This window comes from Euleptes europaea, chromosome 6 (genome assembly GCF_029931775.1).
Source record: "Euleptes europaea isolate rEulEur1 chromosome 6, rEulEur1.hap1, whole genome shotgun sequence".
NCBI lineage: Eukaryota > Metazoa > Chordata > Lepidosauria > Squamata > Sphaerodactylidae > Euleptes > Euleptes europaea.
This window is the reverse complement of record NC_079317.1, coordinates 4,010,654-4,062,040: the sequence shown is the minus strand read 5'-3', so window position 1 is coordinate 4,062,040 and position 51,387 is coordinate 4,010,654. Positions and strand designations below refer to the sequence as shown.

General features: G+C 45.8%; 1 protein-coding gene across 1 annotated transcript; it reads left to right on the top strand.

Moving 5' to 3' along the window:
* Positions 1 to 9,841: 9,841 nt before the first annotated feature.
* Positions 9,842 to 40,470, top strand: LOC130478875 (zinc finger protein 665-like; the record flags this gene model as incomplete). The annotated part of the gene is made up of 5 exons (XM_056851118.1): positions 9,842 to 9,923; positions 11,647 to 11,898; positions 13,365 to 13,465; positions 13,841 to 14,741; positions 39,701 to 40,470. Coding segments are annotated over exons 1-5 (2,106 nt in total), but the record flags the coding sequence as incomplete, so codon positions are not given.
* Between the last annotated feature and the right edge of the window lie 10,917 nt (positions 40,471 to 51,387).

Below are 51,387 nucleotides of genomic sequence, written 5' to 3'. Positions count from 1 at the left end.
GGCCCCTCCCATAGCTACATCGGAGGCATCGACTTGTACAACGAACATTTGGTTTGGGTCCGGGTGCTGTAATACGGGTTCGGATGTGAAGAGGCGTTTGAGAGCTACAAACGCAGCTTGGCATTGATCAGTCCACAGGATTTTTGCGGAAGGTAAGGTAGCCGTGTTTGCTTTCCCTTTGGTTTTTAGTAAATCAGTAATGGGTAGGGCCACTTGTGCGAAGTTAGGAATGAACCCTCGATAGAAGTTTGCAAACCCCAAAAACTGTTGCACTTGCTTGCGGTTGGTGGGGGGAGTCCAATCTAGAACGGCTTGGACTTTGACAGGGTCCATGCGAAGACCTTGGTGGGAGATTATGTATCCTAAGAATGTGAGCTGGCTTTGATGAAACTCGCATTTAGCCAGTTTGGCAAAGAGTTGGTGGTCGCGCAGGCGCTGCAGAACTTCTCGGACTAGAGTTACATGCTCTTCCATGGTTTTTGAATAAATAAGAATGTCGTCTAAATAAACCACCACCCCGCGATATAGCAAGTCATGAAGGATTTCGTTGATGAGTTGCATAAAGACCCCCGGGGCTCCTTTTAATACGAACGGCATCACGAGGAATTCATACATACCGAAACAGCTAGAGAAGGCAGTGAGGTGCTCATCTCCTTCACGGATGCGAACTCGGTAGTAGGCTTCCACCAAGTCTAGTTTGGAGAATACCCTGCCCTCCTGTAATTGTCCCAAAATATCAGAAATTAATGGGATAGGATAGGCGTTGGTTTGGGTAACCGCATTGAGTTTTCGGAAGTCAATGCACAAACGAAGGTCGCCCTCCTTTTTTCGGACAAAAAACGCGGGGGCCGAGTTCGGGGCATTCGATGGGCGAATGAACCCTCTGGCGAGGTTTTTGTCAAGGAAGTCCCGGAGAACAGTGCGCTCGGAAGCGCTCATAGGGTAAATTTTGCTTTTGGTTAATGTGCAGTCCTTGACCACCTCAATTGTACAGTCCGAGGCTCGGTGGGGGGGTAAGGTGTCACATTCTTTAAGGTCGAAGACATCCACGAAGTCTCGATAGACGTTAGGTAGGATTGGAAGCGCTGGGACATCGGAGGCCAATGCTGGGACGGGTGGATATAACAGTGCAAAGTTCTGCCGGTGCTGATCGCACATAGGACTGGCGAAGGAGATAGTGTTTGATTCCCAGTTAATGCTGGGACTGTGTCCTTTAATCCAGTTAATACCTAAGACCACTTCAAAACGGATAGGGGCTATAGTGAAGTCTATTTGCTCCCAGTGGGAGCCAATTCCCATTGCCACTCCTATGGTGCGGTGATCAACTGGACCCCCCTGGAAATGGCTTCCGTCCATTTGGGCAAATTGGACAGGGGCGGGTAAAGCCTCAGAGTCGGCTCTGAGTGCGGCAAAAGTGGCTTCGCTTATGAGAGTGCGACAGCAACCGGAGTCAATTAGTGCTTTGACGGGTAGTTGTGGGCCACCGTTAAGGTGTTGTAAAACTGCATCCACGTAGACGGTGGAGTCTACTTCTTTGATTTTGGTAGGAGCATTCGGTTTGATAGGAGGATCCTGAGAGGTCTGTGGAGACGCTCCATTCACCACAGACCGGAGCCGTTTTTTGACAAGTCAAGGGGAGATTCCAGGTTTAAGGCTGGAGAATTCCAAGGATTTTCCTCATCCGAAGAGGGAAAGTTGTCCCCCAATGGGGCACTTGTAATCCGAGACCCGGCGGGGTCGTTGGTAGTAGGCAGGGAGGCTGGGTCCCCGGCATGGAGTGCAGAGGGTGTGGGTCTTCCCGGAGCTGCGCTGCGGGTGGCCGCGGTGCCTCTGCGTGGTGGACGACCTCGGGCGCGGGTTGTCGTGCTGGGACGAAATAATTCCTGGCGGCGCGGGCAAACGGCTGCAAAGTGGCCCATTTCTCCGCAAGTAAGACAAGCACCCCTCTGAAATCGGGCTTCACGTTCCTGGGGCGGACGTGGAGGATTTCGTGGGATGAGCAGTGGTGCCTTGGGTTGAGGCTTTTGGGTGCCTTTTTCCTTGTGCTTTTGACGGACGAGAGAAATAAAGCGTCGGCGGCTTTCCACTTCCTCGGCCAGTAGGATCCAGTCTTCGAAGGTATCGGGATCGCCCCGCATGTAAGACCAGTTCAGAATGTCAGGATGCAGGGCTTCCCTGAAATGATGGATCAGGGTGGTCTCGGGCCAACCTACAATTTTACTTGCCAGTCGTTGAAATTCATCGGCAAATTCTCGAACTGTAGCAGAGCCTTGTTTTAATTGTAAGAGTTCCGTTTTGGCTCTCTCCCCCAGGAAGGGGTCCTCAAACCTCCTTCTCAGGGCAGTCATGAAGTTGTTGAGGGAACGAATAGCACGAGAGCGGGTGTCAAACTGGAGGACCATCCAGTCAGCCGCTTTACCTGTCAGAAGGGAAGCTACATAACGCACCCGGCTATCTTCCGTGGGGAAAAGTTGTCCTTGTTCTCGCATATAACTGTCCACTTGATGCAAGAAACAAGGCAAAGTCTCGAGAGATCCGTCGTACGTAGTCCTCAATTTGAGTTGCTTCCAAGGGCCGGGCGCAGGTTGGCCCGGTTGCACGGGTGGTCCGGGCGGAGGAACAACAGGAGCTCCAGGAGGCAAGGGTGGAGCAGGCACATTAGCGGGTGGTTGGGGTGGCTGTACGGGTACCCCCTGACCCGGTATCGGAACGGGCTGTCTCTGAGCTATCAGGGTTTGTTGTAATTGCCTGTTCTCCTGAAGCATACGTTCCATTAGTTCCTGGAGTTGATCAACACGGTCGGAAAGCTCCCGATTCTGGGCTCGTAAGAGATGAACCTCCTCACTTGGGCCACCAGTAAGATGAGGTTTACTGGTCCGGAAGCTTGAGGCCCAATGAGAGCTATCCCCATATAGATCCTCGTCTTCAGACTCTCCTGAGTCTCGACGTCGGTCAGCCAAACGGCGCGCGCGTTGGGTCGCGCGCGACGGGACAAACGCCGGGGAAAAAGACAGACCTGATAGCCCTTGTACATTGTCCTTGGGGCGCGTGTCTACGTTCACCCGATCCTTAATCCTTGCTGCAGCCGCCCTGGCTGCTTCCGCAGCTTCTCTCTCTCTTGCGACCTTAGCCGCTTCGGCGGCTTGCTGATCCGCAAGAACTTTGGCGTTCTCAAGTCTTAGGGCAGCCTCTGCCGTAATGCGCGGCAAAAGTTCTGTCTCCAGGAGTGAGAGTATGGGGTCGGGTTCCCCGCCCAGCAGAGGTTGTACTCGAACCGCCAGTGCGGGTGCCTCGGCTCCAAAAGTCGAGGTCAAAACTTGAGCCAAGGTGGCTACCGGGGTGTCCTTTGTACATTCCACAAGGAGAAGAGCGGTGCTAATAGCGACTCGCTTGGCCTCAGCCTGACAACTGGCTGCATCCGGGACCAGGGAAAAACCCTCCGGCGGGGCTCCCGCCATGGTGGAAAGAGTTTCTCGAGAAATAAGATTATCCAAAAGTCCAGTTAATATTTGTAAATCCTCAGTTGCCAACCGGGCATCGTCCAGTAATTGATCCAAGTCTTGAAGATCTAAACGAGTATCAGTATCCTCCGACGTCAACATCCAGAGAGTCCCTTTAAGAGATTGCCACTGTTCCTGTACCAGTCCCCTCAAGCGGCAAACCTCTAGGGTAGTCCTGGAGAGTTCAGCGACTATGTCCTGTAACAGGGTGGGATCCTTCCGAGAGGAATCCAGGATAATAGGTCACTCGGAGAGCTTCTCAGCTCCCATCCAAGCGGCAGGCGAACCCTCCTGGGCTCCAGCCTGACTAGTAGTACAATAAAGAAGGAGCGATAGCTGCCATAATGTAAGCTCCTGACCCTTCGAACCAGAAATCACCACAGAGTCGTACAGAATCCAATCAGATGGCTTTTACTGGTCAAAAAGGCAATACAGTGCATACAGGGAACTATGGCAGCTATGGGAGTCTCACTAAGCGAACGATAATATAAGGCAGTAAATGGCGGGAGATTATACACCATCAGCATACACAAACAGAGTCCACTTTCCCAGGAGCAGTGTTCCCAGGCCTTGGTATGTGTGGTCGGCCTTGAGGCTAGATAGTACAGTACTAACACAGAAACAATACTGAAACCGAGATAGCAGCCTGACAGTTGTAAGATTTTGAGTGTCACTATACTCACGTGAAAAATTAATGTGATGGTCCGACAGTTGCTGCATTCTTTGACGTTTCCTTTTTTTGGAACTGGAATGTAAATTGGCCATTTCCAGAGTGTAGGCCATTATTTTGTTTTCCATATTTGTTGTCATATTCTTTACAAGATTTTGATGCACTCCATTTCTGTGGCTTGGAATAGCTCTATTGACTTCCCATCTGCTACTGGTGTTTTGTTTCTCCCAAGCGCTCTCAGTGCGGCTTTCACTTAACTTTCTAAAACTGCAGGCTTTTCTTCCGAAGATTCTTCTTGGAAGATATCTGTCATCCTTTCATTTCTTCTGTATACTTCTTCATTGTATTATTCCCACTTTTTCTTTATTTTGTCCTCTTCAGTTAATGTATTTTCATGTTGATTTTTTAGCTTTAGATTTCCCTTTGATTTCTTGGATCTTGTGGAGCAGATCTCTTGTTCTTCCTTTTAGGTTTTTCTTTTCTTTTTCATTACACTGGTTATTATAATAGTTTCCTTTGTCTCTACGTGTGTGTCGCTGGAACAGTGCATTCAGACTTTTGATTCTTTTTCTGTCTCCTTTTACTTTTGCTTCTCTTCTATTTTTAGCAATGTTAAAAGTTTTCTCTGTCATCCATCAAGGCTTTTCATTTCTTTTGAGCTATAGGAATAATGTTGGTGCATTCTTCCTTGGTAATATCTCTTGTTGCAACCCATAGTTCTTGGGGTTCTCATTCACTTGAACTGAGTAATGCAAATCTGTTCTTTACCTGGCCTTTAAACTCTTCAGGAGTGTTGCTGAGCTTGTATTTTGGCATTATGAATGTTTTGGTATTTTTCTTCAGGTTTATTCTAATTTTTGAAATGAATAATTCATGGTCTGTACCACAGTTGGCTCCTGGTCTTACTCTAGCAGAGAGAAAAGAGCTTCTTCATCTTCTGCTTACAATTATGTCATCTATTTCTATATTGGCCATCCGGTGATGTCCATATATACAATGTTCGCTCTCCTGCTTCATTTCATGCTCCTAGCCCAAATCTGCCAACGATATTTGATTCTGCTTTGTTTCCTACTTTGGCATTCCAGTCACCTGTGATTATCAGCACATCTTATTCAGGTGTGAGATCAGTTTCTTCCTGGACACTTGCATAAAAGCTTTCCGTCTCTTCCTCATCAGCATGTGTATTTGGGGCATTAAGTTGAATAATGGTGATGTTGCTGGGCTTTCCCTGAAGTCTAATTGATATTATTCAGTCAGACGTTGCATTACGGCCCCTTACTGCCTGTGCTACATCTCGGCTCACTGTTAAAGCAACTCCGTTTGGTCTGCTTTTTGTCATTCCACGAGTAAAACACTTTGTAATTTTCTGACTGAAAATGTCCTAATTCAGATTCCTTTAGTTCACTCACTCTCAAGATTCAAATGTTGAAACGTTCGATTTCTCGTTTTATGATTTCAAGTTTACCTTGATTCATGCTTCTCACCTCCCATGCTTTGAACAACTTTGGACTTTGCTTTTGCACCATTCATGTCAACAACTGAATGTCCTTTCGGCTTTAGTCCAGTTGCGTCGTTAGGAATGCTACTTGGACTTGTCGTCCACTCTTCCCCCCGAAGCTGACTGAGAGCCCTCGGACCTGGGGGTACCATCTTCCAGCACTATACCTTTTTTCATTTTGGATTGTTTAATTTCATAGGGTTTTCAAGGTGATGGACAGTCAGAAGTGGTTTACGATTGCCGATGCTAAGTACAACGGAACTATGACTTCTTGCGATTTGGATGTAATGCCTCTGTTGATGCACCCCAAGATCGCATTAGCCTCTTTTGCCGCTGCATCGCCTGTCTCAACCTGGTTGAATTGCATCTTGTTCACATCTGCCCACTTTCCCAGTGTGTTCAGATCTTGCTGAATTCCATCTCTATCTTCCGGGGTGTTCGCTGCTCCTCCCAATTTGGTGTCATCTGCAGATTTAATGAGTAGTCCCTCCACACCTTCATCCAGATCATTTATAGAAATAATGCAAAGTACCAGACCTAGAACAGAGCTGTGTTGCACCCCACTGTGTGTGTTTTTCCAGGGTGTTCAGATTTCCTTCTGCTGTGGTCAGGAGCAGCTGCCAGGCCTCAGAATGGGGCAAACCTCCTCAGTCCAGACAAACGCCTCAGACCTTCCAGCCATCTTCCTCTTCGTGCATCCAGCAACTGCCCCCTTTACCCCCCTAGTCCTCTCCCTGTAAATCCAGCATGTACACTCCTGTCAGCCCTTGGCCCAATCGAACCAAAAACCACATCAGAGACAGTCAGGTCCAAAGAAGATGGTTTTACTGATCAAACAGGTTTAACAGAGCATAAAGGAAGGGTGACAGCAATGAAGCTTGCTGTCTAGCACTTGGTAATATAAAAGCAAGGAAAATTGCAAGAGATTACAGAACACAAACAGAGCTGCTATTCCCAGAGCTTCAAACGGACTTTGGTATGCATAACTGTCCTTGAGTCTTGTCAGTGGTCAGGTCAGTGAAAGAAACGAAACCAAAACAAATCAACTGAGATACAGGCCTGACATCCTGCCCTCCTTAAGGCCCCCTCCCATCTTGCAAGGGGGATGGCTTGTCCGGGTAGGCGGTGTGAAAGGCGTTAACTAAGTGGGGGGCGGAAACATCTCGTGCACGCACCCACTTGTCATAGGCAGGGGGGAAGTGCTTCCAGCGAACTAGGTATTGCAGGGATCCATGGTGTAAACGTGAATCCAGGATCTTGGATACTTCGAAATGTTCTTCCCCTCCCACCATCACGGGTTGCTCGGGAGGCGGATCCGGGTGCCATTCCGAGGAGGCGATATGAGGCTTAAGAAGACTGACATGGAAGACGGGGTGGATACGCCTCAAGGTTTTGGGGAGAGTCAGTGACAGGGTTAATGATTCGGGCGATAGGATATGGGCCAATGTATTTGGCACTGAGTTTGTGGCAAGGGCGAGTGGAGCGCAGATTTCTGGTGGAAAGATACACTAAGTCCCCAACTTGAAAGTCCTTACTGGGGGAGCGATGCTTATCAGCTTGCGCTTTATATTTGCGCTTGGCCCGGTCCAGGTTGCTAACCAGCCAGGGCCATGTAGTACGGAGGGCATGTGCCCATGAGGCGACATCAGGATCCCCCTCCCCCTCGGACCCTTCCATAGGGGCAATAGGACTGAAGTCCTGACCATACACAGCATAGAAAGGGCTGAAGCCAGTAGATTGATGTACAGCATTATTGTAAGCATATTCTGCGAAAGGCAACAGTTCTACCCAGTCATCTTGGTGGTAATTGACATAACAACGCAAATAGCATTCCAATACAGCATTGACACGTTCAGTTTGCCCATCCGTTTGGGGATGGTAAGCACTAGACAATCCTTGCTCCACCCCCACTAACTTGAGAAAAGCTTTCCAAAATTTAGCAACAAAACTACTCCCGCGGTCGCAGATTATCTTGCGCGGAAACGAATGCAGCCGGAAGACATATGACACAAAGAGGCGGGCCAACTTCGGGGCGGAGGGGATCCCCGCACACGGAACTATATGTACTTGTTTGGAAAACAAGTCAGTAATAACCCACAGTACAGTTTTACTCCCGCTAAGTGGGAGATCCGTCATGAAATCCATGGCAATTACTTCCCAGGGTTTGCTGGGAATTTCCAGCGGTTGCAGTAGTCCTGGGGGCTTGCCTTGCGACCGCTTGGCTGTGGCACAAATAGGGCAACTGCGAACGAAGGAGTCTACATCAGAACGCATTCCCCCCCACCAAAACTGTCTGCGCAACAAGTGAAGGGTTTTTAAGAACCCAAAGTGTCCTACGGTTTTAGCTCCATGGGCCAAGTGCAGGACTTCTCTTCGAAGCATCTTAGGCACGTACAATTTCGAATCCTTGTACCAACAACCACCTTGCTCAATTACACCTTGGGGCAGGGTTTGAGCAGTGCGTTCGGCCAAGCACTGAGCCCAAAGGGAGTCCAGGAAGGAATCGGAGACGATAACCCCCCCCCCTTTCGCGGGAGCAGAAGGACCAGGAACTGGTGGTGTGGGGGGGGGAGAGACCAATTGCTGCGGGGTGCTGGAGATAGATGGCGCAAGGGGGGCTGGCGAGGTGGCCGGTTGGGTCGGGTTAACTGGTTTGTCGGCCACTGTGCGGTTTTCATGCTGGGGTTGAGTTTGGGACCGGGTCTGCACGGCCAGCATGGGCAGGGCCCCCCTTTGCGCCGGCGTGAATAAAGAGTCTGTCGGCCGATCAAGTTTCACTGGGTATTGAGGACACCTGGATAGGGCATCAGCAAGTACGTTCTGTTTCCCAGGCACATGTTTAAGAACAAAACGAAATTGAGCAAAGAAGTCCGCCCAACGCTGTTGTTTTGCGGACAATTAATGATCCCCGTGAGGGCAGCTAGATTTTTGTGATCGGTCCAAACTTCAATGGGGACCCTGGATCCCTCCAGGAATTGCCTCCACAGAGTAAGAGCATGGTGGACGGCTGATGCCTCCTTTTCCCAAATGGGCCAGTTCAATTGGGAATGCACAAACTTTTTTGAAAAGTAGGCACAGGGGTGAAGGAGACCATCTGGACCTCTCTGGAGAAGGCCCCCCCCCATGGCTACATCGGACGTATTGACCTGTACAATGAACATTTGGTTCGGATCTGGGTGCTGTAGCACGGGTTCAGAAGTGAAAAACCGTTTGAGGGCTACAAAGGCGGCTTGGCATTGATCCGTCCACAGTATTTTGGCAGAGGGTAACGTAGCGGAAACCCCTTTACCCTTCGTCTTTAGGAGGTCAGTGATTGGCAGCGCCACTTGAGCAAAGTTAGGAATGAATCCGCAGAAAAATTAGCAAAACCCAGAAATTGCTGTACTTGTTTGCGGGTGGAGGGTGAAGTCCAGTCAAGTACCGATTGGACTTTAGCGGGGTCCATGCTAAGGCCACGATGAGAAATTATGTACCCCAAGAAAGTCATTTTCTCTTGGTGAAATTCGCATTTAGCCAGCTTTGCATAGAGCTGGTGGTTACGCAGACGTTGCAAAACTTCTCGGACCAGAGTAACATGTTCCTCCATGGTTTTTGAATAAATAAGAATGTCATCCAAATAAACTACCACGCAGCGGTACAATAAATCATGGAGGATTTCGTTGATGAGTTGCATGAAGACCCCCGGGGCCCCTTTTAACCCGAACGGCATCACAAGAAATTCATACATTCCAAAACAACTAGAGAAGGCAGTGAGGGGTTCATCCCCCTCGCGGATACGGACGCGATAATAAGCTTCCACTAAGTCCAACTTGGAGAATACGCGTCCCTCCTGCAATTGCCCCAAAATATCCGAAATCAGCGGTATGGGGTAGGCGTTGGCTTGGGTAACTGCGTTAAGCTTTCAGAAGTCAACGCATAAACGCAGGTCACCCTCCTTTTTCCGGACAAAGAACGCAGGGGCTGAGTTGGGAGCGTTCGATTGCCGAATGAGCCCTCGAGCAAGATTTTTATCCAAAAAGTCACGTCATACAGCGCGTTCGGAAACGCTCATGGGGTAAATCTTGCTCTTAGTCAGTGTGCAGTCTTTTACCACCTCAATTGCACAGTCTGTGGTACGGTGGGGGGGCAAGGCATCGCATTCTTTAATGTCAAAGACATCTGCAAAGTCTCGGTATGCTTCGGGTAAAGGCGGTGGCGATGAGGCACCGGAGGTCAACGCCGGAGCGGGTGGAGGCACCACCGCGAGTTCCTGTCGGTGCTGTGCACACCTGGGATTGGCGAAGGTGATAGTATCAGTTTCCCAGTCTATATAGGGACTATGACCTTTCAGCCAATTAATCCCTGAGACAACTTCAAATCGGATGGGAGCTATGATAAAGTCTATTTGTTCCCAATGAGAACCAATACCTATCGCTACTCCCCTTGTGCGATGATCAACTGGACCCCCCTTAAAATGGCTCCCATCCATTTGGGCAAATTGGACGGGAGCTGGTAAAGCCTCGGACTTGACTTTGAGTGCTGCAAAGGTGGCCTCACTAATTAAAGTGCGACCGCAGCTAGAGTCAATAAGTGCCTTGACAGGCAGTTAGGGTCCCCCTTTGTAGTGCTGCAACACTGCGTCCACATAAACAGTGGTTTCCACTTCACTCACCTTAACGGGAGCTTTAGGTTTCGCAGGAGATTTTGCAGGAGTCGGTGGCGACGCTCCACTCACCACAGACCGAATCCGTTTTTTGACAGGTCAAGAGGGGTTTCCAGGTTCAAAGCTGGAGAATTCCATTGATTGTCCTCTTCAGAAGAAGGAGAGTTGTCCCCCATTGGGGCACTTGTAATCCGGGACCCTGCGGGGTCACTTGATGCAGACAGGTTAGCTGATTCCTCAACGTGAAGTGCAGAGGGTGTGGGTCTTCCCGGCGCTGTGCTGCGGGTGGCCGCGGTGCCTCTGCGTTGAGGTCTCCCTCGAGCTTGGGGCGGCATGCTGGAGCGAGAAGTCTCCGGGCGTTGGGGACAAGTTGCTGCAAAGTGGCCCAGTTCACCGCAAACGAGGCAAGCTCCCCTCTGGAACCTTGTTTCACGATCCTGAGGCAGTCGTGTGGGTTTACGCAGGCTGGGGAGCGGTGCTTTGGACTGGGGCTTCTGGGCGCTCTTATCCCTGTTTCGCTGCCGGACCAGGGAAATGAAACTCCGGCGGCTTTCCACCTCCTCAGCCAGTAAAATCTAATTCTCTAAGGTGTCGGGATCACCCCGCATATACGACCAGTTCAGAATGTCGGGGTGTAAAGCTTCCCTGAAATAATGAATTAGGGTGGCCTCAGGCCAGTCCACGATTCTACTGGCTAGTCTCTGGAATTCATCTGCAAACTCTCGGACTGGAGAAGATCCCTGTCTGATTTGTAGAAGTTCTGCTTTGGCTCATTCCCCCATAAAGGGATCCTCAAACCGCCTCCGCATGGCAGACATAAAATTGTTGAGGGAGCAGATAGAACGGGACCGAGTGTCAAATTGGAGGACCATCCAGTCGGCTGCTTTCCCCGTCAATAAAGAAGCTACAAAACGAACCCGGCTATCCTCTGTGGGAAAAAATTGTCCCTGTTCTTGCATGTAACTGTCCACTTGATGTAGGAAACAGGGTAGAGTCTCGAGTGAGCCATCATAGGTCGTTTTCAGCCGAGGTTGCTTCCATGGGCCGGGTATGGGTTGTCCCGGTTGTACGGGTGCCCCGGGAGCCGGTACAACTGGCGCTCCGGGGACCAGGGGTTGAGCCGGTAGATTAGCGGGTGGTTGAGCTGGCACAACCGGCTGGCCTGGCAGGTGAACCGGTGCTGCGGGCCCAGGAAGAATGGGCTGCGCCGGAGTCGTCAGCGCCCGCTGCAATTGCTCGTTTTCTTTAAATAAGCGTTCCATTTGATCCTGGAGACGGTCTACACGATCGTGTAACTCCCGGTTTTGAGCTCGCAATAGGTGCACCTCTTCCTCAGGTCCACCTGTACGATGTGCTCTGCTGGCCCGAAAACCCGTGGCCCATTGGGAGCTGTCTCCATACAAGTCCTCCTCGTCAGAATCGTCGGAACCCCGAAGCTGTTCTGCGAGGCGGCGCGCGCGTTGGACGGTGCGAGACGGAGCAAAAACCGGGGAAAATGTTGGCCCCCACAAAGGGCCGCTTCGCCCGGAGTCTTTGGGGCACACGCCTGTCCGTGCCCGTTCCACAGCCAACTGCTGCTCCTTTTCCCGTACGACTTGAGCTTTAGCCTCTGCCTCAGCCGCTGCAGCTGCGTCTCTGTCCGCGAGAGCTTGGGCGGCCTCGAGTTTCAGGGCGACGCGGCACCATGGATAGGGTTGAGGAGTCTCATGAGCAATAAGCTTATCCAACAAATCAGTCAGTATTTGTAAATCCTCAGCCGCCAGTCGGGCATCATCCACCAACCGATCGAAGGCTTGGAGGTCTAGACAGGTATTGGCATCCTCAGCGGTGGACATCCAGGGAACTCTCGCTATAGGTCGCCACTGGGTCTGAACCAGTCCGTTTAAGCGACTAACTTCAACGCTAGTCCTAAGCAGGTCAGCTACCACGTCCCGTACGAAGTCGGGGTCGTCAGACGATGTTCCCAAGGGAAGGGACCACGACTGGTCTTCCAGGGCTCCAGCAGGAACCCGCTACCCAGGGATCAGATCCGCCGGGCCCAGGGTGAACCACACGGGGCTCCAGCCACGGTTGACTCACTCGGAGAGCACTCTCCTAGCTCCCATCCGAGTGGCAGGCGAACCCTCCTGGGATCCAGCCTGACTGCTGAAAAAATTGATGATTGATTGCTGTCACAATGTCAGCCCTTGGCCCAATAGAACCAAAAACCACATCAGAGACAGTCAGGTCCAAAGAAGATGGTTTTACTGATCAAACAGGTTTAACAGAGCATAAAGGAAGGGTGACAGCAATGAAGCTTGCTGTCTAGCACTTGGTAATATAAAAGCAAGGAAAATTGCAAGAGATTACAGAACACAAACAGAGCTGCTATTCCCAGAGCTTCAAACGGACTTTGGTATGCATAACTGTCCTTGAGTCTTGTCAGTGGTCAGGTCAGTGAAAGAAACGAAACCAAAACAAATCAACTGAGATACAGGCCTGACAACTCCCTTGCTCTTCCTGCCTTTCCTCGGCCTGGGAGGTTCTTTATCGTCGCGGCAACTCCAGGAGAGGATGGCTGCTCTACAGCTTCCCCTCGCTGTGTTGCTAGGGCCGCGTCCCCTGCAAGCCCTGCCTCTCTCGAGGGTCGACTCTTGGCCCCAAGGGACCTTCTTTTCACAGTCTGAAAAGAGCCTCAGGCCTTGCTAGGGGTACCCAGTTCTCCTCCCCACCCAGAGGCCCCTAGGCTGACTGCCTCCTCCCCGCCTTGGCCATTCAGTGAGTGCGGGGGTGGGGGGTTAGGAAAACCCAGGGAGGCTGTGAGGACTGACGTTGGGCACTGGATGTGACTGACCCAAAGTCATCCACTAAGCTTCCATGGCAGAGTGGGGATTTGAACCTGGGTCTCCCAGATCCTAGTCTGAAACTGTGACCACTCCACCACAGTGCATTTTGCAGTGTGGGTGCTGTTGAGCAAGGGCAAGCAGCCAGTCCTACATGAAGACAAAAGAACTGTACCTGCTAACTAATATTTCTACATTTTATTCTTTTTATATTTCTGTCTCTCTTTTGCAGTTCCAGAAGGGAGAGAGATGGTGAGGGAGACGGAGTCTGCAAGGGTGGTCACGGGACAAGACAAAGATCTGCATGAGGAAGCGAAATCTGAGGATCAATCTGTACCAAGGCGAGGGTGCAGAAGGAAAATAAAAGCAAAAGAGAAGCAGAGGAAGAAATTGGCTGGCTTTCAGAGCAGAAAACCACCAGAGGTTTCAGCCCAAGAAGAAACAAAGAAGAGAAAGAAAAGGCATAAGGGTGTCATGAAAGATATAAGATTTGGCTGCAAATGTACTGTTAAAGCATGTCAGAATGGTACAACATGCTGGAAAACACATGAATGCTTGGAATGTGGAAAGAGCTTCCATTGCAGTAGTGCACTAACAAGAGATGAAAGGATACATATAAGGGAGAAGCCATATAAATGCCTGGAGTGTGGAAAGTGTTTCTCTCGGAAAGGCAACCTAACTCAACATCAAAGGGTTCACACAGGGGAGAAGCCATATAAATGCCTGGAGTGTGGAAAGTGCTTCTCTCAAAATGTCACTCTAACTGAACATCAAAAGGTTCACACAGAGGAGAAGCCATATAAATGCCTGGAGTGTGGAAAGTGTTTCTCTTGGAAAGGCAACCTAACTCAACATCAAAGGGTTCACACAGGGGAGAAGCCATATAAATGCCTGGAGTGTGGAAAGTGCTTCTTTCTGAATGCCCATCTAACTGAACATCAAAAGGTTCACACAGGGGAAAAGCCATATAAATGCCTGGAGTGTGGAAACTGCTTCTCTTCGAAAGGCGTCCTAACTAAACATCAAAGGGTTCACACAGGGGAGAAGCCATATAAATGTCTAGAGTGTGGAAAGTGCTTCTCTCGGAGTGACAAATTAACTGCACATAAAAGGGTTCACACAGGGGAGAAGCCATATAAATGCCTCGAGTGTGGAAAGTGCTTCTCTAGGAATGAGCACCTAACTCAACATCAAAGGGTTCACACAGGGGAGAAGCCATATAAATGCTTAGAGTGTGGAAAGTGCTTCTCTTCGAAAGGCGAATTAACTAAACATCAAAGGCTTCACACAGGGGAGAAGCCATATAAATGCCTGGAGTGTGGAAAGTGCTTCTCTAGGAATGAGCACCTAACTCAACATCAAAGGGTTCACACAGGGGAGAAGCCATATAAATGCTTAGAGTGTGGAAAGTGCTTCTCTTCGAAAGGCGAATTAACTAAACATCAAAGGCTTCACACAGGGGAGAAGCCATATAAATGCCTGGAGTGTGGAAAGTGCTTCTCTTCGAAAGGCAAACTAATTGAACATCAAAAGGTTCACACAGGGGAGAAGCCATATAAATGCCTGGAGTGTGGAAAGTGCTTCTCTTGGAAAGGCAGCCTAACTGGACATCAAAAAGCTCACAAAGGGGAGAAGCCATATAAATGCCTGGGGTGTGGAAAGTGCTTCTCTCGGAAAGGTGCCCTAACTGAACATCAAAGGGCTCCCAAAGGGGAGAAGCCATATAAATGCCTGGAATGTGGAAAGTGCTTCTCTTGCAATGGCAACCTAACTAAACATCAAAAGGTTCACACAGGGAAGGAGCCATATAAATGCTTGGAGGGTGGAAAGTGCTTCTCTTGGAGTAGCGACCTAACACAGGTTCCCAGCTGTCCCAGCTGTCCCCCTAACCTAACTAATCATCAAAGGGTTCACAGAGGGGAGTAGCCATATAAATGCCTGGAGTGTGGAAAAATGCTGTGTAAGACTGTAGGATTCACCAGAAACTACTAAAGTTTGGTTAAAGGCTACTGAAGACAAAGTGGGTTCTTAAATAAATTCACAGAATTATAGAATCTTACGAGTTGGAAGGGGCCACACAGACCATCTAGTCCAACCCCTTGCTCAATGCAGGATCCACTTGGAGCATCCCTGACCAGTGATCGTTAAGCCACTGTTTAAAGACTTCCAGTGAAGGGGAGCTCACCAACTCCCTAGGTAGCTGATTCCACTGTTGAACAACTCTTTCTGTAAAAACGTTTTCCTGATATCCAGCTGGTACCTTTCCACCTGAAATTTAAACCCATTATTGCAAGTCCTATCCTCGGCTGGTAGTCAAGACAGAATACATTTTTGCCTGTACTTTTCCACCAGAAGCCTAACTGTTTTTCTCTTGCAGGTATCTTATCTGTAAACGTCTTCCCACGGACAGTTCTCAAGCCTGGCTAATTAGTTGACTCCGTTCAGGTGGAAGCCTCTATCTGGGAGGGGGTGGTCTGCTCCTTCCCTTGGAATATCTGTTTGACGGGGGTGGAATTGGGAGGCAGCCCAGTGAGAGGTAGTTCGGAGTCGCCTGTTTGCAGTCAGCTTTTGCATAAGAACTGCCTATTCAGAATATAGCCATTCCCAATTCCTTATCCTTTCTTCATCCTCTCCACCCCCCTCCTTGCCGAGATGCTTCCAGAAAGAAATTGTACGATGCTCTAAATACCTCTAAATAAGAGCCCCGTGGCGCAGAATGGTAAACTGCAGTACTGCAGTCCAAGCTCTGCTCATGGCCTGAGTTCGATCCCAACGGATGTTGGTTTCAGGTAGCCGGCTCAAGGTTGACTCAGCCTTCCATCCTTCCCAGGTCGGTAAAATGAGTACCCAGCTTGCTGGGGGTAAAGGGAAGATGACTGGGGAAGGCAATGGCAAATCACCCCATAAACAGTCTGCCTGGTAAACGTCGGGATATGACCCAGTGCTTGCACAGGGGGCCTTTACCTTTTTACTAAATACCTCATGCCTCAAGTAACATCTGACTTTGTAAGGTCTTCTGAGTAAGTATTTATATAGTTAGCTTTCTTGTTTTTGAGCTGCTTTATTGCTACAGATATGCAACTTGTATTTCTAACCCTTTTTCTTATTTTTCTATTCAATAAAGCCTTTTTAGCTTTAAGGGTGTGAGTTACTGGTTCAAACCCATGTCGCAGTAAGCATCCCCAGTACAAGGAGATACCTGTTAGTTATGTCATCCTTTGCTTGTAGTTTCTAGGCCTGAGAAAGTCATTTTAGCTGATAAAAGTATTTTAGCTGGAAAAGTTTTTGTGGTGAGATAGCTTATGGCCTTCTACCTAGCTTTTTCAGAAATGTGCTTATCATTTGTCAAAGTGAACGTATGGGTTTGTGCGAATTTTGCTTATCACAATAGCCAACCAGATACCTAGAAGGAGTCACATGATTGTGACAAGTGACTTCAGAGACTGATCAGAAATACTAAGTTTTCTCTATAACTACGCATGCTTGTGAAGACCAAATCAGTTTTCCTTGGACTGAAGCTCAGCAGTCAGAGATTGAAGGACCCCTGCTTGGTAAGATGTAGGGGACCCTTTGGGCTTATTTGATATTCCTTACGAGCAATGAATAAGAGACTGAATTCTGATTTGTTCTAACAGACAACTGGTTTTTGATATGCATTAGAATAATGTTAGGCTCTTTAATAGTACTTGCCTGTAAATGTACACGCTATGTAAGTTCAATAATTTTAGTTCTGTATTATATACTGTCTTGTTTAATAAAAAGAACCTTTCCCTGTTTCAATAAAGGATAGAAAGATTCTCACAGGTGTTGATTCATTTGCTAGTTACCTGATTAGAGAAACAGAGGACCTGCAGTCCTAGAAATAAAATGGTACTATCAAGAGTCCATGTCCCTCTGCCGCACACTCTGGTCTCCCCTCCCTCTCCTGCCCAAGCCAACCTTCCACCAAGTTTGCAAATGATAACAAAATATTTAGGGTGGTTAAAACAAAAATGGACTGTGAAGAGCTCCAAAAAGATCTCTGGAGGAATGGGCATTAAAATTGCAAATGAGATTCAATGTGAGCAAGTGTAAAGTGATGTATATTGGGGCAAAAAGTCCCAACTTCATATACACTGATGGGATCTGTGCTGGCAGCAACAGACCAAGAAAGGGGTCTTGGGGTGGTACTGGATAACTCGATGAAGACGTCAAGCCAGTGTGCGGCTGCTGTGAAAAAGGTAAATTCCATGCTGGCCATAATTAGACAAGCAATAGAGAATAAAACTGCTGCTATCATACTGCCCTTGTACAAATCTATGGTGAGACCACACTTGGAATATTGTGTACAGTTCTGGTCACCACACCTAAAAAATGATATTGCAGAGGTTCTTGTAGGTTATCCGGGCTGTGTAACCGTGGTCTTGGTATTTTCTTTCCTGACGTTTCACCAGCAACTGTGGCAGGCATCTTCAGAGGAGTAACACTGAAGGACAGTGTCTCCCTCAGCAGCACCCTTGCCATTTTACCGTGCATTGTACCCTGGCTAATGTCAGTGTGGGGTGCAGGAAAGTAACCCTGGAAATTTTGGGAAAAATTGTTTTTTTTTGGTGGGGGGATGGTTGACAGTTCTCATGTAACCTTGTGACTGCAAAGCGGGTCTTTGGCATGTCACCTAAGAGTCCACTCTCTTAAACTTTGTCTGGTAGCCCCTCCCCAGGAATACCCCTCCTCACAATGTCACCCAGCTCAGTAATATTGCTTTTGTGTTGCTGGGATGCAGGGGAGGAGCCCTTGGGATTGTGGAACTAGTGGTTTTGGAAAAATACATCCGATGTGCAATATCTGGTGTTAATGTGGGCCCACCCAGCAGGGAACCACTTCATTTTTGAGCACTGTAATGCTCCATGTGCAATAAGGTTTATTGTCAGTGTTACTCTAAAGATGCCTGCCACAGTTGCTGGTGAAACGTCAGGAAAGAAAATACCAAGACCACGGTTACACAGCCCGGATAACCTACAAGAACCAATGAACTCTGATCGTGAAAGCCTTCGACAAGATATTGCAGAGGTTGAGAAGGTGCTGAAAACAGCAACCAAAATGATCGGGACTAGAGCAACAGCCCTATGAGTAGCCGTTAAAATGCAACCCTTAAAAAGACCATGGCAAGAAGCCACCACTGTTAATGTGATCTGTCTGTGTTGGAACCCAAACATCCACTTTTCCATGAGGTTTCCAGAGGCTGCGTTTGGACACAGAATCCAGGCCACTGCTTGTTGATCAGTTTTTCTGTCTGTTGTGATGCCACATGGGAAGCGTGTGGGACAGTCATACATTCCCTGCCTTGACCACTCTTTATACCCTGACAGTTTGTTGATATGATCTTGCATTTTAAGGTGAGAAGGAGTTGGAATGCCTGGCAGAAAATCAGTCACCAGCAAGACACCCAGCAAACTTTGGGAACAGGTGGAGGCGTGTGGCGCTTCTTACTGATGTAGCCAATCAGATGCTACGCCAGGTTTATTGTCTTCTGTATCAATTACCAAGATAAGGTGACTTTGCTTCCAACCTCCAATGTGGGGTCGATGTTGGTTGTTCTTATTGTTGGGGCATCAATTCAGAGCTGTATTATGAATATGTTCTGACACAGTGAGTGAGCAGCTGACAAATTATTGAAATTGAGTCTCAAAAACATTTTAATATTTTTTCAAGATAATCACTCACTAAACCGACCAGGAATATCAATCTAAAAAAGCAGTGCCCCCAAAACAATCATTCAAAATATTGTCGAAGGCTTTCACGGTCAGAGTTCATTGGTTCTTGTAGGTTATCCGGGCTGTGTAACCGTGGTCTTGGAATTTTCTTTCCTGACGTTTCGCCAGCAACTCTGGCAGGCATCTTCAGAGTAGTAACACTGAAGGACAGTGTCTCTCAGTGTCAAGGGTGTAGGAAGAGTAATATATAGTCAGAAAGGGGTTGGGTTTGAGCTGAGTATTGTCCTGCAAAAGTAATGTGCTAATCATTGTCCTGTAAGTATCAAGATAATGTGCTAATGAGGGTATTAGCTTTGGATTACACACATTAACAGATCACTTCAGGATACAATGGTTCCATATTAACATACCATACCCTCATTAGCACATTATCTTGATACTTACAGGACAATGATTAGCACATTACTTTTGCAGGACAATACTCAGCTCAAACCCAACCCCTTTCTGACTATATATTACTCTTCCTACACCCTTGACACTGAGAGACACTGTCCTTCAGTGTTACTACTCTGAAGATGCCTGCCAGAGTTGCTGGCGAAACGTCAGGAAAGAAAATTCCAAGACCACGGTTACACAGCCCGGATAACCTACAAGAACCAATCATTTAAAAGTCAACGTGCAACTCTTTAAAACAATAAAACTATCAACAGCTATTGCAAAGAAGAAAAAACTTTCCCCACTATGTGTTTCCTTTAAAACTATTTACAAATTGACTAATGTGCCAATAGAGGCCTAACATGTCTTTGATTGTGCATTGGTCCCTGGGGTTGCCAGGTCCCTCTTGGTCACCAGTGGGAGATTTTGGGGGCAGAGCCTGAGGAGGGCGAGGTTTGGAGAGGGGAGGGTCTTCAGTGTCAAAGCGGCCATTTTCTCAAGGTGAACTGATTTCTACCAGCTGGCGAACAGTTGTAATAGCAGGAGATCTCCAGCTAGTACCTGCAGGTTGGCAACCCTATTGGTCCCCCTCAATCCTCCGAAGGGGCCTCTCCGTTCCCGTCTGGCATCTGAGTGTGGCGTCCAGGCGCCACTGGATGGCATTGACTGTTTGCAAAGTTGGGAGATGCAGGTTACTTTATGGTATTTTAATGCATGCTTCATTTCCATTGTAGGAGTTAAGGGGAGAGAAATATGGAATCTTTCTGGCCCTCACTTGGAAAAGCTTTCAGTCCCTTTAACATGTGTCAGTGCCTGGAAAAGTGGAGTTTGCAGCTGGAGGACAGAGTGCCTGCCATAACAATCCCTGACAATTTGGGCAGAAAAGGGTTTCTTCCCCCATGGCCTTCTTTCCCCTTTTCAGCATCTCTCCAGCTGGTCTCTCCTGCCGGGGGGGGGGGCCGGCATAGGAAGCTGCCCCAGCCAGCCCCAGAGGAAGGAAGAAACTTCTTTTCCAGGGTCCCAAATACTTTGGGTTTATGGTTGCCAACCTCCAGGGGAGGCCTGGAGCTCTCAGGGAATTGCAGCTGATCTCACATGAAGCTGCGTTATACTGAATCAGACCCTTGGTCCATCAAAGTCAGCATTGTCTACTCAGACCGGCAGTGGCTCTCCAGGGTCTCAGGCTAAGGCCTTTCACATCCCCTACTTGCCTGGTCCCTTTAACTGGAGATGCCGGGGATGGAACCTGGGACCTTCTGCCTGCAAAGCAGAGGCTCTACCACTGAGCCACAGCCCCATCCCCAAGACAAGGGTCACTGGAAAAGGCAACCCTCTCCAGACTGCAGAGCTCAGTTCCCCTGGAGGAAAAGGTGGCTTTGGAGGGGGGGAAACTCTAGGGCATTGCACCCCACCGTGGACCCCCCTCCTGAAACCCTGCCCCCCAGCCTTCACCCCCAACTCTCTGGAACTTCCCCACCTGGAGTGGGCATGGAAGGAAGTCGGCATAGTATAGCCCAGTCTAGTCAGATCTTGGAAGCTAAGTGGGGTCAGTATGTAGAAGGGAGACACCAAGGAAGACTCTGCAGAGGAATGCCATGGCAAATCAACTCTGCTTTTAATTTGCCTTGAAAGGCTCTTGCTGGGGTCATCATAAGTCAGCTGTGACTTGATGGCACTTTATGCACACGCGCACACGCACACACACTAACCGCAGGCCAAGAAAACTACCCACCTGAAACAGTTTTCATAACCTATGTAAGTTCAATTGCTATGGAAAAATGTAAATAGAAGTCAAAGCCATTCTTAAGAAGAGAACTTGTTCAATCTTTTCCTATAATATGTCACCTTATTAAATGGAATTTAGTAAGCAGTAAGAGCTTTATTAAAAGTGTTGGTAAGAAGTTACTATCAAGATGTATCCTAGGATTCGTGATAGTTTTAGTCTTCTATATGAACAAAAGGCTCTATATGGTGTTTATGCTTGCTAATTAGCCACATGATACAGCTGGAAGTCCCCCATGGCTTTTTTGAAGTGATTCATGATTAATCCTCCTTTCAGGGGTCACCCTGCGGCCGCCATGGACTTGTCCCACATTTCCAGGTAGCCCTTTTATCACGAGTTTAAATGTCACTCAAAATTCGTGAAGAATCACAGCTGCGGGATTCTCTGTTCATGCCCCTCTACCGCCCATTCTGGTCTCCCCTCCCTCAAGCCAACCTTCCACTAAGTTTGCAGATGATACCAAATTATTTAGAGTGGTTAAACAAAATTGGACTGTGAAGAGCTCCACAAAAATCTCTGGAGGAATGGGCAAACTGGAGGAATGGCGTCCCCCCAGGACCCCTTTGTCCCCCTCCCCTCCTGCACAGAGGACACGTGGGGATTACCGCTGTTGTCCTCGCAAGGCCTTCTGGGAAATGTAGTTCCTGCAACAACCGGGCCCAGGCGGACTCATGGAGGAGGAGCCGAGGGGTGGCCAATCCAGGTGGGGACATTCCAGAGAGTTGGGGGTGGAGCCTGGGAGGGGGTGGGGTTTCAGGAGGGGGGTCGGCGGTGGGGTGCAATGCCCTAGATCCCCCCTCCAAAGCCGCCTTTTCCTCCAAGGGGATCTGAGCTCTGCAGTCTGGAGATCAGCTGCAATCCCAAGAGAGCTCCAGGCGTCCCCTGGAGGTTGGCAACCATAAAAGCTGGGGCTGGGTGAGGCAGCTTCCCATGCGGTCCCCGCTGCAGGAGAGACCAGCTGGAGAGAGGCTGTAAAGGGGAAAGAAGGCCAGGGGTTGGCTGATTTTTAATTTTTAATTAATTTTTCACGCAGGTAAAGCGATGCTCAAAATTTTACAACAAAGACTGTTACCATACATGGAATGAGAAACGCCCCAACTCCCTCTTCGTCTCCGCAGAAACTGGGCCCCTTGGTATACGGAGGGGCTCAGGGATTTGAAGCGGGAGCTTAGACAGCTAGAGCGAGTTTGGCGGCATGTTCTGTCAAGATTACAAGTCTGTCAGATTCGTTTGACAGGTGGAGGATAGATCAGTTGGATCTAATGATGATGCAATCAGCCTGGAAAGTCCCTGGGGAGCTAGAGCAAGCTGGCCTGATCCAGTTATAGCCAGGTGGCTGATGCAATACAGTAGCAATGTTAGGATGATTAGGTATCTACTGTGATTGGTGGCTGCGTCCACCAGGTGTATATATTGGAGTGAAACTAAACTTCTATGCGGGATGCTATGAGCACAGAGTGTGAAAGGAGTATCTGTACTATATCTGCACTGTAAAAGAAACTACACTTTTCTACGTAGCAGAGGACTTTCTGATGGTTATTCTGAACAGGCTGCCAATCCGCTTGGCTTCCGCGTCATGTTCCTGACGCTTATGAAAGCCTATGAAGTGGCAGTGAAAGCTGCTAAAAAGGAATTCTATGCAGCTGAAATTGTGTCCGCTAGCTCTCGCCCGGCACAATTGTTTAGAATAATTAGGTCTTTGACGTCCTTTTCTGAGGGACAATCAAATTTAAATACAAATTTGGCATTTAGCTGTGAGACATTTTCGAGTTTTTTTGCGGATAAAGTCTTATCGCTCCGCCATGACCTCCCAGCCAACTTTGACACAGTAAGTGAACTGGAGGCCCCTTGCCCGTCTTCTGGTCCTGTATTGGACCACTTCAGCCAGCTTTAGACGATGTGGACAGAGTCCTGACAGCTGTAAGGCCCACCACTTGCCTTTTAGACCCGTGTCCCTCCTGGTTGGTTAGGGCCTCGTGGGAGTTGATGCAGGCCCCCTTGGGAGAGATCATTAATCTGTCCTTTGATTCTGGGACCTTCCCAGGGAGTCTAAAAGAGGTAGTGGTGTGTCCGCTCTTAAAAAACCATCTTTAGACACCAGGGATCTTGAACCTGAGATAGTATGGCTGACATCTATCTCAGGTTCATATTCCTGCTCATCTTCTAATGTGATTTATGCCATCACATGCCAGCAATGCCCTTCCACAATCTACATTGGACAAACAGGTCAGTCTCTTAGACAAAGATTAAATGGACATAAGTCTGACATCAGAAACCACAATATTCAAAAACCAGTGGGTGAACATTTCAACCTTCCAGGACATTCTGTTGCAGATTTAAGAGTAGCAGTTCTCTTACAAAGGAATTTTAAAGGGAGATTGGAAAGAGAAACTGCTGAATTACAGTTGATATTCAAACTAAAGTCAATGCATTTACCTGGGCTGAATAAAGACCTTGCATTCATGGCCCATTACCAATGCTGATTTCTCCACACCCATCTCTCCCCTGGACATCACAGACTCTTCTGCATATCACACCTAATCCCATCAAGCCTGCTATTCACATTTACATATTGTTCCTCTACTTAAAGACCGATGGATTCACATTCTAGCTGTATCTGAAGAAGTGAGCTGTGGCTCACGAAAGCTCATACCCTACCAGAAAATATTTTTGTTAGTCTTTAAGGTGCTACTGGACTCTTGCCCTTTTTGACTACTGCAAACAGACTAACACGGCTACCCACTGTGAATTATCTTGGTTAATGGGGACATATTAGAGGACTCCAGCCAAATAGGGCCAGTGGGGATGGATGGGCTCCCTCCCCTTCTGTGAATGGGGGTCACTCTGATTGGCATTGCCTTTTAGGATCAAAGCAGCATCCACTTCTCCTGCTTCCAATGTTTGCTTAGGCACACCTCATTCATTCCGCTAGGGTGGGAAAACAACTATTTACCTTCCCTTTAACAGTGTGCATTTCAAATTTGCTTCCATGGTGATGGCCACAATGGAGAACCACCATAAGCTGCTGCTCCACCACGAACTCTCACAGGTATCCCCACCCGAAAAATGTGAGGGGATTCACCAGTGGGGCATGCGGTTATCCCGCTATGCTCTCCTGTAATTGATTTTGCATTGTTAGTAGGTTTAGGCCCCATTGATTTAAAGCAGTCCATGACATTGGGGTTCTCTGGTGTTTGCCACAATGTCCCCCTCCAAATTCTGCAGACATTAATGATTCTTTTTGGACTATGCTGCATTGCCAGACTCGCGGTACTGATAATGCAACCGTTAAAAAGACCATGGTAGCAAGAAGCCACCACTGTTAGTGTGATCTGTCTGTGTTTGAACCCAAACGTCCACTTTTCCATGAGGTTTCCAGAGGCTGCGTCTGGTCACAGAATCCAGGCTACCACTGCTTGTTGAGTTTAATGTGTAAATGGAAACGTCTGTTCCCCCCCCCCTTTCAAGATTCGCACGAAAGTCTCCCATTTACAAAAAAAGTCTTTAGGCCGCACCACCAAATTCATGTAATCACCATTGTTATGCCTGAGTAATCATACCTGCATCACTATTCGGACATACACGCAAAGCATACACGCAAGCTACATGCGTAAGCCACTGACTGGCAAAAGCCATTAGCTGACAGAAACTGCTTACAAGCAAAACCGCAGAAGCCGCTTCCCAGTAGCCCTCCCCAGTAGCCCGCCCCCTTCTCTTCAAGTCAGTAACAAAGTTAGTACCAAGCAGGTATGCGCACACATTCCAAGGGCTGGTAAAATCCTCCTTTTTGATACTTTCGCTTCGCCCTGCAAGGGAAAGCTCTGAACTGCTCAATAAGATAGGCTCCATTCACTAACATAGCAAGGCTCGCGCATGCGCTGAAGAAATTAATTACGTTGCATTGACAAGCTAGAATAGAGTGTTCACATAATGTATCTCATGTGGGGGTTACCGCATTACCGGTATGTATTATGTATTAAGAGTTTGAAAACATTATAAAAAATACTGTTTGCACTTTCTATGTATTCCCACCGATGTATTAAGAGTTTGAAATTGTTATAAAAAATACTGTTCGCACTTTGTTTGGCCCCTTTAGCTGTGAAGACGTCTTCCAACCATTTTTTAGCCGTGGTATCCAAAACACTTTTAAAGCGATGTTTTTTATAACATTTTCAAACTCTTAATATGTCTCTGGGAATACATAATGCGGTAACCCTGTGTTGGAATGTCAAAAGTCTATATAATCTCTTGCTGTTGCCCCACCTTGGTGTGTGAGACTGGATCCTAGCACTGTTTGGCTTTTGGACCTGTTGTCACCCAGTTATGGTGTATTGATCAATAAAACTGGCTGTAAGTTCAAACCAACCTCGTTCCCTCATTCTTTTATCGGATTCTATGAGAATTGGAGAGCACATCACCATGGTACTGCATTGGGGCAAAAACATAGTTCCAAAACATGGATTCCCCCACCCCTCGAATCACATCTCATGTCCAGGGAGTACGGTTTGTACCACAAAAATCAGGCATCCAACACTATGTGGCACAGCAATGGCACAAAAACTCACTATCAACCATCAAATCACATAGATATCATGTCTTTAGCCACAGAGTACACCACAAAATCCATGAGCCCACTGCTTTGTGGCACCTCCATGGGCATGATACGTGATTTGATCATGAATTTGGGGTGACTCCATGTAAGAATCGTGAGGATCCGTGCTTTTGAACTGTTCTCATACCATTGCAGCACCGTGAAGCAGTGGATGCGTGATCTTTGTGGCCCTGCCCATAGACTAAGACATGATCTACAACCTGATGGTGGCTTTATTTTGTTTGAAAATAAAAATCATATAAATTCATGAGGATTCATTTTAAATCTCCATGATTCAACTTTTACCCACACCCCTCTTCCCTCTTCTCACCATTTACACCAAGGGGAGAGAAATATGGAATATTTCTGTTCCTCACTTGGAAAAACATTCAGTCCCTTTAACATGTATCGATGCCTGGAAAAGTGTAGTTCCCGGCTGGAGGACAAAGTGCCTGCCATAACAATCACTGACCATCTGGGCAGGAAATGTTTCCTTCCCCCATGGCCGCCTTTCCCCTTTTCAGCATCTCTCCAGCTGGTCTCTCCTGCAGGGGAGGCCCCACCCCGCATAGGAAGCTGCCCCACCCAGCCCCAGCTTTTATGGTTGCCAACCTCCAGGGGACACCTGGAGCTCTCTGGGAATTGCAGCTGATCTCCAGACTGCAGAGCTCAGTTCCCCTGGAGGAAAAGGCTGCTTTGGAGGGGGGGGGCTCTAGGGCATTGTGTTGCGCCTGGGTAATCATGCCTGCCCCGTTCACATGCTCACATTTCTGTGCCTCAAAGCAGTAACACAGAGATACAAGCGCACGCACACACACATAGCCAGTTAGGCTGTTCCCATTCAAGGCCTAACAGGCTCCGTTCCTTCCTCCCCGCTTCTGTGTGTGTGTGTGTGTGTGTGTGTGTGTGTGTGTGTGTGTGCATGTGTGTGTGTGTGTGTGTGTTAAGTGCCGTCACGTCGCTTCCGACTCATGGCGACCCTATGAATGAAAGTCCTCCAAAATGTCCTATCTTTGACAGCCTTGCTCAGATCTTGCAAATTGAAGGCTGTGGCTTCCTTTATTGAGTCAATCCATCTCTTGTTGGGTCTTCCTCTTTTCCTGCTGCCCTCAACTTTTCCTAGCATCACTGTCTTTTCCAGTGACTCTGCACACCCTGAACTCCCGAGGGCTTTGCTATGAGAGATTGCTTTGTTCATTGTTAACAGTGAAATGCTAGTTAATCGCGCATGCACAGTATCGGTAAGAGGCATATGTTCAGAAATGTACCTGTTATGGATATGTACCTGTTATGTTCAGAAATATACCTGTTATGGAAACGTAATCCTGAAAGTCTATAAAGATTGCTGCTTTTCCTCCGCCCTGGTGTGGCAGTGTCTCGACTCTGTTGGTCCTGATTCTGTCCCACCCAGGATAAACCAGAAACCCACTTCTCCAGATTGGCCAAAATAAACAAGCTGTTAGTTAATCCAAACTCCTCTCAATTGTCTTCATTGGTAAAAGGTAAAGGTCAATTGCACACACACCCCACTCGAAACCTTGCCCCACCCCCAGGCTCCACTGCCAACTCTCTTGAATTTCCCAACTCGGAGTGGCCACACCTACGCTCCTCTTTCATTATTCCGCCCGGGTCCAGTTCTTGCTGGGAGCTACATTTGCGGGGGTCAGAGCAGGAAACTCCACGTGTCCTTGGAGTAGGACGGGTCCTGGGGGCGCCATGGAGTCCCTCCAGGGGGCTTCTCCTCTCCCTGCTCCTTCCCCCCAGCGGGAGGGAGAATCTGGATCTTGCAGGTCTGCGGGGAAGGTGAGTGAGGGGGGTGCTCATCAAATGGATTAGGGGGAAGGAGGCATTCCTGCAATGGGGTGCAAGAGGGGGAACTGGCTGGAGGGAGGGTGGGGAGAGAGACGGACCCTTGGTCTGATCCAGCAGCCGCGTTCACTGTCTGTTCTTACTGCCCCCCCCTCTTAGCTGGCTGCACTCACCCTGTTTCCCCACCCCTCCACATAGGAGGCTGAAGTTGGTTCCTTATTCCCAGTTCGTTCCCTATTCCCAGCTCCTTATTCACATTTCCTAGTTCCTGAATGATTTTGAGGACAATTCACAAGCTCTGCACCCCAAAATATGGATTGGACCACCACATACCATACACCCCCACATTCAGGGGACTGTGCCCTTCCAGATGGAACATGCTGGGTCCTGGTCCAAAGTCCGGTTCTTGTGCCAGCGGCTCCCAAGTGGGGTGACCCAGGACAGAGGCACATATAGACATTGCACCCCAAAATAATCTTCGGACCACCCCAAATGACACATCCCCACACTCCAGAGACTGTCCCCTCCAAGACGACATACAGCGGTGCCTGTTCCAAACACCAGTTCTGGCACCATTGGCTCTTTTTGGTTCCCCCCCCCCGAAACCTGTTTTGCAAAGAGGTTTTGAATAAGGAACTGGAGCTCTGCACCCCAAAATATGGATTGGACCACCACATATCATACACCCCACATTCAGGGGACTGTGCCCTTCGAGATGGCACATGCTGGGTCCTGGTCCAAAGTCCGGTTCTTGTGCCAGCGGCTCCCAAGTGGGGTGACCCAGGACAGATGCACATACAGACACTGGGGCTCAGCTGCACCCCATAATAATCTTTGGACCACCCCAAATGACACATCTCCACACTCCAGAGACTGTCCCCTCCAAGAAGACATACAGCCATGCCTGGTGCAAACACCGGTTCTGGCACCATTGGCTTCTTTTTGGGTCATCCCCCCCCCCGAAACCTGTATTGCAAAGAAGTTTTGAATAGGGAACTGGAGCTCTGCACCCCAAAATATGGATTGGACGACCCAGATTATTTGGGAAAAGGTACTGTTAAGTATTAGCTATACATTTCCAGATGAGTGAAATGGTTTTTGGGAGAGTTTTCCCAGGAAGAAGGAATGATTCCAAGATCCCTGAATAGAATTGTAATTACTGCGGTAACTGCTGTCAGTTACTAAGTGACCTGCAAGTAGATCTTTAACATATATGCTAAGGGAGCTGATAACGTCTCATTTGTCCTGGAGCCACCAGATTTAGGAGCAGCTGGCAGAAGAATTGAACTTTGAACCAGGACCCAGCACGTACCCCCTTGAAGTGCACAGTACCCTGTGTGTATGATATGTGGAGCTCAAAACTTAATTTTGGGGTGCAGAAGGCTCACAAATGTCCCAAACATTTCTTCACAATACAGGATTTTCAGGGGCCACCATAAATAGAAACAGGTGATACCAGAACCAGTGTGTGGACCGAGCACCACTGTATGTCCTCTTGCAGGGGACAGTAGTTCCCTATTCAAAAATTATTTGCAATACAGGTTTCTGGTGGGGGGGGCAAAAAGAAGCCAATGGTGCCAGAACCGGTGTTTGGACCGGGCACTGCTGTATGACTTCTTGGAGGGGACAGTCTCTGGAGTGTGGGGATGTGTCATTTGGGGCGTTCCAAATATTATTTTGGGGTCCAGCTGAGCCCTAGTGTCTGTATGTGCATCTGTCCTGGGTCACCCCACTTGGGAGCCGCTGGCACAAGAACCGGACTTTGGACCAGAACTCAGCATGCGCCATTGTGGAGGGCACAGTCCCCTGAATGTGGGGGTGTATGATATGTGGTGGTCCAATCCATATTTTGGGGTGCAGAGCACTTCCTTATTCAAAACCTCTTTGCAATACAGGTTTCTGGGGGGGGGACAACCCAAAAAGACGCCAATGGTGCCAGAAGTGGTGTTTGGGCCGGGCACCGCTTAATGTCTTCTTGGAGGAAACAGTCTCAGGAGTGTGGGGATGTGTCATTTGGGGTGGTCCAAAGATTATTATGGGGTGCAGCTGAGCCCCAGTGTCTGTATGTGCATCTGTCCTGGGTCACCCCACTTGGGAGCCGCTGGCACAGGAACCGGACTTTGGACCAGGACCCAGTATGCGCCATCTCAAAGGTCACAGTCCCCTGAATGTGGGGGTGTATGATATGTGGTGGTCCAATCCATATTTTGGGATGCAGAGCTCCAGTTCCTTATTCAAAACCTCTTTGCAGTACAGGTTTCGGGGGGGGACCCAAAAAGACGTCAATGGTGGCAGAACCGGTGTTTGGACTGGGCACCACTGTATGTCGTCTTGGAGGGGACAGTCTCTGGAGTGTGGGGATGTGTCATTTGGGGTGGTCCAAAGATTATTATGGGGTGCACCTGAGCCCCAATGTCTGTATGTGCATCTGTCCTGGGTCACCCCACTTGGGAGCCGCTGGCACAAGAACTGGACTTTGGACCAGGACCCAGCATGTTCCATCTCGAAGGGCACAGTCCCCTGAATGTGGGCATGTATGATATGTGGTGGTCCAATCCATATTTTGGGGTGCAGAATTCCAGTTCCTTATTCGAAACCTCTTTGCAATACAGGTTTCTGGGGGGGGATGATCCAAAAAGCAGCCAATGTTGCCAGAACCGGTGTTTGGACCGGGCACTGCTGTATGTCTTCTTGGAAGGGACAGTCTCTGGAGTGTGGGGATGTGTCATTTGGGGTGGTCCAAAGATTATTATGGGGTGCAGTGTCTGTATGTGCATCTGTCCTGGGTCACCCCAGGGGTGCAGAGCTTGTGAATTGTCCTCAAAATCATTCAGGAACTAGGAAATGGGAATAAGGAAATGGGAATAGGGAACGAACTGGGAATAAGGAACCAATTTCAGCCTCCTCCTCCACAGGCTGACCCAAAAAGGAGCCTTTGGCTATATTCTGCTCCTGTAATGGAAGTGTGCTTTGGGCGTGTCCAGTCGTTTGTTTTTTATGCGAGCAAATTGTTAACTTGCATCAGTTTTCTATTGGAGTCTTCATTTGATTGGGGCTTTTTTGTTTGTTATATTTTACAATGATCTGCCCATCACTTGGAGGTCAAGGAAGCTGGACCCTCTGTGCCCTGACTGTGTGTGTGTTAAGTGCCGTCAAGTCGCTTCCGACTCATGGCGACCCTATGAATGAAAGTCCTCCAAAATGTCCTATCTTTGACAGCCTTGCTCAGATCTTGCAAATTGAAGGCTGTGGCTTCCTTTATTGAGTCAATCCATCTCTTGTTGGGTCTTCCTCTTTTCCTGCTGCCCTCAACTTTTCCTATCATGACGGTCTTTTCCAGTGACTCTTGTCGTCTCATGACGTGACCAAAATACGACAGCTTCAGTTTAGTCATTTTAGCTTCTAGGGTCAGTTCAGGCTTGATTTGATCTATAACCTACTGATTTGTTTTTTTGGCAGTCCACGGAATCCGTAACACTCTTCTCCAACACCACATTTCAAAGGAATCTATTTTCTTTCTATCAGCTTTCTTCACTGTCCAGCTTTCACACCCATACATAGTAATAGGGAATATGATGGCATGAATTAATCTAGTCTTGGTGGCCAGAGTCACATCCTTACACTTCAAAATCTTTTCTAGCTCCTTCATGGCTGCCCTTCCCAGTCTCAATCTCCTTCTAATTTCTTGGCTGCAGTCTCCCTTTTGGTTGATGGTGGAGCCAAGGAATAGAAAGTCTTGAACAATTGCCCTGACTAGTTCAGCTAAAAGACTTGTTACAACACTGCAGAAATAAATCTCCACTGCTGGAAAATGAAGCATACAAAGCTTAGAGAGAGAGTCTGACAATCGTATCATTGCAATTACAAGTATTCCTGGCATAAAACTCCCCTTCTAAATTAGAGGGACTTTCCATTATATGTCTGCTGGTTTTCAATATTTACCCAAACTCAAAATTCTGCTTTCTGCCTCTACTTTCTGTCTCCTGATTTGCTACTGTGTAAATATGCAAGAAGCAAGCTTCTGCCATGCCAATATCTGCTGCTGTGATTTTTAAATTCTAAATTCATTTATTACTTTATTATCCCTAATAAGATCACTTCCACATCAAGGACCTCAGATGTTTATCAATATTTGAACGCATGGCAAATAGATGACTATTGAATGTGGACTTATTTTTAGATATTTGAAAATATTTTATAGAGACTTAATAGTAGATCTGCCACCACTGTTGTTATCTATCTCTGTGTATACTTTTTTTTTAGTTGCTGGATTTTGAGCTCCCCCCCCCTTTGTTATTTTACTTCTTCTTTCAAAACAAAACTATATTATACCTGTCAGATGCTGGGGGAAAAGAATGCTGTTTTTCTTGCAATCATTTTGATGTATTACATTATTTCACTCAATTGCCTGGCCGATGGGGTTCTTTTTTCACCCTTGAATGCTCAGTGGATTCTTCTTTCACTCTTCAGTGCTCAGAGAGAGGAATAGAAGATCAACTGGGTTATATTTTCCTCTTTCAGGGATCGGCAGTGTCCTTTGAGGAGGTAGCCCTGTTCTTCACGGTGGAGGAATGGGCTCTGCTGGATCCAGGCCAAAGAAAACTCTACAGGGACGTTATGGAAGAAAATTACGAGACCGTGGGCTCTGTGGGTAAAGATCTTTCCCCTTTTTACTGTGAATTCGGAGGAGAACGGAGGGGCTGGCATCTTCCTTTGGCCCTCTTGATTTTCACAACATACTTTTGTTTGCTGCAGAAGAAAGAACAGAGCTCCTATACCTGGCTCTGTTAGCTCAGAGAAACTCCCTTTGTTTTGTACGGGGGGGGGGATATTTTCCACCCTCCTAGCCTGTGCTGCCATTTTCCTCTATGGGGACACAAAGCAGCTTATGTTGCTCTCCTCCATTACACCTTACAACTGTTGGAAGTAACAACGTCTAGTGTGCGAAGGAACTGAGAAAAAGACCCAGCAGGGGGTGGGCAAGTGGTCAACTAGATAGGGCGGAAAGGTTAGAGACCCTTCCATTCCTTTGTGTCACCTCTTGACTGTCCTCAGACTTATAATCTCATGTCTGTTTCCTCCTTCTTCTCGGAAGTCACTTCTCTCTCCTTCCATAGCCAGTTAGACAGCTAGAGGCAACCTCTGTCTCTTAGCTTTCCTCTCTGAAACGTAGTTTCCTAATAAACATTTGACTTTAATCAGTGAGTCTGCTGCTTCTCTGCATACTTAGCACTCTGCCAACAATAAGAACCCTGTGAGGCAGGCCTGGCTGAGGCCCAGTGGTTCAAAGTCAGGCTGCAACCTTCAGTAGCAGACTGGAGATTCAAACCCAGATCTCCACAATCCTAGCCCGTCATTCCAACGACTGCCACATGCAAGCTCTGCCAGGTCAGAGAAGTGGTTAAACTCCCTGTGTGTTTTCATAGAGTGGATCTTTTCCACCCGCATGTCTCCGGTACTCGCACTTTCCTGGCTTCTCATGAGTAAACCTTTGCTTCTATTTCCAAGAATGGAGGGATGGAACAGAGCTAATCTGTGGCAGGAGGGTCTGATCCAATTCCTTTTTGGCCCTGCAAGGCGCATCATCCTCCTGAAGCAGGTGGCCAGTTTTGAGACACCGGAGTTTTGTCTTCCACCATCAGTCGTCCCTTCCAAGGCAAGGGGGGGGGATTATGATTCCTTCCCCGTTGCGATTCCTTCAGTGTTTGGCATGCAGGGATGCCAGGTCCCTCTTCCCCACCAACGGGAGGTTTTGGGGGCGGAGACTGAGGAGGGCCAGGTTTGGGGAAGGGAGGGAATTCAACGCCATAGAGTCCAATTGCCAAAGCAGTCATTTTCTCCAGGTGAACTGATTTATATCGGCTGGAGATCAGTTGTAATAGCAGGAGATCTCCAGCTACCACCTGGAGGTTGGCGACCCTATTGGCATGGCTTTTGTGAGGGACACCTCATTTCCCACTGTGTCCCTGGTTCCACACTATTTCCTTTTTGTTTCTGTGTGGTGTAAGCCTTCCCCTCAGTGTCAAGATATTCCTAGGGTGGCAAGTGGAAAGGCTTTGGGTGGGTCGCTGCTGCGAGGTAAGTTTAGTATTGAGCTTGAAGAGGACAGAGATCACTGAAAAGGAGTGGGTTCAGAAGAACTCAGAGATTTATTTATTGATGTACATATGAAGCTGCTCCACATAGCAACAAACGAAATCTTCTCTTTTGCATTCCCAAATACTTAATTCCCCCCCTACTCCATTTGTGTTTTTCTGTTGCAGGGAACTACATTTCCCAGAAGGCCTTGCGAGCCACAGAGAGGTCAACCCAGGGGGTGGTTTTTCCTGGAGGCGGAGAAGGAAAAACATGGGTTGTGGAATTCCCCAGGGCCTCTCTTCTTTCTTGTTTCCCCCGGCTGGAGGGAGAATTTGGCTCTTGCACATCTGCAGGAAATGTGAGTTTAGGGTTTCCTCAACAGCTCTTGGGCAAGAATATGGGGGGGAGAGAAATTATACGTGAATGGGAGTGAAAGTAGAAGAGGTGGCCAGAGGGACGAGAGAGAGAGAGAGAGAGAGAGAGACTGACTCTTCCCTGACAAGGTCTGTGCGGGGATCAGGGAATTGCTGCTTTCTCAGGAAGCTGATTTTTTTCTGGCTGCCAAAAGGCACAGCAGAAGTGGACCATTTTCTCAGGGTCACGGCATTGCTTTCAGGACGCCATGTTCAACCCTCCCTTCTCCCCTTCCCCCCGCCCACACCACTCCACTCTGTTCACGTGCCCCCTTCTGTGGTAGGTGGGGCTGAGAGAGTTCTGAGAGAACTGTGACTAGCCCAATGTCACGCAGCTGGCTTCATGTGGAGGAGGGGGGAAACCAACCCGGTTCACCAGATAAGAGTCCGCCGCTCTTAATCACTCCACCATGCTGAAGAGTACAAAGCTTGTTTTTGTAAACTTCCAGCTGATCTGAAGACTTTTTGTGCATGTGAAGGAGGGGATCTAATCCACCCTTCCCAATCTGTGCTGCCACCACCTTCCTGGCTTCTCAGGACTAAACAATCACTTCCACTGCAAAATAGTAGAGGGATTTTCTGGAGCTCGTGTGGGCCAGGAATAATAAAACGAGCTTTCATTTTATTATTCTACATAGGAATGATTCCCCTACCCCCAATTTAGTGATTTTTTTGCAATACGTTTCTCTTTGCCTTAAACCATTCCTTTTGTTTGGAATCCAGAATCTGTTCAGATCATACATTAGCTTACTTGCAATTCAAGCACATGTTGTACAAACTGCAGTCATTGCACAACGCACAAATCTCTGGAAAGGACCCTGAGGCGGCAGGTGGGTGCTGGATGTTCTGTGCCCTGCATCCCTCACCTGCCAAGCCTCAAGGATCCCCTGCCCTGGGGTGGATACACTTTGGGTCTGTAAGGGAAAAAATGGAACAAAAGACATGTTGACCTTCATTAGGCCTGTTTATGTTTACAGAGCTGGAGACAAAGTTTAGAATAACACAGAACGTCTCTGCAGACAAAAATGCTTAAAGCTTAAAGCAGAAACCTTCTCTTGGAGACACAGTTTCCATGTATTTCTGGGGTGAAACGTTCAAGATAGTATAATGTCACCTTTACAGTCAATTAGAATTGTTTTTAACTTTTAATTTGACTTGACCAAGAGAAGCCCAGTTCTTTGTAATTGTCTGAGTTTGTATTTCTTGGAGACTTCCAGTTTATTTGAACTATCAGAGGCTGAGAAAACTATTATAGATGTCAGAGGCTGAAAACAAAAACTAATTCAATTTTCCTTGCTGTGGGTTTGTTGTATTGCATTCTTTTTATCTATTGTGTGGCCAATGGTGGTGTTCTTTCTTTGTTGGACACTCAAGGTCAGGAACTGATGATGAACTAGGCTATATTTTCCTCTTTCAGAGATCCTTGGTGTCTTTTGAGGAGGTGGCCGTGTTCTTCATGGAGGAGGAATGGGCTCTGCTGGATCCAGGCCAAAGAAAACTCTTCTGGGAAGTTACGGAGGAAAATTACGAGACTGTTGGCTCTCTGGGTAAGGATTGTTTCCCTTTCATTATGAACATGGAAGAGAAGGGAGGGATGGCATCTTCCTTTGATGCTCTTGAATTTCAGGAGACAATTTCCCTTTGCCACAGAGGAAGGAATGGAACTCCCGCAGCTGGGGATGTTGCAGCGCCAGAAAAGGAAAGCACTAAATATGTGAATGCTGTTCTGCATGTCAGGGAATATCTCTTGGAAGCTTGGAAGAACGGGGAGGTGAACCTTGGCCTCCGCTGCCCCCCTGCCCCGAACAGGAACCCCCCTACCTTCCTTCCCATGGAAGTTCTTGTTGTTCAGCTGTACTCCTGCTTTGGCACTTTCTGCTTTAACTTTCACCAGTGGTTGTTTCAAGTCTATTTTCTGCTAGTTACATGGTATCATCAGCATATCTCAAGTTGTAATGTTCCTCCCCCCAGTTTTCACTCTACCTTCATCTAAATCTAATCCATCTTTCCTTATGATATGTTCTGCATATAGATTGAAGAGAGAGGGAGGTAAAATACATCCTTGTCTTACACCTTACCAATTGGAAACCATTCTTTTTCTCCATATTCTGTCCTAACAGTAGCCTCTTGTCCAGAGTACAAGTTGCACATCGAAACATTCAGATGCTGTGACACACCCATTTCCTTTAAAACCAGCCATCGTTTTCCATGATCCACACAGTCAAAAGCTTTTCTATAATCTATGACACAAGTTGATTTTCTTCTGAAATTTTCATATGCTCCTATAACCAATGTAAATTTGCAATATGATCTCTAGTGCCTCTTCCTTTTCAGAATCCAGCCTGAACATCAGACATGTCTCATTCCCTGTATGATAACAGTCTTTGTTGTAAGATTTTGAGTGTCACTTTACTCGTGTGAAAAATTAATGCGATGGTCTGACAGTTCCTGCACTCTTTGACATTTCCTTTTTTTGGGAACTGGAATGTAAATTGACCCTTTCCAGTCTGTAGGCCATTGTTTTGTTTTCCATATTTGTTGGCATACTCTTGACATGATTTTGATGGACTGCGTTTCTGTGGCGTGGATTAGCTCTTTCCATTTCCCATCTGTCCTGGTGATATGTTTCCCCCAAGCGCTCTCAGTGCGGTTTTCACTTCACTTTCTAAAACTGCAGGTTCTTCTTCCGAAGATTCTTCTTGGAAGGAATCTGTCACCCTTTCATTTCTTCTGTATAGTTCTTAAGTATATTGTTTCTACTTTTTCTTTATTTTGTCCTGTTAATGTATTTCCATGTTGATCTTCCAGCTTTAGATTTCCCTTTGATTTCTTGGATCTTCTGGAACAGATCTCTTGTTCTTCCTTTCTTCTCTTTCTTTGCACTGGTTATTATAATAGTTTTCTTTCTCTCTACGGGCACTCCATTTAGACTTTTGATTCTGTTTTTGTCTCCTTTTACTTTTGATTCTCTTCTGTCTTTAGCAATTTTAAGAGTTTTCTCAGTCATCCATCAAGGCTTTTAATTTCTTTTGTGCTATAGGAATAGTGTTGATGCATTCTTCCTTGATAATATCTCTTGTTTCAACCCATAGTTCTTGCGGTTCTCATTCACTTGAACTTAGTAATGCAAATCTGTTCTTTACCTGGTCATTAAACTCTTCAGGAATGTTGCTGACATTGTATTTTGACATTATGAATGTTTTGGTATTTTTCTTCAGTTTTATTCTAATTTTTGATATTAACAGTTCATGATCTGTACCACAGTGGTCTCCTGGTCTTATTCTAGCAGAGATAAGAGAGCTTCTCTATCTTCTTACACTTATGTCATCTATTTGATTTCTATATTGGCCATCTGGTGATGTCCATGTATACAACTATCACGATGAAGAAATAGTTGTCTTCACAGAATTCTAGGAGTCTCTCCTGCTTCATTTCATGCTCCTAGCCCAAATCTGCCAACAATATTTGATTCTGCGTTGTTTCCTACTTTTGCATTCCAGTCACCTATGATTATCAGCATGTCTTATTCAGGTGTGTGATCCATTTCTTTCTGGACACTTGCATAAAAGCTTTCTGTTTCTTCCTCATCAGCATCTGTAGTTGGGGCATTAACTTGAATAATGGTGATGTTGCTAGGCTTCCCCTGAAGTGTGATTGATATTATTCGGTCAGACGTTGCATTACAGCCCCTGACTGCCTGTGCTACATCTCGCTTCACAATTAAAGCAACTCCGTTTCTTCTGTTTTTGGCATTCCACAAGTAAAACACTTTGTAATTTTGTGACTGAAAATGTCCTAATCCAATCCACTTTAGTTCACTCACTCTCAGGATTGAAATGTTTAAACGTTCCGTTTCTCATTTTATTATTTTCTGCTTGCATTGATTCATGCTTCTCACCTTCCATGTTCCTATTATTTGCTTTGGACAGCTTTGGACTTTGCTTTTGCATCCATTCATGTCAACAGCTGAACGTCCTTTCGGCTTTAGTCCAGTTGCGTCATTAAGAATAGCGCTACTTGGACTTGTCCTCCTTTCTTCCCCCTTAGCTGATTGAGAGCCATCTGACCTGGGGGTATCATCTTCCAGCACTATATTTTTTTTTTCATTTTGGAATGTTTCATCATAGGGTTTTCGAGGTGATGGATGGTCAGAAACGGTTTGTGATTTCCAATGCTGTGTACAATGAAACAATGACCTTGCGATTTGGATGTTATGCCTCTGTTGATGCACCCCAAGACCACATTAGCCTCTTTTGCCGCTGCCTCACACTGACTGCTCATATTCAGCTTTCAGTCCACCTGTACCCCAAGGTCATGTTCAGGCACACTACTACCCAGAAGTCTATCCTCCATCCAGTATGTGTGTTCCTCATTTTTGTTACCCAGATGTAAAACTTGGCACTTACCCTTGTTGAATTGCATCTTGTTCACATCTGCCCACTTTTCCAGTATGCTCAGATCTTGCTGAATTCCATCTCTATCTTCGGGGGTGCTCGCTGCTGCTCCCAATTGGGTGTCATCTGCAAATTTAATGAGTAGTCCATCCCCACCCTCATCCAGATCATTTATAAAAATAATGCTCAGAACTGAACCCTTTGGCACCCCACTGGACACCTCCCTGCAATCTGATGAAATACCATTGACAACTACTCTTCGGCTGCGTTTCTCCAATCAGTTCCCCACTGACCTAACTATCCCGGAGTCCCTTCCGCAGTCCTCTTTACTTCCTCTCTTTTCTTCCTTCCTTTCCTTCTTTACTGCCTACCCACCATGTTTAGTTATGTTGATTATTTATTTAATTCATACTCTGCCTTCTTACCCAATGTGGGCCTAAAGCAGCTTTCACAATTCTCCTCTCCCTCATTTTATTCCCGTAGCAACTGTGTGAGGTAGATGAGTCTGAGGGTGGCGACCAGGTGAGGATGCTTGCTCTATAGCTCCCCCTGACTGCATTGTCTAGGCCGTGTCCCCACAAGACCTGCCTCTCCTGAGGGTCAGGTATTGGCCCCCTTAAGGGACCTTCTTTTTCCTGTCTGACGAGATTGAGGCCTTGCTGTGGTAACCCCCCCCCCCGAGTTCCCTAGGCCGACTGCCTTCTCCCCGCTATGGCCATTTGGTGAGTGCAGGGGGGGGGGGTTAGGATGGCCTGGGGAGGCTGGGAGGGCTGTCAGCAGGCACTGGATGTGACTTACCCAAAGTCATCCACTAAGCTTCCACGCAAGAGTTAGTATTTGAACCTGGGTCTCCCAGATCCTCGTCTGAAACTCTGACCACTCCACCAGACTTCATTTTCTGAACACAAAATTTTTTAAAGTACACTTCTTTTAAAAAAGCATTTCTTTTTCCATTCTGTCTCTGTGTGCTTCCTAAGAGACAAGAGAACTGTACCTGCTAACTGATATTTCTACTTTTTCATTCTTTTTTTTAAATTCTGTCTCTCTCTTGCAGTTTCAGAAAGGAGGGAGATGGTGAGGGAAAAGGAATCTGCAAGGGTGATTGCGGGAAAAGACAAAGATCTGCATGGAGAAGCGAAATCTGGGGATCAAGCTGTACCAAGGCGAGGGTGCAGAAGGAAAAGGGAAGCAAAAGAGAAACAAAGGAAGAAATTGGCTAGCCTTCAGAGCAGAAAACAACTTGAGGTCTCAGCCCAAGAAGAAAGGAAGAGGAGAAAGACAAGGCATAAGGGTGCCATAAAAGAGACAAGGTTCAGCTGCAAAGTTAGTGTTAAAACATGTCAGAAGGTTACAACATGCTGGAAAACTCAACATCAAAGGGTTCACACGGGAGAGAAACCATATAAATGCCTGGAGTGTGGAAAGTGCTTCTCTCGAAGTGGCTCCCTAACTAGGCATCAAAGGGTTCACACAGGGGAGAAGCCATATAAATGTCTGGAGTGTGGAAAGTGCTTCTCTTACAATGACACTCTAACTAGACATCAAAGGGTTCACACAGGGGAGAAGCCATATAAATGCCTGGAATGTGGAAAGGGCTTCTTTTGGGATGGCCAACTAACTTTACATCAAAGACTTCATAGAGGGGAGAAGCCATATATATGCCTGGAGTGTGGAAAGTGCTTCTCTAGGAATGAGCACCTAACTACACATCAAAGTGTTCACACAGGGGAGAAGCCATATAAATGCCTGGAGTGTGGAAAGTGCTTCTCTACAAATGACCACCTAACTAAACATCAAAGGGTTCACACAGGGGAGAAGCCATATAAATGCCTGGAGTGTGGAAAGTGCTTCTCTCAAAATAACCAGCTAACTGTACATCAAAGGGTTCACACAAGAGAGAAGCCATATAAATGCCTGGAGTGTGGAAAGTGCTTTTCTCAAAATATCCAGCTAACTGTACATCAAAGTGTTCACACAGGGGAGAAGCCATATAAATGCCTGGAGTGTGGAAAGTTCTTCTCTCAAAATACCCAGCTAACTGTACATCAAAGGATTCACACAGGGGAGAAGCCATATAAATGTCTGGAGTGTGGAAAGTGCTTCTCTCAAAGTACCCAGCTAACTCAACATCAAAGGGTTCACAGGGGAGAAACCACAAAAAATGGAGTGTGGAAAGAGGTTCATTAACAGCTATAGTCTTACCTTACACCCTAATGAGTCTAGCCAGCTTAACTCATCTCATTGGAGCTGCAAAAATGCTGTGTAAGACTGTAGGATTTACCAGAGAAGACTAAAGTTCGATGAAAGACCACTGAAGACAGAGTTGTGCTGCTTATGGGGCTTTAAACAGAATCACAGAATTATACAATCTTAGAGTCAGAAGGGACCATCTAGTCCAACCCCCCGCTCAATGCAGGATCAGCCTGGAGCATCCCTGACAAGTGTTTGTCCACTCGCTGCTTAAAGACTTCCAGTGAGGGGGAGCTCACCAGCTCCCTAGGTAGCCAATTCCATTGTTGAACAACTGACTTTAAAAAATGTTTGCCTAATATACTGATGGTGCCTTTCTGCCCGAAAATTAAACCCATTCTTGCGAGTCATATCCTTGGCTGCCAACAGGAACAGCTCTCTGCCCTCCTCTAAGTTGTGTGTGTGTGTGTTAAGTGCCGTCAAGTCGCTTCCGACTCATGGCAACCTTATGAATGAAAGTCCTCCAAAATGTCCTTACCTTATCTGTAAACTTCTTCCCAAGGACAATTCTCAAGCCTGGTTAATTAGTTGATTCAGTTCAACTGGAAACTTCTGTCTGGGAGGGGGTGGTCTGCTCCTTCCTTAGAATGTCGGTTTGGGGGGGGTCGGAAGGTGCTCAGCAGCTAGAAGGTTCAGAAGAGACAGCCCAGTGAGGTATTTAGGAGTCACCTGTGCGCGGTCAGCTTTTACATAAGAACTGCCTATTCAGAAGTTAGTCATGCCCGAGTCCTTATCCTTTATCCTCTTCACCCCCTCATTGTTGAGATGCTGCAAGAAAGAAATTGTATTATGCTCTAGATACCTCATGCCTCAATTAACATTTAGGCTATCCCGACGGAAGTCAGTTTCAGGTAGCCAGCTCAAGGTTGACTCAGCCTTCCATCCTTCCGAGGTCGGTAAGATGAGTACCCAGCTTGCTGGGGGTAAAGGGAAGACGACTGGGGCACTGGCAAACCACCCCGTAAAACAAAGACTGCCTAGTAAACGTCGAGATGTGACATTACCCCATGGGTCAAGAATGACCCGGTGCTTGGACAGGGGACCTTTACCTTTTTTAAAAAGTAAGTATTTAGATAGTTAGCTTTCTTGTTTTTCTGCTGCTTTATTGCTACAGATATGCAATTTGTACTTTTAAACATTTTTCTTATTTTTCTTTTCAATAAAGTCCTTTCAGCTTTAAGTGTGTGAGTTACTGGTCCAAACCCAGAACAGTTTGGTTGCGTCACTAAAAGGAGACAGGGGCTCAAATAGCTTGCTTTGTGTTTTTCTGTTTTGGATTTGATAATGTAATGCCTGTTCTCAAGTAAACTCGCCAGTCTTGGGTGGGGGATGATATACTCCATGTATAAATCACCTTTGTGGATGTTAATAAAACAGCTAGAAGTGCAAAATTCAACATAAATGACATGCATAAATTAAATTATGGCCCATTAAGAGCAGATATTAAAAAATCCTGTATGGAGTGGTCTAAGTTGAATTTGTCATGGTTTGCTAGAATTCATTTAGTTAAAATGATTATTTTACCCAAGTTTTTGTTTTTCTTTACAACTCTTCCTATCAAAATTGAGGAAAAGGATTTTGTAACATGGCAAAGAATTATTTACACATTCATTTGGAAAGAGAAAAAGGCAAGATTACCAGCCTCCACTTTAATAATGCCATCAAGTACAGGTGGTTTGGGGGTGCCTAGCTTGAGGCTATAGTATGCAACTGCTCAACTAAAACATATATTTAACTACTTAAGCCCTATAGAAAAAGGCTCATGGCCTCAGTGTATTACCCATGGTTCAGACAAAATGGATTCCAACAAGCAGATATTGGGGAGAAAAAGGTATGCAGCTTTATTAAACAAACAGTACCCTGTACCCAGGCTAATAACCTTCAGAAGATGGGAAGTCGTCTCCTGGGAGGTAAGCCACTTCGTCCTGTCTGGTAGCCCGTCCTTGTTCTGCAGATGCTTCTTATCTGGAGCCTCCTCTCCTCAGTCCTTCTCTGGCTTCTTATCTGGAGCCTCCTCCTCTTCTCTCCTCAGTAGTGATTTATATCCCCACCACCAGGTGCTCATTATTTACAGTGCGGTGTGACAATTAACTCCCTGAGATTACTCTCACATGGAGAAGGGCTGTATTGAGCACCACCTACCTCCTCGTGAGTACAATTGTCTTCCGCAATTTCCACTACACCTCAGATAGAGCAAACCTCATGCACCAATATTACCTTGGAGGAGTTGGTCTGGCTTAGACCCCAGGAGTTCACTAAATAGATGGATAAAAATCTGATGTTGTGGAATACCCTAAGGGAGTGGGACAAATATAAAAAATATTTGATACCAGAGGTATCCCCAATAATGACTTTCACTAAAAGTTCGCTATATCCTCCATGACAAGAGGGGGACAATTATAATATATGGAGGCAACTTCATATAAATAGAATTCAAGACATTACGGATCGGAAGACAATCCAAGGCAAGACCACACTACAACAAAAGTTGCCCCCCTTGGTACTGTCATGGTACCAATATCTGCAACTGAAACATTCACATGCCCCAAATTCAACAAAGCTTGCTCAGGCCTCCAACACAATTTGAAATAATGGCACTGACTAGGCAAGGTTATCATAAAAGGATTATTGCCAAATTATATAAGATTCTTTTGGAAAGTTTCCCACAGATCCCATCTTATATTGTGTGTGTGTTAAGTGCCATCAAGTCGCTTCCGACTCATGGCGACCCTATGAATGAAAGTCCTCCAAAATGTCCTATCTTTGACAGCCTTGCTCAGATCTTGCAAAGTGAAGGCTGTGGCTTCCTTTATTGAGTCAATCCATCTCATTTTGGATTGTCTAGGGTTTTCAAGGTAGAGGTTGGTCAGAAGTGGTTTACCAGTGCCGCCTTCTGTGCAGTACTAACCAGGGTTAGCAGTAGTGGCACTGCCGTTGTCTACGAAAGATCCTCCGCCAGTGTCACCTTCCACTACCGCTGCTGCCCAGTAGCTAACCTTCAGGGATTCCTCTACCCCCATCCCCATTGGAACTGCCAGTTCTCTTCTATGGATGTGGCCATTGATCCCTTAAGGGGGTGGATGCATCTGTCAAGAAGTTGAGATCCCTCAAATTCTTGGAGTGTGTTATTTCCTTGGTTCAGGCCTGGGAGGCCTATGAGTTTTGTGCGGTTAGGATTTTGGAGCAGTAAAATAGTTACACTTTGAAAACTGCTTCTGTGGAGGGAGTGAGGTGGGCCCCAGCTGGTGCTGTTAAAGCCTTCTCTTCCCTTCCTGGAATGCAAGGCCGTGCCTTGCCCTAGTAATTAATCGGTCAGCCATTATCTTAATGTTTGTAATGACATTCAGGTGTAGGGGGTTTCTGCAGGCTCCACCACCTGAATGCATTAATTAGTGATGCAATACTCTGACCAAGCAATAACCACAAATCACTTTCGTTTTCTGATTGGCCTTCTATGAGCTCATGCCATTGAAAAAACGAATATAGAGACAGCCCAGTCTTGAACAAACTATGCATGCTTTGGGGTGCACAGCAGAAAGGCTGTGCTGGCTGCATCACAACCCATTTGATTTTGGCCCTACGGGGAAACTCTGGTCAACTTGACCTGCTTGGAGATACCTTTTGGACAACCTTTTGAAACCTTTGAATGCTGGAAGCATCTTTGGAACTTGGTAACTATAAACCTGATGCAAGAAACCTTTGCCAATCCTTTTTGAATTAAAAAGGCTTTTGAATGTATTAATTAGCTATGCTAAATAGTTTATTATTTTCTTGCTTAACACTTCATGACTTTTTCTTTCCTGTAAACCAGCTTGAATCTTATAAATAAATTGTTAGCCTTTAAATGGCTTGTGTCTGTGATTTTGGGATTCCAAGCCTAAATTCTAAGTGCCTTGTTTGAGTGTAAAAAACCACCTACCAAAAACCTAAGACATTTTTTTGGAGTGTAATCTTTCTCTGGCAGGCTTCTACCTTGCAGGGTAAGCGTTACACTTAACTTTTGAAGCTTGGCAGGGGTTACTCTGGAACCTGTGCCTGGAGGCTTACTTTTGTTCCAGAGTTGGTGGCAGCTACCATTAAACTTGGGGTGAAAACCTGGAGTTTAATATTTTGGGAAACTTTTGACCCAACCAAAGCAGCCCAACTGGTGGAGACTGGTTGGAGCTCTTTGACAGCATCTTCGTCTGGTGTCTCAGCTGTCTTGAGTGACTCTCCTAGGAGTTTAGTCTCTTGATAGAGTCAGACCCCTTACTGTATTGCTCTCAGCTTCCCTGACACACACAAACCCCCTCACCACGTTAAGGTGTGCATCCAGAAGGGGCATCTTATATTAGCAAATGGGAAATAGTGGAGGGGCCATCCCAAAATAGAAATGGGGAAAAATTGGAGAGCTTATCCCTTCAGATCAGCTGCAGTCAATGTTAAAGAACAGGTGTACAAGTTTATGAGCAGGTGGTATATGACGCCTGACAGGCTACATAAGATAAAACAGACATATCCAAATAAATGTTGGAAAGGGTGCAGGGGAAAAGCAGACTTTGCTCATTGTTGGTGGACATGTCCTAGAATCAAGGAATTTGGGATAAAATTATTTCTAAAATTAAAAAAAATGTTTTGTATAAACTGAACCCGGTACTACCTTACGTATTGTTACATCTACAAGATGACCAACATGAAGATGAATGTAAGAAAGAACTTACTTCAATCTTGATTTTGGCTGCACAGAGCCTTTTAGCACTGTTTTGGAAAAGGAAATCTATCCCAACATTGAAACAATGGTACTCTAAAGTGTAGAGGTTAATGATTTTTTAAAATTTCTTTTTATACAAGTTTCTAATATATATTACTTATTCAACATACATTGTTTGTATATCGTACTTTTCTCATTCCCTTCCCACCCCTTCCATCCCCCTCCCTATCCCCGCTCCTTCTCCTTGTAATTTTTAGTCTCTTAACCCCAGCCACGGGCACAAAGTCTGGATCTTCCACCGAATGTCTTCCTTCCATTGATATCCACTCTAAGTAGGTCTTCCATCTACTCCTGATTTCCCTGTTCTTATCTTCCCATGAAGTCTTCTGACACATCATCTCGACGATATCCGACTGTATAAATTCAAACAAATAGTTGTGCCAGATTTCTATAGTCCGTTTACTTTTATCCTTCCAGCCCAGAGCTATTACTGCTTTGCTTGCTAATAACATAGCCTTGAATGGGGCTTGATCCCTCTTGTTTACCGCCAAGTTCCCTGTTATACTCATTAACATTAGCTTAAAATCTATGGTTACGGGTACTTTACATATTCTCCTTATAATTTTTAGTATTTGTGTCCAAAAATCCCTAGCCTCTGGGCATTCCCACCACATGTGGGAGAACCATCCTTTAGATTGTCTACAATGCTAGCACATGGGGCTTAGTCCCGGATCATATTCGCTAATTGCGCTGGTGTTTTATACCATTTTGTAAACAAATTATGTTCCAACTCATTAAATTTAATCACTTTAATTTCCTCTAATCCTTTCATAATTTTACCTGCTGTGTTTTCTGATATCTGACCTTCCTTACTCCAAGTTTTTTGTAAATATGATATTGTCTTATCTTTGTTTGATATCATTTTCCTATAAATTTTTCCTGCCAATTCTTGTTTTGATTTTTGCATTTCTTTATATATTTCTTCCATTGGTTCTTCTGACCATATTTCCCCTTTATCATTGATCATTTTAACCCTTCTGTAGAGGCCTGTTGTTTTTAACCAATATTGCTTGCCTATCTCTTCTACTATCTCCTGTAAAGGTTTTAGGGTTCCTCCTCTGTACATATCTCCCAGTCTGTAATATCCTTTTGACCTTAGGATTTCCCACCATTTACATTCCCTCATTTCGGTGTGCATAGTCTCTAGTGGTGCCCACCTTGAAGTCCTTCCTAGCCATAAAGGTTGCCATTTACTCCATACCTCTAGTGTTGCGCGTCTGGGCCCTATGGTTAATTTTAAATATTTACTTATAACTTTTGAGAAAATACCAAATCTTCCTATGTCACTGTTGATCTTGTTTTCAAATCTAACCCATTTCTGGTCACTTTCTTCCCCTTCTCTAATAATGACTTTAATTGGAAGGCGGCATAATAGCAATTCAAATCAGGGACTCCCCAACCCAATTTTGAACTGTGGCTATATACCAATCTTTTTGAATTCTACATTTTTTGCTATCAAATATCCACCCTCTTATCATTCTATTCCAGTGTTCTAATTTTTTTTAACTAATTCCTAATGGTATCATCTGAAATAAGTACGTTAACTTAGGCACCCAGAACATTTTAGTACTTCTAATTCTAGAGGAGATTCCTAAGGTTTTATTTCTCCACCTTTTCATATCCTTCTCTATCTTCCTCCATACGTTATTATAATTGACCTCTGATAGTCTATTAATATTCTTTTGTAATACTATACCTAAGTATTTAAACTTTTTAGCTTCCACTCCTATCCAAGTTGACAACCTATCATATCTATATTATTTCTAATCTTCCTCAATAAAACTTCTAACATTAAGATAAACAGTAAGGGTGACAGAGGACAGCCTTGTCTTGTACTTTTTTGGATTTCAAATTGTGATGTCAAACTACCGTTAATCAGCAATCTAGCCATTTGATAAGTGTAAATATTTCCAATAGCTGATTGAAAATTTTGTCCCAAACCCATATATTCTAATACTTTTTTCATAAATTTCCAATTTATATTAATTCTAATTAAAATCGCATTATGATCAGATAATACCTTGGGTAAAATTCCAGGATTTTCAGACAAACTTGTAATACCTTTGGAAGGCCAAAACATGTCTATTCTTGAGTGAGAAAAATGTCTAGATGAATAAAAGTGTATCCCTTTTTGTTACCATTTACCAGTCTTTATATATCAAACATTTCCCACGGTTCTGTAAGATGATTAAAAATACCTGGTAATTTACCCTCACTTTTACCCTTTTTCTTCTTTGACTTCTGGATCCGGGGGGAATGCTGCGGCAGCGCGAACGATCGCGCTCCGAGCTTGAAGCAGCCGGGGGGCAGGAATCCACCCCCTAACACCTGGCAAGCAGCACCCTTTGAAGAAGAGGGGATGCTGACTGAGGCGCCGTGAGCTCCCCGTCCTAGGAGCGGCCGTTGCCTCAGAAGCGGCGACGAATGCTTGGATGGGTGAGCCAAGGAGCGGGCGCCATTAAAGTCCAAGGAGCCGGGAAAAGCTGCGGGGAGACCCTGATCTTCATAAAACAAGGGTGTTTTTTTTTACATTCTATGTGTTATTGAAAACCAACATCACTGAGGTGTCTGACAGTAATTGTGAATGAATAAAAAGCACTCTGGACTTTATCTAAAACTCGCTAACAGATCCAAATCGAAACTTGGTTTTTTGCCAGTTGTGGCGCACTTGAAATTCAGTCCTGCCAGCCAAGCAAATCTAATTAAAAACTTGAGGGTGTTCAAAAGCTGGCAAAAGACATCAGACTGAAGAAACAGATGTGCTAATGTACTCTCTCAGATCTGGATTTTGAATCAACTTACAATAGAAGGTACACCGATGAGGCTAATGAAGGAGATTCCCGGAAGACTACTGAGGGAAAGAAAGGACTTTGCAGAGATTGTGGAACGACTGAGATGTAATGGAATTCAAACACAGATGGGAATTTCCTCAAGGTATTTCTTTTCTCTTCAAAGCAAAAAGGTTTAAGATCACAGACACTGTCAAAGCGGAACAATTTTTAAGAAGATATGAAGGAGATCTGTGCAAACCACCACGTCTATCTTGTTGGAAAGGATCTTTCCGAAGAAGAAAAGGTGGCAGAAGCAAGTGGTGGGCCAAAACTACCATCATCAGAGGAGGACTCTCAATCAGAAGATGGCTGAACTATTTACAGAAAAAAAAGAAAAGAAACTAAAGGGAGTTAGGGGGGTGCGGTGAGATTAAATTTGGAAAAAAGTTTAAGAATGGGGTTTGATTGAACGTTGAAATGTTACAAATATTATCATGGAATATTAACGGTTTGAACTCTCCTAATAAGAGGAAGAAAATATTTTATCACTTACAAAAGTCAAAAGCTAATGTTTTTTGTTTACAGGAAACTCATATTTTAACAAAGGATATCATAAGGTTGGAGCAAACAAAATTGGGTTAATTATTTACATCATGCAATGAAAAGAAAAAAACAAATGGAATAGCTATGTGTATCCCTTTGACACTAGAACCTAAGATTATATATAAAGATAATGATGGGAGGATTGTGTTGGTAGAAATTGTAAGTGGTTTTCAAAAAATACTGTTAGTTGGTATCTATGCACCTAATATTAATAAAAAAATGTTTTATAATAATTTGGCATCGATATTAGCCGAATATGCTAAAGAAAAAATGATCTGGATGGGAGATTTTAATGGGGTGATGGATACAAGGTTGGATAGATCTACAAAGAAGAAAAAGGGTCAAAAATATTTTTTAAAGATAATCTCTTAATAAACCAACAGGGGACATAAATCTAATAAAAGCAATGCCCCCAAAACAATCATTCAAAAGCCAACATGCAACTATTTAAAACAATAAAACTGTCTGCACTGTCTGTCCGCTCTGTTTGCCGGTGAAGGAGTTCAGTTCGTTAAATTCTGACTTTAAGCTTAAACTCTCCCATTTCTCCAACTGTGCCACAAGCAAAGTCGTGTACTGTATCACGTGTAAATTTGGGAAATTATACGTGGGCAGCACAGTTCGCCCGGTCAAGCTCCGAATTGGGGAGCATAAATCTAGGATTAGGGCATGTGTGCTTGATGCTCCTTTGACCTCACATTTCATAGAAAACAAGCACAATGAAAACGACCTTCATTTTTTTGTGATATGGATATATAAAGGACATTCATTTGATTTGGATAATGTACAAAATATCCTTTTGAGACAGGAAATGAGGTTCACCTACCTCTTTAAATCTTATGTACCTTTTCGTTTAAATAATGAGTTGGATTTATCTTGCTTCTTATAAGATCAATTTGAATATTATAGAAGTGCTTCTTTATTCCAAAAAACAACAGCTGTTCCATATAACATCCTTAATCAGTCAGAGCAGCCTGACATTACAGTAGCTGGTAATAAATTACACACACCTGGGATCATAGAATCAAGCAGCTTCCATTGAGCAGCCAACCAGGCGCATTGAGAGATGAGACATCCTGACTAATTTATAAATTTCTATATCTCTATCAAGTAAGGTACGTGTGCTTATGTATATCGATATGCTTGCTTCTTCTACAATTTTGTTAAAATTAAGACATAGACAAAGACATTATAAAATGTAAATTTATTATGAATTTTAGGAATATTAATATTTATGAAGCAGACGGCTGAAGAAGCTGCCTTACGGCAGTGAAAACACAGAAGTACATCTGGACGGCGTTTCCATCTCTTTTTATGCTTCATTACAAATTCTGAAAGAGAGAAAGAATTATACTTACCTTGTAATAGGATCATTTACTTGTTGTGACTATTACTGTAGCATCACATCTAGCTACATTTTTGTTGTTCTTCGTCTTGTCTTGTTCTGTGTCACTTTGTAATTTTCACTTGGTATTGTTGTTGATCATTGCTAGCACTCATTGCATGTTTGTATTTGACAATATAGTTGGTTTATATTTGAGAGCCTTGTACTATCCTTTTACACAGCCAGTCTATTTAGTATAGCTGTTCTACTGATTCTGGAGCAAAGCTGACAAGATTGCAAAAGGGGAAATAAGGAAAAGGGAGAGGCAGAGATGGAGGTTCTGCAGAAAAAGTACATGGGGAGTGTTGGGACCCCCGATCATTATAGAATCCAATGAGACAATGAGGGAGGAGGTTGGATGAATTTACAGCTCATTTATTTTATCAAAAAAGTGCAGCTGGGTGGAAGAGAATCAGGGCCAACAGAGTCGAGAAACTGTCCACCCAGGGCGGGGTTAAAGCATCACCCTTTATAGACTTTTAGCATTCCATGTTCAATAAAGATACAATTCTGAACATCCCATCCTCTGTCACCATTACCTAATTTAGCTTCTATTGCTCAAGCGCCACCCAGTCGATACTTTTATGAATGGAAGCCTTCTCTACTGACAGTTCGCCATGTTAAGGGAAGGGACTTTAGGAGAGTCAGCAGTTTCTGAGCCTCTGTGTGTGTGTGTGTGTGTTTGCCTTGAGGCACAGAGGGCGAGGGAAGGGGGGGCTGACACTTGCGTGCCTTCTTTGCCCCCCCCCTTCCAGACACATGTGAAACATCTCCTCTTTACAAAAAAAAGTATTTGGGCTGCACCACCAAACTCCTGCAATCACCATTTCGTGGCACTGCATTGGGGCAAAAATGTAGCTCCAAAGTATTGATCCCCCCAAGTGAATTTCGGGTTCAAATCACATCTCATGTCCGGGGAAGGGGGGTATGGTTTGTACCAAAAAAATCAGGCATCCAACACTAAGAGGCAGAGCAATGGCACAAAAACTCACTCTCAACCACCAAACCACACATATATCATGTCTTTAGCCACAGAATACACGACATCCATGAGTCCACTGCTTTGTGGCACCTCCATGGTGCAAGGATTTTATGGTGCAATCTGTGATCCTGAATTTGGGGTGGCCCCATGTAAGAATCACAAGGATCTGTGCTTGGGAACTGTTTTCATCCCCTCGCAGCACCGTGAAGCAGCGGACGTGTGACCTTTGTGGCGCTGCCCATAGACTTAAGAACATGATCCACCCTCTGATGGTGGGTTTTATTTTGTTTGAATATAAAAATCATATGAATTCATGAGG